We start from the raw sequence: 58369 nt of genomic DNA, 5'->3' as shown, positions 1-58369 counted from the left end.
TAATGTAAAATTACGTTGTCTTCGTTATCATGATCATTATTTTGCTCATTTCTATAAAACCATCAGATAAAAAGAAACTTTTGATGATTTGTTTTGTGTTTTATAAAGACTTGTTGGTTTTGTACGTTTGAGATGCTGACACAGTTGTACATTTTGTTTTGTTTTTTTACCTGTGCAGCTGTATAATTATGCAACCACTTCCATTTGGGTTGATGATGATGATGGATGACTGTTTAACGTTCAGTTGCATATTAAATGCATATTCAGGATGAAAACCTGTTTATCATGATGCGAAAACGCCGAAACGCTGAGTCGAATTTTGAACGTGCTAGTTCACAAGGTAACAGTCCACAGAGAGACATATGACCCTACACAGACACATTATTCTGACTTTAAGCCGACCAGTCTTTGATCTTACTCATACGTTCTTAGCGGAGAATCAGCAAATTCCTTTATGAAGTCATCGATTTGACTTAGGTGTGGACCTAACCCATGGACTGCTGCACATGAGGCGATCACACTTCCAGAAGACCATCGATGTGGTTCCATTTGTATGGAGAACCGAAGTTACATTTTGGAGTTCACGCGATTCCCTCAGTTTTTGTTTGCTGCCTTGCTTTGTCTGTTTTTAATCAATTTTCGAGATTTAAACACCGATAAAGTACTGACGTAACGTCCTGGCATTAAGGTTTTTCAGATGAAAATTAAAAAAGGGTACATATACTTATGTGGGAAGTTATGAAGTTTTAGAGAAACAGCTGTTTTAATAATAACTAAAATGTGATAAAATGAAACGAAGACAGCAGGTTGATGCACGTGTCAAGAGTAAAGAAGCTCGTCGTGTTGATATCTCGATAAAGTTTGCTAATTATTGCTTCGCTTCACGGTACGAAGCTATTATTTTCACACGATATTCACGACATCTTGAAATATTTAGGAGGCAGTTAGCATAAAATGGCTGTGTAGGAAAAAATACATGAGGATATCCATATGTTAATAAATATTGCGTCAAAAATGACTGGTAAAAGTCCTATAACTCTGGAACGACAAACCATAAAATTTTCAAAATGCAATGCGAGTCTAGATTCACCAATACCAACAACAGCGAAGAGTTTGTGGCAAATTGATGCAAGCATACTACATCTCGTGCATCATATGTAGAATATTACCTTTTATTAATCTGACCGTCAAAGTCCCATAACTGGGAAATAACAGATCATAAATTTTCAAAATCAAACGGTATCTCTGGATTGGACGCCATAAAAGAATTTTAACATCAAATAAGCTATCTGCTATCAATCCTAATGTTCCGTTTAATTTTTGTGGGATTTGTTGAAGCAAATTATATATTTTTAGGAAGTGTTCATGGATAAAGAATACCATAATACGTCCCATCTAAGACGGGCTTAAAATACCAAGCTTATGAGTATGTGCACACAGAAGATACATATCACCTTACTTAAACAACCGCATGAACCACGTCTTACTTATTGATGTTCGTGTTAGATCTTTGGCAATCTTTGTTATTATCTAGACTTTAATTTTGTGTTTGAGATATCGAATTGAAAATTGTCTTGCATTACATCCTGTGTGGTACTTGATGTCCTTTGTTTGCTTTTTGTTGTTGCTTTGGTTTTTTTCTTAATTGCTGTATGATTGATCATCACTTTTTATATCAGCACAGCACGCTTATATATTTTTGCTTATTCATTTTTCCTTTAATGTGGTGTTCAACCTTAATTCTGATTTCGTAATTGTGATTTCGTGCATTCATTCGGGTAATGGTCATTCATAATATGTAGAACCGGCCACATTGATTACTATTATCACCATGTTTATATTTGGAGACATCCTTATTTTGCTTGTCCTACTTTCCACAAACAGATGGTGATTCTACATGTGTCATACGATATACAATGATGCTATATCCATCGTTAACTGTGTTCATAATTACAAAGAGGTTATAAAAGGACCCTTAATTGTTCTGCTTTATACCAACGTCAGTAGATAGTATTTACTCCAGTAATTACCTCTGAAAGTGGAGTTTTTGTCTGGATCTGATTTAGTTTTCCGTTAGAATTCTTTTGGTATGCTTGATGTTTAATGAATTTTGAATGTGTTGCATAAAACAATACCAAAACATTATAAGTGACACTAAATGACAATATGTACCTTTTGAAAATATATGTATATTCTTAATTTCTGTGACCTTTTATCGTTTTTATAATTTTAACTGACCAATAACCTCTAGATTAAAAAACAACTACATTAATATTTATTTTTTGGATAAACCCGTATAACTAAGTTTATGCATGTACATCATATGAAGTAAAAAAATTAACAGTAGAACATGTACATGCATGTGTATAGGCAACATAAAGTAAAGACTACACATGTTAAGTGCATTATGGCATTAACTTGGAATAAATTGTCATATACCTGACTTGATACACAAAGTTTATAACCACTGTTGACAACGAAAGAAATGCACATCAAAATCCAGCAAAGTGCTGCAGTATCTGACATACATAGTATATTGAACTTTATATCTAGGTCCTGCCACGCCTCAAAACTTTCCCAGTTGCGCAGGTTTGTCTGTACTCTTGGTGTAAACAGCATTTTTTTGCCATGATGATCCTCAAAATTAATTTATTGGTACTTTAATGACAACGCGAAGACCATTCAAAGATTTCAAAATGTATGAGATATTTTGCTGTTGACAGTTTACAAAAGCAAAAGTGTATAATTCGAAAGAAGTAACTTTCATATATAAAAGCTTTCTGACATTGTTATTTATGCATGCACACTGGACATTTCATTTTATCAGAATTTATTTCTTTTAATTTTTTCTTTTAATTTTAGCATAGTTTGCTAACCGGTAATTTTGAATTAAATACAATTTTATTGAACACCGCCGCAATCTAAATGTTAATTTTTTTTTCAACAAAGATCTACTTTTTACAGATTGAATTGAAAAATGGGCGGATTATTTGTACAAGGCTGAATTTAAATTATCTATCGAGGAGATAAGATGTCACTACAATTTGAAAGAAAACTAATAAGAGATATTTGCTTATAAGAGCAGTAGTAAGCATGTTTATACTATATGTGTGTAATTTTATTTCGTATAGATCATATATATATATATGTGTGTGTGAGTGTGTGTGTATTTCCCATCATGTTCACTATAAAACTTTATTTGTTGTCTAAAAATTTACTGCCGGCCAAAAGACATACAGTTACAAAACTTAACAAGTAAACTCAAAAGAAACCCTTCTTTTTTAGATGGTAATAACTGATTCAGCAGATTTAAGAAAGAAGATTCGTCTGCAATTTTTCATTCGGCTCCGATGAAAAACTTATCCCTCTGGTGTCGGCGATATTGGTAGGCCGTACGTGCCAAAATAACACTTAACAAATTCCAATGAAATACTGTTCTGTTGCCAATGAAATACTGTTCTGTTGCCAATGAAATACTGTTCTGTTGCCAATGAAATACTGTTCTGTTGTGTTTGGTATACAGTGGTTCCTAAGCATATATTGTATCTTAGATGTTTCAGTCAATAAGAAATGCAACTATATTGGTTGAGTTTGTAATCCGATCGGTACGGAAGTAACCAAATGTCTTGCACAAGTCCAAGTCACAAGTCTGTCTAGTTAGTTTTTGAGAAGTTCCGATCGCTTACGGGTAATGGGTAGTGGACGGACAAAAGATGATAAATATTGACACATGATCGCACGACACGTATTCACTTCAGAGATAAATATAATGGTATTCATGTTTACAAAATTTTTATAAATGTTAACTTTAATGGAATATTGGATTTTTGTAATTGATAGAAAACTTATTGATAAAAATGTATAATTTTATAGAAACAAAGGATATGGGGTATCCATGACAAAAATTAGTACATGCACAGCAAAAAAAAAACACACAAAAAGCAAAGGAACAGCGCTTTTATTGCTGTTCTTCATCTCAAAATCACAGTGAGGCCTTCAACACGGAGCAAACAAACTCTCATCTCACTGCAAGTTTAAGACGGCCCCTAGCGCCAGCTTGAGCGGAATTATTTGCAAAAATAATTTGGATAGACTTCGGGCCCGGTCAAAAACGAATATACTGGAAAGTAGTACATATCTAAAACCAAATAGTTCCTAAGCATAGGTGTAAATTAAAAACTATGTAGAATATATTTTAGTAATTAAGGTATCAGATGAAAGGTGAAGGAATGGTGATCCTTATAGAATTAACACATGAAACTGCCTTTATACTGCAATTTGTAATATTTCTGCTGCAAATAAATGGCATACGTTCTTACATTTTTTCCCTGAAGTTTTACTGAAAGTCTATGGTTATATTCCCTTTCGAATATGCAAAGAAAAATATATCACATTATGACATACCTTTCGAGATATTTTCGTTTGGTTTTTGTCAAGCTTGGGGTAAAAACACAATATTTTGTTCTTCAATACTTTTTTTTTTAATCAATAACACAACTTTCAAACGAAAACTTTTGTTTTTGGTTGTTTTGGCTCAGATCTACATAATGTTACCACCGATTTACATATCATGTGTGGGACTATACCTTTGGTGAATTTCATACAGTTGGTCTATACTTTCTTTGAATTCTTCTAAATCATCATTCGTCCTGAACATGCATGAAATATTTGTAACTGGCCATTAAGCAACCAAAAATTAATGAAGCTAAATCATGACACCCTATAGTTGGCAAATTGACAGAGATTACAAAAAGTGGCATCTGATTTTTGTCTAGTAGTTCTACACATTGGATTCGTTCATTTTCGTCTAAGGTTGTGTAAATAAGATGGTTGATTTGTTTTTTCCATAGGATTGCCATCCCTCATATCCGAGAATGCCCAGATTTAATTCAAAGTGGAATAATAAATGTTTCTTAATAAGAATAAACTTTTTATTTTTTTCAAATGGCTTGTTAATAAAGGGTACAGCTGTTCTGTAAGCAGTTACTGCGGTGGTTTGGTTGGCAACTACTTAAGGTCGCTGGAACGTTTTTTCCGTCCAAAAAAAAAATGACCACTATTGCTGTTGTTCAGGGTTTGCTGATTGATTTCAGGGAATGTAAGGTGGATAACACTTTACGGTATCAACTTCAATATAAATGCTACAGGAAAAACAATGGGAAATGCCATAAAAGTACCGACAAAAAAGAAAACGGATATCCATTTGCTTTAGCTTTTAATTCTCAAAAAAAAAATAAGAATAACTTTATCAGTTAAACATATTTCAATAAAGCCTTGGTTTGAATGTCTCATCACAAAGAAGTTTATATCCAAAACTGTGAAGGTTTTTTTTATTACTAAATCGGGTATAGAATTAATGTTACTTGCTTACACTTCATTTATTTCTTACAGTTTAATTGGCCTACATGATGGTTAAGCTGTATAAGTATCATAAAACAACGAAACTTGGACTATTCTGATAGTGTTGCCACCTACAGCAAGTGAAAAACATTCCATTAGATTAGCTGAAATTTATTCTATAGGCCTTCTATACAATGTACATTTGTTTCGTTAGTTTGTTGCTGTTACTGAGAACATTTTCATGAATGAGACGAATTTGGCATTTAAAAGACGTATGTTGATCACATTTCTATAGCAACGGTTTCTATGGAAGAAATATCCAAGAAAATATTTTGATCTGTTTTGATGTTGCTATAAAATGAAATCTACATGACATATATAAATTAGATGGAAAAATGATTATAAATGTGTGAATTTGTTTTATAAAAGTGCTAGCTCATTTTCAGGGGTTTCCAAGGGGTAACTGGAAAATTTATCTTTTTCCCTTAGAATTTAGGATGAAAATAGAACTTTATTTTCATACCCAAATTATGTATGCACAAATGAAGCATATGATATTTAATCAATTTACAAACACGGACTTACCACTGTTGTGTCATACAGTATAGTTTGTGTCTGTCTGTACGCGCTTTTTTCCAAATATATTTTTGATCTTCATTTACAAATTTAAATTAATGAATAGATTTTGATCTAACTAAAACACTTTAATATGCAAAACGTAGTACATCCTTTATTCTGTTTATTTATTTAAGGTTGTAAGAAAGATGCAAAAGACACAAAAGGAACAGTCAAATAAATAAATAAATAATGTATTTCGGCCAAACTTTTATCTCCTCATCATTTCGCATTTAGTATTATTAAGATGAATTATGCATGTCTCAAATTGAGAACTAACTGTGCGATATTTTGGCGATTCCTATTGTGACTTATTATGTATTGTTAAAGGAAAGAATATGCATAAAATTAGAAGTATTAAAGAATAGAAAAATAGATAAACTGCTGCACTTCTGACACGATCTATAACGGTTTAAAAAAATCATATAATTGGTGTTTGTGCATCACAAAATTCTTCACTTCTAATCACTGCTGGTTGACGAAAAAGTCCACGAAAGTGTCAAAGACAAGTGTTACGAACTTTATTTAAAACTTTTAAAACTCGGATAAAAAAAATTTCTTTCACAGTTTACCTTAGTCCTTAATTTCTCTGCTGTTTTGTTTCTTCTAAATGGTTTATGCATTTGGTTCCCAAACTTTGGGTATGAAGTCTTAAGAGATGAAGACTATTGTATATGTAGGTACACGACACTCGGGTGCACTGTTATTGGCTGTGTTGGTATCTCCAACATCTAACCATTTGAAATAATCGCCATCAGTATGCATACGATGTTTTCGATGAAATTATTATTGTTTTCGATAAAATTATTATTCGCTGCATGAAGCTAGTTACCTACTTTAATCCTATTGTGTCAAATAATAAGATTTATCGAACATATGTACATGTACCTCATTACACTGTCAACATTTAGGACAAAGATAAGCAGAGAAAATGGCTGTAAGGAATTTAGCCGCCGTATTACATGGCCCATTAGATATACGTTTGGTATGTTGTACATAATTTTATTTGTTCATACTTTATGCCCGATTCAATTGAAGCGGTTGCATTTTCAGCTAAAAGTGTACATTATATGTAATAAACTAAGCACATGTTCAAGGAAAATCAATTCTTTATTTACATGTAAAAAAAAGAATCCCTGCCTTATACCCGAAGATGTTTATGAAAGATAATTGAACTTTACCAACTTTCACACAATGTATAGGCTGACATTTGGCATATTTGTTCAATGCTGAAGGTTTGTTTATATAATCATATCCCGATAGTTGTCAGAATATGTAAACAGCGAATCTTGACACATTTACCTTTGAATACAGTACATACGATCTTCTTGTGTAATATATAATTTCATTTATATAACGGTAGTGTTGACCTATTTAACGGGATTAAAAGATTTATATAACATAATTTATAACAGGTTTGGTGGTTTGATTATCCCTTTCTACTTCACAAAGGTCTCTATTATTATATTTATAGTCGAAATAGCACAAATGCAGTATAAACAATGTCATTTAATCTTAAAATTGGTTGAACCTCTGTAATATGTATGATGTATCAAGATTAATGTTTTGGAATTTTACGTTTTAAATTCTTGCAACACGCCTCAAACGTCAAGCAGAGTTATTTATCGATCAGATATTTTTACGAAAAAAAAGAGCCTGAAACTCACCCAACACCTATTAACGAATGACTGCGTATTTGTCTTTCTTGACATTCAAGCAGATGTCGTATCAGCAAGAGTTGTCGTAAGGGGTCTTTTACGCACGCAAAGCTTATAGTACTCCCTCCGATATGATTGGGGGTAGTTCCTATTCGGAAAAAAACCTGCTTCACACGGCCAATTATTGTTTTAAAGAAATAACTGATTAAATCACAAGCTTGTTAAGCAAAAAGACGGGCACAAAATCAATATATCGCCTTCTTTTTATGAAATTTCATTACTGGTGCCTTCCCCTGCTAAAATACACAAGTGAAAGTTTTCTGCTCAATACGCGAAACATGGATTTGTGTGAAAAAAGTATTAACGATGGTTTAGATAACTATCTGAAAATACTTGAAACTTAAAGACTTTGTATACTAATGTTGATACATTTATATGAATGTTATATTTAATGGGAACGTCCCAAAGACTTGAACTTCCCCCTATACATTGCTAATTTTGTCCCCTCTCCTTTTCCGTTGAATGAATCAATTATAAATGGCTCAAAAAGTGTTTGTTTACAGATCCCATCATTTGCGAATTTGATTGCAATGCTTGAAATGTAAAAAGGATTGAAACCATTTTTTTCTAAAACAGTCTATACCTCTGTTAGAAGGAAAACAATGCGCGAAGGTTATATCTACAACAGGAGTTTTTAGAATGCCACTGTCTTTATACCAGAAGTCGGATATTCCCTTGGTCTCTTGGTCTAACAACTTTGAAGATCCAACAAGTTTTGTTCATGTTCCAACTATACATAACACTAGGCCGCGATCAACTTATCGTCAATAAATATGTTTTTTATTTTAGGAAGACAGAGAGATTCCAAAACCTGGATATAATGGTTCGTATGTTTGTTGTGTCCAACTTATCTATATTCATAAGCTTATTCATATAAACAAGCTTTCAAAAAAGTTGTGGGTAAAATCACGAATCATTCCATTACAACTGCAATTCTCTTATGACTGACATTTAAACAAGTTCAAATCATCAAAAAGTGCATAATTTTGGTGTCTTTAGGTTATCTTGAACACAAGACTTGTCAATGATTATAAAAAAATCGGTCACTTGTTCCGTTGATTGATAGCATTTGATTTTGTCAGTTTTATGGACTTTCCCATGTTGAATTTGCACAGGCACTTGTCTCTGAAAAAAAATCCTATATACCTTAAGATAACACAAGGTACTTAACTCGCATTTTTGAAAATGTCATCCGGTCGCGAAATTCCGTTATATTTCGATTTCTCAGGTGGCAACCCCACTAAAACTTGTTATGCCGTAAATCTAAATTGATTTATCTACACAATGGTGTATAACACGCCTACCTTTGTTGTCGGAATCATTCGTAGCAGGCCGCCCCGAGTATGTCAACCGTAATTATTTCGTCTAACAACAGCCGATTTGAAATATAAGACTCGCAGTAAAAGGTATCTTCACCCTCTCTTTATATATCTCGGTTTCCGATTGGTCAAATTTTATGGGAAGGTCTATTGCTAAAAATAAATGTTTCTTAGAGTTATCTCATTTTATATGTAAAATCCAAAGAGAGTCTGAATGACATTGATGGAATGGGAAAATTATTGTCTAAAAATAGAAACTCGTAACTCATTATACATACCTCAAATAACACTTGTTAGATTTTTCTGTTAGGTTATTTGGAAATACTTTTTATAATTCATTTACTGCGAGTCTTCTATTTTCCATCGCCTGTTGGTAGACGAAATAATTACGGTTGACATACTTGGGGAGGCCTGCTACGAATGATTCCGACAACAAAGGTAGGCGTGTTATACACTAATCAATTTAGATTTACTGCGTAACAAGTTTAAGTGGGGTTTACAACCGAGAAATCGAAATATAACGGAATTTCGCGATCGGGTTATATTTTTAAAATATGCGAGTTAAGTACCTTGTGTTATATTAAGGTATATATGATTTTTTTTTCAGAGACAAGTGCCTGTGTGAATTTCCCTTGGAGTTCGGTATTTTTGTTATACTTTTTTACCGAAATGTTAATTTAGTAGGATTAATACTTACCATATTTAATATGAATTTTGTTTCCAATTTGTGCACGATTTATTTCGTTTACTTAAGCTATCATCTTACGTCTAAATAGGAGCGAGAAATGCTCATGGAAACACAACATATTTGACAGAATGTACTGTTCTTCACGAAACTGTCATCTTTAGAAATATAGTCTGTAATCCAATGAACATCTATTTCACCTATCAACCACAAATAATTAGAGGAATGTCCAAACCAATTTAAGCATTGTTTTCCAAAAATCGTACCAAACTTTTGAAGGACAATCAAGGTTAAACCCTAGAGTCAGATGATAATCGTAGAAAATTCATGGGTCTATTAAGTACTTTACAGTATGGGTTTTGCTCAATTTTGAAGGCTCTAAGTGTCTTGGAGTTGTTTGTATCTTCCCTACTAGGTCTCTGATTGTTATTTGTCTCATTTTCAATCATATCAAATCTCCTTATTTTTTATGTAAAGGTTAGGATCGACTTTAGCCTTGATAGGACAAAACGAAAGGTTATATTCAGAAAGAATTTTCTAAGGTTTTTTAATGTTAACTCTTCATTATCTTTTCTTGCAATAGGAAAATCAAGCATATGTTACTTTTGCATTAAGTCCTTTGATTTACCCACACGTTCTTAGATTTACCCACACGTTCTTTGATTTATCCACAAGCACATTAATTTACCCACAAGTCTTTTGAGTCCTTTTATTTACCCACAAGTCCTTTGATTTACTTACATGTCCTTTGATTTATTCACACGTCCCTAGATTTACCCACAAGTTCTTTGATTTACTTACATGTCCTTTGATTTTCCCAGAAGTCATTTGATTTACCTACAAGTACTTCGATTTACCCACAATAACTTTGAAATGTCCCGATCTTTAATATTTCTTTTCTTTTTCTGTCGCTTATTTACCTATCCTTGCCGACCTCTTCTTATTTTCATATGAGTCGGAGTTCCTTCAGACACCTGTCAAAAACAAGAAGATCAAAGAAGCCTGATCATTTAATGTCACATTCAGATATATTGATGATGTTCTTTCCATTAACAATCCAAACATTTCTGATTGGGTTCCATTAATATATCCTCCAGAACTAAAAATTGAAGAAACAACAGACACGGCTTTCTCCGCCTCATTTTTAGACTTATACCTCGAATTTGACATAAGCGGTCATCTCAGTACCAGAATCTATGACAAACGAGACGATTTTAATTTTGAAATTATCAATTTCCCCCACTTTAGTAGCAATATACCAACTTTACCTGCATATGGGATATACATTTCCCAACTCATTCGTTATTCAAGAGCTTGCAGCTGCTACTCAGACTTTATAAAACGTCACCAGTGTCTCAGCAGAAAGTTGATGAACCATGGTTATGTTAAAGAACGTTTCGTTCTTTTTTTAAAAAAGTTCATCGGAAGATACCAAGACCTTGTTGATAAATATTCCGTATTAACTTCACAAATAATACATGATGGTCTTGAAGTATAGATTCTTGGTACTGACGTTGTTTATCATCTTAATTACGTGTTATAGTGTTCTTTTATTTGTCTTTGTAAATTATTAACCTTTACTGTTTAGTTCATTTTCGGTAGTATCCTTTTGGCGTGAATCGGTACTTATACTTCCCGCCATTGTGTTATTGTACTATGGTCAATTTTTGTATTCATGTCTTTCATTTTTACTTATGTGCTTTGTCTATATGCCATTTTGTTTTTCTTTGTTGACATATTTGTTTGTTTTTATAGTGATTAAGATTATAACACAATGTTGACTGCTGTACCCCTTTTTGACATTTTTACCTATTATGTCTGTTTTGTTCACACATTGTTGTCAATATAATGGAATTTTATGTGACTGTCATACGAGTGAGAGGTTTAGCTAACTATTAACCCAAGTTTAATCCAACATTTTCTACATAAGAAAATGCCTGTACCAAGTCAGGAATATGACAGTTGTTTTCCGCTCGTTTGGTGTGTTTGAGCTTTTGATTTTGCCATTTTATAAGGGACTTCCCGTTTTGAATTCTCTTTGGAGTTCGGTATTTTTGTTATTTTACTTTTTAACAATAAACAATAATTTCAGAGGTGTTGCTACAGATTGGCTCTGTTGGAATATGTGGGTCTGACATTAAATATTGGAAATATGGAAAATGTGGTATATTCAATTTGGAAAAGCCGATGGTTATGGGACATGAAGCCAGTGGTACAGTAGTGCAGATTGGACCTGGTGTCAAACATTTAAAAGTGGGTAAGAATATATACACAAGCTTTTAAAAATTAATTTAATGAAGTAAGAAGGTATAACCGATTTTAATAGATTGGCATCTGGATAAAATTAATGTATGTAGAATGGTATCTGTAATCTCAGCAATAAAAACCAACTGGTTACAGTAACAGGTACTCAAATCATAACACTGTCAAGCGTTCAAATAAGATGGATAGTGGAAGACCTTATTTGTATGGAGGGGATTGTCATTTTACATTAAGTAGATATTAAAACAACAACAAAGTCATTAAAACCTTTTAGTAGAAGAGTTACCCAGTTATGCGATACGGATGATGTATACCACTGAATTAGCAACCAACCTTCCCTACATTTCAAGTAACAATTAAAACAGTATTTAATGATTTATGTCCATCCATCATCCATATGTTTGTTCGTTTTGTCATACATACCTGAACATGTACAAGTCCTTCGTAAATTTGGAAACATGTTTTTTTTTTTTTTGGTTGACATAACTCATCTTAGTTACAGACAATATGTATGTTTTTGAATATTTTTGACTACACTATAAGAGTTAACTATATAAAAATAAGGAGATAGAGTATGATTGCAAATCAGACAACTATGCACTAGAGTAGTCCAAATGATGTAAGCATCTGTCTGTATATCACTGTACGGCCTTCAAACATTAGCAAAACCTATGCCGTATAGTCAGTTATGAAAAGGTTCTCACATGACAAAATGTAAAACAATTTAAACGAGAAAACCAACAACCTGATTAACGGTAAAAATCAATTAACGAAAAACAGCAACCAATGACCACCACTAAATTGCAGGCTCCTGACTTTGGAAAGGCACATAAAGAATGTCGCGCCATGTTTGTGAGCTCTCAACACTCCCCTTACGTGGGATAGTGGTGAAACGGCGAAACATAAGAACAAATTCTTTACGTCAGTTGGAAATGGCTTAACTCAACATAGTGGTACGAAGCAAAAAATACAACTAACATAAAAACTTAACACACAAAGTACCGTTCTAAGAGCACTCGAGTCACTGAAAGCTAGATCAGAGCCTGTTGCAACTTAAAAATAAATCATGTTCTCCCAGACTAAGTATCAATCAGTACACATCCAACGGATTTAGTGTAAAGACGCAATAAATAGTAAAGAGAAAAGCATGACATTGTGCAATTTCTAACTATAAGCATATAAAGTATATGTTCTTCAACTGAGGACGAATTGGATAGTCCTGAGAGTTAAGATTTAAGGAACTGCCAGCAGTATCAGACACTTCTCAAAATAAAAAAATAACATTAGACAAGACGAAAATTAGGAAATAGTTTGTTCCATAGATCGCCAGTCCCGAGTGGTGATCCAGAAATATAGGCGGTCAGGACACAAAAAAAATTCCATATGTTGACCAGTGATCTTTGTTTTTATTCCATTTTTGTCTATTTTTACTGTCTTTTAGATTAAATTCGGCAAAATTTCTTTAATGTTTCACACTATTCCTGTGAGGCATTCTTAATCTTGTTATTTAAGGATGAATGCCTTAAAACGTTCTTATATTTGGAAACATGAACAAGTTTTCCGTCATTTACTCTACACAGACCTTTTCCTTACGTCATGTGTTTGTCGTGTATATGTAAGCCAAACAGTTTAGACCACGTTAGAATTTCATTAACAGCTACAGTTGTTGATATAAAGTGATAATTTATATGAAACAAAACATCACGATTAAAAGATATCGATTATACTTCCTTGAATATCTGCCCTTTCACATTTCCGTTCAAATCGGTAAATTAATACCCGTCTGACGAGATCCAATATCATATTAATTACAAAACGTGATTATCAAATTCCCAAAGGCTAATTCCTTTTTTACTGAACGATCTTGTAAGATTTGAAAGTAATGATAATCATTTATACCCTGTGATGACCTTAAACCAGCAAAGTACCATAAAAGCACAAAGCCAAAGGGAATTCATTAACTGTGTCTCTTATAAAGTAAATCTCCCGGATCAAGTTACGTCTAATTAATACCATTTTTATTAAGTATTACCGGTGTGAGTTGACTGTAAACAAAGACATTAAAGAAAGATCTGACAATAATCCTATAAATGTACTGCCAGATATAGACAATATAACAATACCGTCTCAATAATGTCTGTGTCGAAATATAAAAAAATAAACCTGTCGCTATAGTTCCACAAACCGTGATGAATAATTCATATCAAGCCTCCAAATTAATTCGTCAACTATATCATATTTATTAGAATTGATGAGATGTCTAACAATCGTCAACTTTCTCACTTCACCCTCACACAATCTATACATGTATGTAAATGAGTATTCACAGTTAGGATTTTTTTCCTGAACGGTAACTGCTTTTTTGGAATGTTAATGACTTTCAAATAAGACACACACACGCACACACACACACACACACACACACAATCAAACACATAGACAAAAAATCGAACAACGGACATTTAAAAAAAGTTACTAGTATCATTTTATCAATACTGTTGGACGAAAACCTTTATTTATGCAAAATCAACAAGAAACTGTTATTGTAACTATTAGAAGATCTTTGTTCATACATGGAAAGTTATATTTTCAGGGTAATGTAACATTTCTTTAGTGTACAAATATGCATACCCCTACAATGCAATTAGAAATAAATGCGTGTTATACAAGTAACATTTGATGTATGAATTACTTTATTTGTCTTTATATTAAAATACTCGAGTAAATACTCTTCCCCGACTACGCTCATACATGCACAAGGACTTACAAGTGCTTTAATTTAATTCATAACAATACTTATTTGTGCAAAAAAGTCACTTGCTAGTAATAAATGATGAATAATAAATTCATAGTTATTCCATTTCTAGTTTTTATTCATTTTCTGAAAATTCATAGGACGTGATGTTGACCGTTGATTGATTTGGCTACTTTTTAGGGCCTTTTTTGTTCATATAGCTCTTAAGCTGTTTCGGTTCTTATACATCATTGGCTTTCAAATATTCGGCTTTGAGCGATCCTGATGAAGGTAAATCCACAAAAGCGCTTCGGACGCATGAACTATATAACGTGTGTTTTTTTTTAAATTTTTCATGAAACTCGATATTGCATTTCTATTAATCGCGGGGCAGTATAGCACATTACATTTTATCTTGATAAATCAGCTGCAAGTTTATATAAGTTTTTTTTCTACAGGCGACAGAGCTGCTATTGAGCCTGGAGTACCTTGTCGTACCTGTAGGTTGTGTAAGTCTGGAAAGTATAACTTGTGTAAAGACATTTTCTTTTGTGCCACTCCCCCGGATGATGGAAATATATGCCGGTTCTATAAGCATGCAGCTGACTTTTGCTTTAAGTATGTATGTTTTAAATAAGAGAATAAAAATCGTCTTCATGATAATATTAATTAAGTATATACTATACAATTTGTTTATGAAAAAAAAAAAAAGTTAAATCACAAAAATACTGAACTTCAAGAAAAGTTCAAAATGGAAAGTCCCTAATTAAATGGCAAAATCAAAAGCACAAACACATCAAACGAATGGACAACAACTGTCATATTCCTAACTTGGTACAGGCATTTTCTTATGTAGAAAATGGTGGATTGAACCTGGTTTTATAGCGCTAAACCTCTCACCTGTACGACAGTCGCATCAAATTCCATTATATTGACAACGATGCGCTAACAAAATGTCACAAATAGGGGTACAACAACAACACGAACTCCACCAAAAATTTAAAGTAAAACGAAGACGGAATTGATGTATTTTGTTAAATGGGTACTGATAAAAATTCTAATAACAGGCTTCACCAATCACGTATGTATCGTAATCTCTTACGAGAAATAAAATTACCCCCAAGCAAAGAACATTTTTTGTTTGTGATGTCTCTATGATACCAAAAATGGCATTTGTGACACATATTTTGGACATATTCAAATGCGTCAAGGCCTTAAACAAAAAGATATTTCCATCCATTAACTTTTTTGTAAAATAAATCTTGTACATAGCAAAATATGTATTCTTAAAAATTCTAAAGATCTACTGCTAAATCTTAGATAACAATCTCTGCAATTTTGCAGCAACATTAAGACCATTAATGTTTTTACGCTTTACACTACTATTCCCCATGCTCAATTGAAAGATCGACTTCACCGTCTCATTAAACAGAGCTTTTTCTATAAATTTGGGAATCGTAGATATAAATTTCTTGTTTTGGGTTATAATAATTCTTATTTTGTGAAGAACCACGCTGATTCTTTCAGAAAATACACTGAAGATGATATTATCAAAATGCTTGACTTTTTTATCGACAATATATTTGTTGAGTTTGGAAGATTGATATTTCAACAGACAGTCGGTATTCCAATGGATACTAATTTTGCACCCTTACGGGCCGATTTGTTTTTGTACTCGTATGAAGCAAAATTCATTAAGAACCTTCTAAATGACAAAAGAAAAAGCACCTTGCGAAATTCTTTAATTTTACTTTCAGATATATTGATTATGTCCTATCACTGAATAACCCATATTGCAGTCAGTACTTACATCTCATATATCCCAGTGAACTTGAAATTAAGGATACTACTGATACTAGAAGGACTGCTTCATACCTTGATCTTTCCCTAAATATTGACACGGATGGACGACTTTTGGCTAAAACCTATGACAAACTGGATGATTTCAACTTCCCAATTATCAATTTCCATTTTCTCAGCAGTAACATACCATCTGCCCCGTCGTATGGTGTTTACATATCTCAATTGATACGTTATGCTCGTGCATGTTCATACTATACGGACTTCATATACAGGAGTGTGCTCCGTACGCAGAAACTGCTCCAACAGAGTTATGAGAGGAAAGATTAAAAATGACACTTCGTAAATTTTATGGACACTATCACGAATTGGTTGATCTATACGATGTGTCTGTGTCTAAATTAACTAACGACATTTTTACCACGTCTTAGATTGTGGTTTACCATCTACGTCGTCTGGTCTGCTTAGTACCGAACGTGACCTATCCCCGAATATGACTGTTTTGCCGAGTGTGAATTCGCATTGCTATACGACGTGTCTCGGTATTTACATATCCAACATTCATGTATTTAGTTATGATATTTCTTTTGTAAGTCCGGTTGGATATTTTGTTACTAGTATGTCTTATGTTCGCTGTCAGAGACAACGTGGTTCGGTATTTTGTATCCCATCCCGCTTTCGGGCATTTTGTTGTTACTTTCTTATACGTGTGGGTCCGGTTGGTTATTTTGTGCTGAGTTGTTGTCTGTTTATTTCGTTTGTGGTTTGAATTCTGTATTTTCGGTACATTTCGGTACATTTCACATATGTCTTATTTGTCAGTATAGTCGAGTTACTCGTGGTTCGTTGACATGGTTTTTTTATGTTGTGTGTTTTCATGTGTGTTTACTGTTTTGTTTTGCATGATTTTGCCTTATATTACAGTTATTTTTTTTTATTTTCTATATGTATGTAAAAAATCTGCTACTTCATTTATATGATTTTAAGTTTAAAGCAACGATATGCACAGGACGTTTTTGTTTATACACAGTTTTGATTTAGAAGAAAAACCGACATGGTTAGAAAATACAAATAATAACACCATTGCAATCACAATTCCATTGTAATATTTTTGTCATGGTTAGAAAATACATAAAATAACACCACTACAAACTCAATCCCAATTTATTATTCTTGTACATGTCTATGAATAAAACAAAAAAAAAAAAATTTATTTTTAGAAATTTACCTGTGATAATATAAATGTCACAAAAAATACGTCACTTTTTGTGACGTTGATCCATTCATGTGACGCGTAGTTTATATTTTGTTTGTGGTGTCCTGGTGTACTGTCGTAAATTCATGGGAGGTGTCCGTTGTTATTCTGGGGTTTACCTGTTGTAATGTACTATTATATTATTTATTTATGTATTTCTCTGTGCTGAGTGTTCTTGAGTTTGTTTGTACTGTATTCCTGTCACATAGTGTTATCATTTTAGCGGTATTTTTACCATTGCCATATAAGCGGGAGGTTTGGATAGCCATAAAACCAAGTTCAACCCACCATTGTTTCTTAAAATGTCCTGTACCAAGTCAGGAATATGGCAGTTGTTATCTAAAGTCCATTTCTATGTTTGTTGGCGTTTTCTTTTGTTGTAGTTCAGTCTTTCTATTGTTCCGTTGTTTTCCTCTTATAGTTGATGTGTTTCCCTTGGTTTTAGTCTGTTACCCAGATTTGTTTTTGCTCAATCGAATTATGACTATTGAACAGCGGTATATAACAGTTGCCTTTATTTGGATACAGCCTTAGCATATGTCTAAATATGAATAACAAGATTTCAAAATATGACGTATTTGGTTGGTTTTTTGCAGTTTTGTACTAAATCCAAGAAGCTTGAAGCCCTAATGCAAATATGTAAAACACAATTCAAAAATATAAATATTGATAATTTTGTTGTACCTGGTATGTCTTATTAACATCCGAAGGATGTTTGTTACATCTTTAACACTTTTTTATTCAAGGAGCTAAAAAAGTTGCTTTATCATACATTCTCCTTAACACGCATATTCTTTGTTTTTTCTACTTTTTGTTAGAAGAAACGGACATTAGTTATTGTTATATATGTATTACATTCTAATATGTCTGTGAAATTGACAATGCTGTATTAAAATAATACATGCACTATCATTATAATGTCTTCAACCTTGGCTACCTTTGTTCGCATATCCAATGTTAAATAACACATCATTATTCTATAATTATTATTAGCCTTATAATTATGACGTGAGTAGGTTCTTCATTACTATCAATCATCTAATAGTATATAATTCTCATGATTTGAATCCCTCACATGTTGATTGGCGCTAAAAATAAAAACTAATACCAGGTTAATAACGCTATCGAAAATAGTGCAATCGAACATGTTTTATATATGTGCCAAAACTGAGAACAAAAATTACACGCATTTATTCAAACTGTAACATTAACAATTTCAAAATAATAAAGTCACGGACCTGAATGTTTATACTTGAAAAACTTTCAATTAGCAAAGAAATGTAAATTAACTTCAATATTTAAATTATCCATCTGAGACGTATCTTGTTGTAAATTCTTTTGTGTATTCATTTAGTATAATTGCTCCACAAACCTCTTTTGTACTTTCATTTGACTTTGATGGTGACTTGAGCATTATTTAGTAGAAACAAATAGGTCAAATTTGCTACTGTTTTTTAATAAAACATGAAATCCATGAAATTCGTTTTATATAGTACCAAGGATTCATTTTCATATACAATTTTCAGTGTACTAAAATTATAATTGTAATAAAACTAAGGAATATACTCGCTCAGGTAAGGTGACGATTTTGGCTATCCTGTTCGTTCTAGCTTAGATGTTCTTCAATGTTGTAGAAGGGGGGCGAAAGATACCAAAGGGACATCCAAACTCATAAGTCGAAAATAAACTGACAACGCCATGGCTAAAAAAGAAAAAGACAAACAGACAAACAATAGTACAATTAAAACACAACATATAAAACTAATGACTGAGCAACTTTAATCCCACCAAAAACTGGGGGTGATCTCAGGTGCTCCGAAGGGTAAGCAGATAATGCTCCGAAGGGTAAGCAGATAATGCTCCACATGTGCCAACTATCGTGTTGCTCATGTTAACACAAACCCGGTAATAAGTCTAATTCGGTAGGTCACATTCGGGAAAAGGGGACGGGATTGTAGTTATGACATTAGGAACATATACGCTATCATCTGTGAAACGGATATTCCGTAACGGTCAACCAACTCGTGATGGCGTTCGAAAAATTTACGAAGGGATGATTTCAACTTCACCACTTGGAACTCTTGGTTTAATAGCTTCCTTGTGAGCAGCAACACTCTATCAAGGAAATCATGATAGGAAATACAAGCCCTGGAGTATCGTATCAACTGGGAGGTATATACTCCGTATGCAGGCGCTGCTGGAATGTTGCTACATAAAAATGGAAAGTTCACAATTGGGAAGCTGAAATCATCTCTTTTGTTATAAAGTTTTGTTTTCAACCGACCCTCATTGTCAATTTCTAGATGTAAGTCAAGATATGAGGCAGACTTAACTGTATCTGTTGTATCCTTTATCTCAAATTCGATGGGATAGATGCATTCAACATAGTCACCAATTTTTTATTTATTTAGTGAGAGAACATCATCTATGTAGCGGAAAGTAAAGTTAAAGGATACTGCTAACTTCTTTTCTTTCTTCCTAAGAAGTTCCTGTATGAAGTTAGCCTCATATGAATAAAGGAACAAGTTGGTATTTGTCTACCCTTATGATAGGTCTTTGATGATTATTAAATATTTTGTTTATTATTTATCTATTTTTGTTTGACTTCAAAGGCTTTTGTTTTCCAGCTTTTTTGATGAAAGTTATCATAGAGAAATATAAGTTGATATTATACATGTGTATTAAATAACCAAATGTTTATAGGATACGGTATATAATTCTTAGGCTGCCTGACAATGTATCTCTAGAAGAAGGAGCTTTACTTGAACCATTATCAGTAGCTGTGTATGCTTGCCAGAGAGGAAATGTTACACTTGGCTCAACTGTACTTATATGTGGTGCAGGTATTTGGTTTTATTTTATTTTATTTCAGAACATCATGCAAAAACTTTAAATTATTAAGATTACCTAAACAGTATTTGGCAAAGCCTTTTCGGAATTTTTGTTCCTCAATGATCTTCAAACTTTTACTTTATTTGACTTTTTTTAAAACTGTTTTGGTTCGAATGTCACTGATGAGGACTTTATAGACGAAACGCGTCTGGTTTTCAAACTTTTAATCCTGGTATCTATGATGAGTTTATATATATTAACACATAATGATTTTCATCCTATGTACTATTTGTTTCCTTTAATCTATTTATTGCCTTGATTATGCATGCTACACATTGGACATCAAATATAATACAATCCACTGAATCAACTTAAGCTATAATATTCCTCTCGTGTCCAAATGTGTCGTTAAAACTTCCGTTACATATCCTGAATAGTTTGAACATTAGTGTAAAATGATCCGACTCAACTAATCAGAAAAGTAATAAAAAAAATTCATTCCTACAATGCATCTGAAAGTGGTATAATAATAAATGTTCGCGGAAAAAGTAATTATTTTGAAATATTTATTCATAAATTGAGGGAAACACTTTATTCGGATCTATTTTGATTTTAAACATATTTTATCATTAGAATACGAAAAAGATTGAGCAACAGGCACAGCCAATAAAAGCTCTCTCTACATTATATGTACAAAATCTATTTTAGTAAATGTAATGGTATGTATGCTGTTACACTTCCAGGTCCTGTTGGCGTTCTAACACTATTGGCTGCAAAACATATGGGTGCTTCATGTGTTGTGATAACAGGTATGATCACACACTATGTTCTTCCTTTCTTTTGGAAACCTTGAACAAGAAGTATAAATCTAATCGATTCAAATGTGTACATACTTACCTGTAACAAATAACATACAGTTAAATCTCTACATAAACATGATAGAGTATGCAAGCATACATTTCTTTTTTATTCTCTCGATCAAGTATGAAGCAAAATGTTGCACATGATAAGTTTATATTGCTACTACTGGGGAGAGGGGATCCCAAAAACAAAATGATTTATTAAACTTTTCTGCTGCCTAATGTTTGCAATAACAATAAGCCTAACACAAAACCAGTTTCGACTTTGGACGATTGAGATGCAGATATCGACATAGTGTATAGACACCTGTCAATTGTAGTGTAATGTCTTTTTGTCATTTGTATCGTTGCTTGGTTCATTGACGTATACCTCCATACACATTTGTTCTAATACAGATATCGATGAAGAAAGACTTGATTTTGCACGATTAAAGGGAGCCGACCATGCGATAAAAGTAAACACGATTGATCCCAAGGAATTTGCTGAGTTTGTTATCGACAAGGTCGGCTTTCAGCTTGATGCTACGATAGAATGTAGTGGAACAGATTTCAGTTTTTCAATGGGTATTCATGTAAGTGTTTGTAAACAATTGAGGCAATATTGTAACAATAGATCTTTTAAAAGAAGACTTCCGGATTTAGACGAAATAATCTGAACTAAAATCGTTGCTTCGTAAATGTCAGCTTTGAATTTTACGGCTTAGCCTAAATGTGGGAATAAGATTAAAAAATTATTGTCCAAAACTCAAAATTTACGATATATAAATACCACCTGTATTAAGCAAATAGGATATACAATGGGCGAAGAGTTTAGATTTAAAAAATATGTCCTGTATGAAGTTACTCGTTAAAAGATGTTCACTGATATTAAAAAATTAACAAATAGAAGATATAAAGCAGAAATAATGAATTCCTGTTAAAAATTTAAAAATGGCGTCTCATAAATATATTCAATGTCACAGAAACAAGCAGAAGAACGTCTTCTATTGCAAAACGTCTGGGACAACAGCCTGATTCAGTGTATTTGGTTTCCTACCGTGTGGAAGGGATACTAAGAAGGCTACACTAACTAATTTTAATGCAAATATTTTGAATTAATGTTTCCATATGATTACAGGCAACATACCCAGGAGGGAGTGTGGTGATGGTTGGTCGTTGTCAGGGTAACACATCTATTCCTTATAATATAGCAGCAACAAAGCAAGTTGATATAAAAGGACTATTCAGATATGTTAACTGGTAAGTCTTGTTTTTATAAACTTGACTATTTTAACACATTAAAAGGATATGGATATGATGAAATGAAATTACAATTTTATTGAAATGGCTCCGACATGAAAAATTTTAAAAATTCAAACGGGAAATCAAACAGTGTAAATTATTGTTGGTTTATTAAACGGTATCAGTGGTCTAATGGTTAACGCGCTCGCCTCGAGTGCGGGAGGTCGTGGGTTCGATCCTCGGCCGGCTGAAACTCGAATATATGGTATATACTACTTTTAAATGAAATACGCGACAATAAGAAGTAAGATCAAAGACTGATTGACTCAGAGTCAAAATAATGTGTTCTGGTAGGATGGAAAGTCTCCCTGCGGACTGTTACGTTACTTTGTAAACAGGCACGCTAAAATTCCGCCTATGCGTGTTGGTCTAGCAAAAAGGAGGGTTCATAATCGTATATTATTAACATGGTCTCGTCCTAATATGCATGTAACATTTGCCATTGGATGTGCAACACCAATCCATCACATTGTCAACTTAATCAATGGCCATTAACTTCAACTGACAACCACAACACTACCTGAAAAAATATATATCGAACTACGGAAGGAAATAAAGTGTTTATGAATCTGTTGCTTAACTTACAGTGGCAAATATTTCATGCACATTCTGGACGAAAAAAAAAATAAATACAACAAATAGGTTCTTCAAAGTGGGTCGACAGAGATGAATGACATTCCACTGAAAATTGAGAGCATATTGGATAAGAGCAGAAATCTTACCTTGCAATATGCATCTACAAACTCTCTGAGATAATTCCAAGGGCTCTGACCGGACACAACTATGTTTTTTTACATCCTGCACAGCCAAACGGACAATCATGTTAAGCAAGGGTTTTTATAAAGGGCGGGAGAATTCCAGGCGACCATATTTCTACACCCCAATATCTCAAATTATAGTACTTCAATAGAATCTTAAAATGAAATCAAACAATGGTATAGGTATAATAACATATTAGTGTTCACGTTTATATGTTTTATACTTTTTCAATCTTTTGATATCTAGCATCATTGATGAAGTTTTTCACGACACATGTGACGTACTAATTTTACATTTTGTCTATAATCAAAAATGTCAATGTCGTAATGTATGTTTTGCATATCAAAATTGATACCAATTTCTTCAAAACATTTTGAAGTGCGTAGGTTTAATATCTTATCTAGCTGGGTATAAAATAAGGACTGTGATCTTCACAAGGGTAATTCAAATATGGACAGTTTGATCAGTCTGATATATGACGAAGTTGCAAGTGGTAATCTCAATTTGTGGCTTCATTTTTCAATTTACAGTGTGTAATATTTCCTTTTCTTTTCCCAATATTGAAATAATCAGATGTCTCTTTTCAGTTTGAATTGACTTTCTCTTCAATACTTCAACACACTGATCAAATTGTTTGAAAGAAGTAAAGCCATGTATAAGGCTATCGTGCAATTTACTTTGTAAAAACACACTTAAGATATTCCAAATGAAAGCCTAAAGTTGGCAATCGATGTTTCGTTGCCAAGGTTACAAGTATGTACATTTTACCGATTAGGTTGAAAAAGGATATAAGTAGTTAGGAGCATACATATTCATTATTATGTTTACCTGTTTTAAGCTTTTTTTCTGGTTCCCTGTATTAAAGTTCCTTTGTAAGATTTAAATGCAATGCATTCACTCCCTTTATAATTCTACTTATTTGGACACTGTCTAATAAATTAACTTTAACCGTTTTATAGGTTATAACAAAGTATTAGTATGATCACAGTATTTAAAAATATAATATTCATTAACTTTTGAATTTGTTGTGTCCGGATCTAAAGGGTTATAGCTAGTTTTAGTGTTTGTACAACAGATTTTGAGGAGTAATACCACCATTGTTTTCCCCCTAGTTAGTCTTTGTTAAATTGTCATTTTTCAAAACATTATGCAGAATTTATCTTTGTTTCAAATAGAAAATACTAGGCATGAGTAAAGTTTTATCCTGTCCAGTACTACAGTGAAAATTTCACATAACATTTCAATGCATATAAGATAATAACCACCACTGGAAGTAAACCAATCAAATGTTCGCCCTTTTTCTCCTGTTAACGAGCTTAAGTAACCATGTCATCTCAAGTTAACACCAAATTAAAAGAGAATGGTACTTGAAACGCCCAAGTAATATGTTTATGACTCAGAATTTTTGTTCTGCAATGAAATTCAGGGTCAATTTTCCACTTCTTTCAAATTCAAGGGAATATTTATAGTCGACCCTTTTTCGTATGAAACCGGATGTGACGTTATAGTGTTATTGAAATTTCCTGTTACAAAATGTTTGAAATTATTTAAAATTAAGGAATGTATCTCCCTCATGCAAAGCTCTGATTCCCTGCCCGGCTTTGGCTATACTTTTTTGTCCTTTTTGGCTTATAGCTCTTCATCTTTTTAATATGCTTTGGATTTTCAAATATTTTGACCTTGAGCATCACTGAAGAGACATTGATTGTCGAAATGTGCATCTGGTGCAGAAAAATTGGTACCGTTTATGTTAGTACTATGATTTAGTGGTATTACACCTTGAATGATGTTACCTGGTTGTTTGAATGTCCATCGTTCACCTATCACAAAATCATTTATATCAATGCTTTTTGCTCTTAAATCTGAAATAGAACTGAATTTACAGGGGAATTGATTGGAAATTGTTCTCCTTTTTTTAAACACACATAAACATTCCAAATCAGGGCTTGGTTTTCTTTTATCGTTTTCGGTGTTGAAATTTTCTATTTTGTTTTAGCTATCCTACAGCATTATACATGGTAGAGAGTGGTAAGATAGATCTTAAAGACTTTGTGACGCACCGTTTTGACATGACTGAAACTGTTAAGGCTTTTGAAACTGTCGATGATAAAGCCACGAAAGCCATTAAAGTCATTATCAATTGTAATTAAAATACTTAAAATTTCATTATGCTAATCTTCATTATATAGATCTATTTGATTGTTATACAAACGTTATTTCCTATCCAAAAGTTGCATTTTATTCCCTTTTTTGATTGAGTGACAATATGATAATTGTCTCTCATAACAATGTATTTACATGTTTGATGAGTGTCTATGCAGCCGATAGGGAGTACCTATGAACTAGAAATGCAACCGTTAAATGATAATCAGAAACAAAAATTAGAGAACAATATGTAATAACCCATATAAAAAGAAACCAGACAGGCACATGAACCAGCAAAAAAACATACAGAATGAAAAATAAAAAGCAACGAGACAGGCGCACAGACCAACAAAAAAGGCAAATAGATAAATTAAAAGCAATTAAAAGAAATGAGACTGGCGTATTGACAACCAAAACAGACGCATACTTTAAAAAACATCGAGACAGCCACAAGGACCGAGAAAAACAGACAGATAGATAAATAAAAAGTAACGAGACAGGAGCACGGATCAACAAAAACAGATTGAGGGATAAATGAATGCAACTAAACAGTCGGACGTACAAACAGAAACTGGAAGATAGATAAATAAAACGCAACGAGACAGGCACAACGAGACTTATACAAACAGATGAATAAATAAATAAATAGCATGCGCTCAAACCAATAAAAGTAGAAGCATAGATAAATAAAAAGCAACAAGACAGATTCACGGAAAACAAAAACAAAAGCATGCATGAATAATATACATCGAAACAAGCAGACGAACCAACAAAAACTGGCAGATAGATAAAAAAAAACAACGAGTCAGGTGCACGTACCAACAAAAATACTCAGATAGCTGAATAAAAATCTACAAGACAGGCGCACTGACCATAGTTAAATTAAAAAAAAACAGGAGCATGGATCAAACACATGCATAAGAACAGCTTACACGTGAAATAAAAACTACAATGAAATGCCATCAAAACCGAGAGTTATATCAGATGCTTTAGAAGAGTAAGCATATCCTGTCTCGGAGGCTATACCCGTCGCTGAGGTGAAAGCCGGTTATAGATAAAATTATTTCAAATTATGTAAAAGGAAAGTAAAGCACATGGCAAAAACAATCTATCAATTTCTACAACAACCATTAGAAATATTCCATTTTGTGATGGCGACTGTAAACTCTTAGAAGTGATGATGATATTAGTGTAGATTGAATATAACAATGGCCAACAAATTTACATGACATCAACTGTATTCCCCCTGTCACTGTATTGCAATAACGAATCGGATGTGACATATATGTATACATACACCATAGGCAGGTTGTGCAGGAACATTACCACGTAGAAAAGAAAAATCACTTTTTGGATTCTAAGATCATCAAGTTTGTCCGAAACTTGTGTTAAAGCGTTTTTGGTGTCTATTGATATTCGCAAGTCCAGTTTACCGTTTATATAATACCGATAGATTGAAAACCTATAAAATACTGTTTCTCTGATACTATCATAATGTTAGACATAACGGAGCTTTTTGTTCGTGCTTTTTATGTTTAACGTACGTTAACGATTTAAATATTTCCTTGGTTAATTGCAATCTAATTAAAATTAAATCTCCGCACTTGCTCCTCGTTGTTTATATGTCGCGCGTGGGAGATCTAACAACAGCCGCTTGAGGGTCATGTCTAGGGTCAAATTTGCTGTAGCCAATCAGCGAAGGTGCTACAAAGTGTTAGGGTATTGGACTGGCATAGGAGTCTTATTAGCGTCTAGAGGTCTTCCGAATGTATATAAACAAAAATGGCAGCCCCCATGCGAAAAACGTTTCGTAACATACAACTGTAATAATAGTTTGTATTATTGCCTTCCGAGGTTAAAATGGCATCAAGTGAAGTATGCACCCCAAGGAAAATATCAGTATGAACAAACATTTGTGTTTTATGCGGTTTTTCTTTCATCCAGATAGAAATCTCCTCAACGGGAGAACGTGTTGAAAAAAAACTGTTCAAACTGAAACTTCAGCAGAACTCGGGGAGAATCGCAATAATTTCTAGTGTTGTTACTGGTTTTGAAGTAAACGCCGTAGTAGACAATGACAATGGCGTCTGTATTAAATGTTTTAGAAAAGTCCAACAGTCAATCAAATTAAAGAAAGATGCATTAAAAATTCAAGAAGAACTAAGTGACTAACTTCGGGTGTCTTACCACATGACCAATCAGAAAGATTAATTGCTAATAGATTTGTTAATCTGCAAGGTGGAACAAACAATAATATAAGCTTAGATGAATACTTGAGAGATGTTGAACAAGGATACAAAAGTAACATGTTCAGGACATCAGACAAAGGAAAGTATCCTTCAACACTCTAAAGAGTATCCTCACCTAGTTAATTTTGCAAGCCATTTTGATAACATTACCAATTTAACAGGAAAGAAGGGGTTCCACCATATACGGTCATACCAAGCTGATGTTCAGAAAATTGCAAAAGACCTACTACAAGAAAATGTACTACATGTAACATATAAAACTTCAAGAATAATAACAATTAAGTGCAAGGAGCTAAAAAAAGACAAAAACCCATTTGACATTGCATTTATAGGACTTCGTACATTGATTCATCGCCGTGACATCAACCAACAGTCCCCTTCCATCGCCTTCAAATCCACATATTTGAAAAATATTGCTTGGAATTAAATTATTGTGAATAAAGTGTGCAGGTTTAATTTTCTCTTAAGTCATAACCTTAATTAGCTGGTACTTTTTTAGTAGTTTGTTGCTGATATTAAAGTGTCATAAGTCAATGAGACATCAACCCAACAAACAAAGTAATGAAATACTTTCAGTTTAGTTGCAGAATATCATGGTCATTTTGATTACCGGTAGGCAGCATAACTACCTACAAAAACATGTTTATATAAATGTGGCATGATTTCTAATGAGACAACTATTCAAAAGGGACCAACTTATTTTTCTGTATTAAAGTTCACAGTTCCACCTCTGACTTTGAGTAAAACCTATAGCAAGCTGTACAAAGACCCGAAATGACCTTATGAAAACATCAAGCACGTATGTACAAAACAACAATGAGATAAAAACCAAACTTTTACAGATTTGTTCACAAGGCGACCAGCATGCAGATATTTACCCTATATGTACATGTAAAGAGCTGTTGATAAAACTTATACAAGGTGGTGTTGGTTAAATGTGCTTTCCTGAGTGATGAAGTTATTAGTGCACATTATTTGGTTCAATTTCTATCTTAGTCAAATTAAACACAGTAACTTAATATAATAAAATGCTCTGCTGGGCCCAGCTTGATACGACTGCAGAGGCCGAACCCTGAACAGTTGGGGCAAGTATGGACACAACAGTCAAGCTTGATACAGCACTGAATTTGGATTGTGATTAAATATTTGACACAGCATAGGTTTCTGACACAGAATAAATGTGGTCTAAGAACTTATAAATTTTTAATTTACCTATTCAAACACAAGTTATTGACTGGAAACTAGAAAAATGCTTGTTTTTTGGCCCCTTTTTGGTTCAAAATTCCTAAACATTTAGGGAAATTATCCCCAAACTCAAACCTAGCTTTCCCTTTGTGATATGGAACCTTGTAGTACAATTTCAGAAAGATCCATACACTTACAAGTTATTGTCATGAAACTAGAAAAATGCTTGTTTTTTGGCCCTTAATTACTAAAATTTTGAGGCAATTACCCCCAAAATCAATCCCAGCCTTCCCCTTTGTGATATGGAACCTTGTGGTACAATGTCAGAGAGATCCATACACTAACACACAAGTAATGTCTGGAAGTTACAAAAATGCTTATTTTTGGCCCCTAATTCCTGAACTGTTGGTACCATAACCACCCCAAAATCAATCCCCACCTTACTTTTGTGGTATTGAACCTTATGGTAAAATTTCATGGAGATCCATTTACTTAAACTAAAGTAAGAGTGCGAAAACCAATGTGTCTTCGGACGACGACGCCAACTTCATACCAATATACGACCGCAAAATTATTTTGTGGTCGTATAAAAAAGAAGATGTGGTATTAAGTCTATATTTGACTGTTTTCTTGATGAACACATTGGTCTTGAACAAAGTTGTAAGTAAGATATAGTCCCACTTCATGTTATTGTCTTGAATATGCATGAGATATTTGCCACTGAAACCCAAGTGAAGAAATCAAAAATCAATCAACCTATCAATGTTCATTTTGAGCAAAAATAATCATCCTCTATGTATACTGTTGGTTACACCAAGTTAAATACAATGAGTTTGCTATATAGAACAAATATAACATCATCAAGAACAATGAACAAAAAGGTCAAAGTCATACATGTCATAGGAACCATGCCAAAACTTAGCACAAAAGGACATACATCAATAGCAATAATTCTATACACCAAAGATAGTTGACTTGTTGATCAATAAACCATGAAAAGTCAAGGTCAGAAACCAACCAGAGTGATTTTTATAGTTCGTTCCTGTGTTGTACTGTTACACCACTGTCCCAGGTTAGGATGTTGCTAACATGTTTAACCCCGCCACATTCTGTATGTATGTGCCTGTCCTAAATCAGGAGTCTTAGGTAATTCAGTGGTTGTCGTTTCTTTATGTGTTACATATTTGTTTTTCGTTCATTTTTTGTACATAAATTAGGCCGTTAGTTTTCGTTTGAATTGTTTTACATTTGTCATTTCAGGGCCTTTTATAGCTGACTATGCGGTATCGGCTTTGCTCATTGTTGAAGGCCGTACAGTGACCTATAGTTGTTACTTTCTGTGTCATTTGGTCTCTTGTGGAGAGTTGTCTAATCATGCTCATTGGCTATCATTCCACATCTTCTTTTTTATATAACATGTACATCTGACAATAATTCCACACCAAATATATTTTTCTGTTTGTTTATCATGTTTATAGTAATCGAGATGCAGACTTGACCCCGAATATATGCTTGTTTCATGAAATGAGGTCAAGATTAGGCGAATCTGCAACCATATCTGACAGACATGGCAGACATGGTTTTCTCTTTTGAATTTTTTATTATTTTTCTGGTCTGGGCCTTTTGTAGCCGACTAAAGGCATGGGTTTTTCTCGTTGTACTACAATTGCTTATATCAAGTTATTGGAAAGTCTGGAGGGTAGTTGTCTGATTGGCAATCATACCGCATCTCTTTATTTTTAAGATGAAAACTAGTAAATATCTTATGATGTGTGTCATTCAGTTACTGTCTCATTTGTTTTTATACGCTACATCTCCATTTAGTCACATTGACAGCTGCAGGCATGACATGAACCCAGATCTAGAGTGGCAATACAGCAATTGTAAGGGGGTTAAAAGTCAAAACAATTTGAAGAGTCTAAAGTTTAAAGAAACCAGATACTGAAAAATTAAATAAATAAATATCAACTGTTTTAATCATGTTGTATTTCTAATAAAGCCATATCAAGATCTTCGAAGTATTCATAGGCCGACAAATTGTAGTCTTCAGTATCGCTATCTGATACAGCAGAATCTTCTTGCTCCTCGAGCTCCTTAACAACTTGTTCTGACAGAAATAACTTCTCAAGAGGTAACATATCACAGGATTCACAATTACAAGACTTAGCACACAAGTCACAGCATGAATGTTTCCTGCTTTCTTTCTTCATCAAATCATCCAAGTCTGAATTTCTGAGGAAATTAAACATCAGATCCTTTCTCCTACAATCTTTAGCTTTAAGAATTGCCTTAACTTCCGGTTTCAACTTCTGCAAGTGGTATCCATTGTATAGGATAATGGCAACTGATGGATTTCCATCCCTCCCCACTCGCACTATTTCTTGCAGCAAATCTACCAGATTATTTGGAGGTCCAAATAATACCACTCCACTACACTTTTTTACATCTAAACCCATTCCCAGGGCACTGGTTGACAAAATAAGTCTCAAAACACTACTTTCCTCCTTCAATGCATTAATAATAATGTTTTTGTTAACATCTGGAGTTTCAGAATGGAACATCTCAATATACTGTTACAATGTATTTATAAAGTTTGGAAGTGTTATTTATCGATGAACAATACAAAAGTGTACGTGGGAAGTCCTGTCTTTTTTCCTCTAATGCATCTACTAACCATGTCATTCCCATTTCAATTTCATTTTTAATTTTGGAAGATACTAGTTTAATATTAGACTTGTTTGGTGATAAATTAATTTCTGTTGTGTCCTCCGCTAGCTGCAATATTTTCATGACTTTTTTCCTAAAGCTTACAGTGCAAGTTGCACTCAAAGCCAATACTGTAGCATCGGGAAAGAGGGATCTTAGTTCAACTACATTTGAAAACCATTTTCGGAAAGCCTCTTTTCTGTCTCCTTCATCTTGGCCCCTGAAAGAAAAATAGAAATAAGTACATCTATAAAAACTTTTATTAAAGGTAAATATCAGCACCTCTTGCCTAGTTTGTTAATTCTTATGGCAAAACAAAAATAAATACATGTATGTGCATGTCCATATTGTTATGTAACAGCCTATCATTCAGTGGTTGTTGTTGGTTGCTGTCTAGCACATTTGTTCAGGGTTTTATTTTTCATACATTCTTATAATTACATTGTAATGGTTCAACATTTTGCAAGTAGTGGTCTTAAAAGAGCTTACTTTTTAGTATTAGGTTATCTCGTTCTTGAAAGCTGTACAGTTCTGTACCAGTGGTCTTAATTTTTTACTTCTATATTTTTTGAAAATCTAAAATTCATAAAAATGGGAAGGGAGTACACATCAATATATAGAAACAATTCATCAAAGTTTCATGCAAATTCGTTGAATAGTTTTTTAATTTACTGTCCGACATGTTGACGATTGACAGACAGTCACAGGTTAGGGGAGGGTTGGGATCCCGCTAACATGTTTAACCCTGCCACATTCTGTATAGTGCCTGTCCCAAGTCAGGAGCCTGTAATTCAGTAGTTGTCATTTGTTTATGTGTTACATATTTGTTTTTTTCGTTCATTTTTTGTGCATAAATTAGGCCGTTTGTTTTCTGGTTTGAATTGTTTTACATTATGTGATATGGGCTTTGCTCAATGTTGAAGGCCGTACGGTGACCTATAGTATTTTATTTCTGTGTCATTTGGTCTCTTGTGGAGAGTTGTCTCATTGGCAATCCTACCACTATTCTTTTTTATATAGACAACGGTATACCATAATACGTCCTGTACGAATAGAAATGAACATGGGGAATAAACATTGTATCTACTTACCAAATTGCTATTGTGTGAAACTCATCAATTACAATCAACTTAATGTTCAACTTCTTTAGACAAGTTCTCCAATAGGGATCAACCAATGTTTCTGAAGATGCAAAAATGACATCAACCCCTCTTTGATTCGATCGTCACTCTAGGGGAGATGATCCTAAAATGCAAAAAAAAATGTAGGTGGGCAGTCTCCAAAAAGACACCTTTCTATGATAACTTCTATAATTTAAATGTACACTGTACAAATACCCTTTCTCCATTTCACTGCGTTTGATTAAAGATTGAAATCCAATGAAATTCTTATTGTTGTAAGGTCCAATACAGAAATGAATACAGCTGAGATTTCAATGAATGCATGGCATATTTTCTCGATTTTGAGATGTTTCTGCCAATTTACCTGTATGGCCATCCAAGGTCATTTAGACTGCACTTTTTCATATTTTTTTTTTTTTTTTTCATTGTTTAACACAAATAACAATCTAATTTAAAAATTAAGTTTCCCGCACGTTTCTGAGCCATGTAAAGCTGACTATGCTGTATGATTTCGCTCATTGTTGAAGGTCAGATGGTGACCTATAGTTGTAAACTTTGTCATTTGTTGTCTGCTGGAGAGTTGAGTTGGCAATTATACTTCAAGTCTTGTACATGTACGACATCTTCTTATTCTTATATGCATGTATATTTGTTTTGAGATAGATTATTAGTACATGTAATTAACAATTCCGATGGACTCTGGTGCTTCATGAATACAACATGTAGTATATATCTTTATACAAAGTATGAAAAACTAGCATTATGGCCAAAACGACTGTAAAATACTGGCAATATGACCGATACAATCTGTTCTCGGTGAAATGAGACAAATTTATGTGCTACCATGGCTACGATCTACGGCTTCTGCAGTTTTTTTTAACTTTGCTCATGTATATCTAAGTTTCATATTACAATGTACTGCTTTGTTACTGTTAGTCATGTGTATGTGTTGATATACATTGTACTGAAGTTTATATGTATGTTCCTGCAAATAAATTTTATTTTATTTGATAAGGCATACATGTACATCTTTGCCTGGTCAGATGCGGATCCAGGACTATGGAAAAGGGGCCCTGCATCTAGGCACCATAAGGTGTGGGAATAACGTCTTAAGATAGAGGCATTGCATTATTATATAAGTAGCTCCAACAGCATAGGCGGATCCAGGGGGGGCCAGGGCCCCCCTTTCGTGGGAAAAATTGAGTTGATTATATAGGGAATCACTGAAGCATGACTGGAGCGGCCCTCTCTTAGGTCAGTCAGTGGGCCCCCATTACAAAAAGTTCTGGATCCGCCACTGTACAGGGGGGATAACATGTCACCCCCTAACTGATTTCTCAGGTGTTATAAACATCTTTATTATACAACACTGCCAACATAATAATTATAATATAAATTAGGTGTTTAATGGCATTAAATACTACATGTATAGTATAGACTATTCCATTTATTGAAGCCTGACTACCACTGCATGCTTAAAGTTATACGAACCTTTGTATGCAGCAGTAATATTTCCAATGTGCGAGAGTTTTTCCACCTGGTCCTGCATCAGAGCTACTCAGGGACAACAGACTAAAACTTTCCAGTCAGAACTGTGTTCAATATTACAATAACCTCCCGGACAACTGGAAGGTACAGTTGAAACGGCAGTGACTTGCCAAAACAAGTCGGGAGTACAGCCACGCAGTTCTTCTTGTTAACTAAACACTCTTAAATTTCCTTTTGCTCCTTATTTATATCATTTATACCAAATTTTGGCAAAACTTTTTTCAAAACGTTGTCCGAAATGGGCGCATCCATGTTTTTTAACGATCCGATAATGGTATACAAGCCCGTCGCTGATTGGGTAATCGAAATTGATTTTCTGCACGCTGATTGGTCGGTCAAAGTTCACCCTAGACATGACCCTCAAGCGGCTGTTGTTAGATCTCCCACGCGCGACATATAAACAACGAGGAGCAAGTGCGGAGATTTAATTTTAATTAGATTGGGTTAATTGTGTCCTATTTTTTTAACAGTGTACCAGTGTATAGGAAGTACAAACATTGTACACATGTAAGAGGAAGGTGGATCTTGTTAGATCGATTTCCATTAGAACGACCGGTGTTTCTGGAATAGGTATGCACGAGACATACATTTTGAAAAGCTAAACAAACAAAAACTAAAGAACTAATCTCAATCCCAATTGGCTTACAGAATTTGATTTGTAATTTTTGCACTGATTCAGAATGGAACATGGTAACCGAACGAATAATAATTATTGTTTTAAAATTTGTTTAACTTAAGATCTTATCAAAAACTACAGTTACTATAGATTTCAAATGTTGGTATAAATGACATTCGATGATCCTTTGTGAACCATATCTATTTTCTTATTTCAAATTCGAGATGGCCATCACAACATTAGAAATTTGAAGATAGAAACTAACAAGATTACATAAAGGAGATTTTGCTGTGGTTGCCTGTAAAATTTGTAATTTTAGTCATCCGTTGAAGTTCAAAGTGTATGTGTCCCTTCTCTTTACATAAATTATTATCGATGCAAGTAAAAGCACGATTTGATGCTATGTATTCTTTGAAGTCTGCATAGAAAATTCTTGTCCTCGTTGTTTTCTCGACTGCAAAGAAAATCGTCAAACCGTCATTTTACGAGACATGGGCAGAAGATTTTTATGATCAATATACAGTATCCAGAGCATACAATTGAACACGTATTTACCATTTTTCCGTATTCTACTGATAAACGGACTTACATTTTTTGCAGTTATCTTTAATATACAGTTTGGTTTTAAACCTTTTTTTAGACATCCATTACTTTGTCAAAAGTTCATAAAATTTTAGGAACCTTGATAGAAGCTAATTAAAAATCAAGAGATAGTGCCCTGGCCAAACTTTTTGTCCTTTTTCTTTTGTTATATTATACTGATTACTGGACTTTTTTTTAGTCATTATTACACTTTTACCTGACAGCAGCAGTCCAAGACGAGACATGGCGTTCCGCGAAACCCTTTACGAATTTGTAAATCCGGTTAAATATAGCTGTTAGGTTTGCCGAATTCATTGTCAATGAATGGGAAAATACCCGAAATTTGACTGTGAAGAAAATCAATATCAATTTGTTTGGCGCTTCAAAATCTTTTATCACTGTTGGCAAGACTTCAAAAGAAAACAAAACTATATCCTATCGAAGTGATAGTGGTGACTCCGTCGTATGAATGGAAAGATAATTGAAAATAACCGGTTTTTAATTCATCTAAAGATGTAATATGACACCTGCAACATTTTACATCAAAATATATGATCCGTGGAAAATATTTTTTATAATTCCCTTAATTTTTTAAAGAATTTCACTACGTGAAAACTTGAAAAATAACTCACGCCTCCGTTAAAAAATTGTTATATGGAATCCTGTCAATTCCATTACTGTTCAGTAGCATTATTATTTGCAAATCATACTCCAAGGAATCTTATTTGAACGACAATCACATAATATTAGGTTGTATTCCAAACTGAAGAGTACAATAGTAGTAAGACATTCCCTCGAAATCTTTTTATTGCGAACATATTTTTGAAGATGACAACTGTTCATTTGTTTCCTATGGGACTTGTTGACAGTATCAAAAAAGGTTATGTCATAATATTACTGTTATGAAATATGGTTCGGAAACTGTGTACAAATATATATTTCATTTGAATGGTGATGAATTTGAAATTACGTGATTTCTAAATCTGTACGTAACATCTGCCTTAAGAGGCATTAGTTGTCAAATTCATGTTCACCTATTGACCCAAGATCTCATATTTGATTTATAACATATTAAACCGTATCTTTAAATTACAAAAAAATCCAAAAAAAAAAACAATTAACAATCCATGGACTCTTTATAATGTATCAGCATGTCGTACGTATTTTAGAATAGAAGCGATCTGACAATCCATCGAGATGACTTTCGAAGACTGCCGACGGTCATATAATCAAATATAAACATAAATATAATTTAACAGACAATCACCAGTCCTGCTAACGTATGATGACGATTTTTCTGGGTCTTTTTGATTTCATGTTATAGATTAAAATTTATATATATCCTCGTTTTACCTATATCCTCGTTTTACCTGTCTAAGAATGATTTGTGTGGGCCGAATAATTCAACGAAATGGTTATTCAAAGAGTCTCCTTTGTTTCACTTTTCAAAGTTGACCTTCATTTCTTTTTTATGAATGAACCACATGCTGAAAACACGCACATTCTTCACTGATTCAAATTAAAGATTGCATGAATATGGATTCGAATAACTTGAATTATTGACCTTCGATGTGTTTTAAGCTTATTTTGAACCAAATTGACTGCTAATAGCAAAATATATTTCTTTATTCTGTTTTAGTGTTTCTCGTTTCTCGTTTTTTATATAGATTAGACCGTTGGTTTTCTCGTTTGAATGGTATTACACTAGTAATTTTTTGGGGCCCTTTATAGCTTACTGTTCGGTGTGAGCCAAGGCTCCGTGTTGAAGACCGTACTGTGACCTATAATGGTTTACTTTTATAAATTTTGACTTGGATGGAGAGTTGTCTCATTGGCACTCATACCACATCTTCTTATATTTAATAAAATGATATTTTTTTTTTTTCTTTTTCGTAGCTAATGCCCCTTTAACCATAAGCAAATATAATTTTGTCACCTTAAATATTTTGCCAAAACACTACAAAGCACCTGAGATATGAGCTGTTGATGGAGGCGAAGCAGAGGGCAATAGTTGATGTTGAAGGGACAACAAACTTGCAATTATCCACATAATTAGTCATTAAGTATTATATGATTCCGAAAAACACAATGTTCAAAAGAATCCAAAATGCACCTTCTGAAGACAAATATAGACACAAAAACATGCACCTGATGCACAAAACAAGCATCTTTTTGTGTCCTTATTATCAAATGTTATTTGTAAGTACAGTACAACCTGTGACTTCCTCTTAGTTATGTTCACCCTCTTGTATGGTCACCATCAAATGGTGGCCATTTATTGGGGTATTCAATCTTGAGATGTTGGCCATTTATTGGGGTCATAAAACATAGGTTGATGTTTTATCTAATTATGTTACCTGTTGAAATCAATCAGGGTTGAAGTTTTCAGCTTGTATGTTTCATTAAAATTTACCTCTACAGGTAACTCAGGTTTCTTCTCAAATTGACATTTCACCTTTTCTTGAAAATGTAGAATAGAATGTTTGTTTTAGTCTTTGTTAATTCATATCATTTGTTGATTTTTCTGTCTTTAAATTTACATATTTTCCTTTTTTTCTTATGTTTGTATGTTTTTAATTTATTATTATTTTTTATTTGTTTTTTTGCTACTTATTCTTTTAATTTCTTCTTGGAAAGAATCTTGAGTAGAACTGACAAAAATTCAAGGATAAGTTATTGACTAGCATTTGAAAACAAAAAAGAGAATTCTTTAAATAATTATTCTTTCAGTAAAAAAAAAGTTATTATACATGATGTACATGGTATTCTATTGTTCGTTTGCATTATTAAATGAATTATTATTAATTATAACTTATAATCATGCAAATGATATGTTTAAAGGAACCATGAAGCAAGTAATTTAACAAGCCAGTTTTTTCACAAATTTAAATTATCAATATCATGAATATCAATCTTTTTACAATAAATTTTGTTAACCAAGTTGTACAATCTATTATCATGATTATTATTCAGGAAAACTACAAATATCATTACATGTATATGGTATAGAAATAAAATATTTTTGTTTATCTTTGATATTTTTCAAATCTCAAAACGAGTTTTGAATGAAGAATCACTAAAGAGACTTACAAAGAAATTATTTAAAGAAAAAATTGTCTTGCTTTTTGAAACAATTGTAAACTTATCAAATATGTTATCTTCAGTTTGACTAATTTTGTCAGTTAACAGGCAAAATTTGTCTCCAGAAAAAATAAAGTACACTTCTATATATAGATTGTGACATTTTTATGGTCTATTGATTAAATCACTTTTTATTCTGTGTATTATATTGTCGAAACTGCAGGACTGGCATATGCATGATACATATTCTTGATATACATTTGCAAAGAATATATCACTCAACTCAGACCTTTTAGATACAGTTAATAATTGCAGGGACTTGAATGAATTAGATTTCACAAAGCCCTTGATTAAAAATGAATTTTAAGAAAAAAAATAAGAATATTTTTGAAAATAAAATAAAAACTTATGATGAAAACAGTAAACTCAAATGCTTCACTAAGTAAAGAATAAGTGGTCATAATTTAGAAATAGAAAATGGTGAATAAAAATTCCTTTAAAGGATAGAATTGTTTGTAAAATTAACTTAACAACTTAGAGATAATCTATTTGAAAATTGTTTACCTTCTCATAATAATGTCTCAGACCAGTTTATGAATAAAATCTTAAATCTTATGAATAAAATCTTAACCAAGAACAAAAAGTAAAAGAAATGCTAAACCTATAACATGTATAACATGGAACATGTTTAAAATGTTGGGTCCTTTATAAAAGAAAGTCATTAGAACTGAGGGCAGAAACCTAATAACTTTTTTCCATGTGTTTTGATTTCTTATAGAATTGTTATTTCTTTGCATTTTAATGTTTGTTTTGGTTTTTTTTTGTCCGAAACTTGGTTAAATTGTAATATTTTTATATGACAATAAAAAAATTATCAAATTTTTCTGCAATGAATATTTTGAATATACAAGTATTTATTCAATAGAGAAATAATGAATTGCCTAAATTTTATTTAGAATAAGTCCTAAAGATAATCATAACATTTGTTAGACAATGTTAAATGCAGTAAGTATAAACAATTTTGATTTTAGAAAATTAATTTGAGAAACACCTTTTCAATAGAAAAAGGTAGGCGTTGTGAAAGTTTGCATTATATTAGAAGATGATATTCATTTATTATTCACTTGCCAAAAAAAACATGTAAAAAATAACTTATATTGATAGAATTATTTAAAAGTTATAACATCAAAACAAACATTTGCAAACAGTCATGAGAAAATTTTTACAAAAAAAAAGTTAGGAAGCTATATGTTCAACTAGTTTTATTATTTCATTTTATTTTAGAATTTTCTTGTCATAATCACAGTTATTAAATTTGACAAACACAAAAAGTCCTATATTTTCCCTGAGACACTTTACCTGTAAGTTATGTAATTTTAACACTTCAATGCAGTCATGATTTCTCTTTATCCTTGACTAGTTTTTGATTAATACCTTGTGTATTTATTAAGCAGCAGGGGGTATAATGATGGACATTTAGGGCCATCATGGTGACCATATTTTTTATGGCCACCATTAATAAGATAATGTCACAGGTAGTACTGTATCTAAAAATGTATAAACAAAAATACCGAACTCCAAGGTAAATTCAAAAAGGGGGACGTCCATGATGTTATTTATGGTTTTGATTTAATTTTTCTTTTTTTATTACTCATTATAGCGATATATAAGAGCAAAATGCTTTTCATTTTACCGTATTTATTTTCATTATTCAATTGATCAAGATAGAAAAGAGGATTTAGGTCCAAATAAACTAATGTACAGGCAAAATGTATCTTAATGTCTAACAGCAGTTGAAAATTACGATTTATTTACTTGCTTAAAAAGAAATCGTTCAGTGTGCATGTGTTGTACTATTTAAGTACATTGTTAAATAACTCACGCCTCCATGAAAATCGCAGTTAAGTTTTCTGTCAATTTTATTATTGTTAAGTAGCACTATTTCTTGCAAATAATACTTCAAAGCAAGATGTCTGACACTAAACAATCACTAGCTATTAAGTTGTATTCCCAATTGAACACTGAAATAGCATTAACGCATTCCCTCAAACCCCTCTTATTGTAATTATACCAACTGTTCGTTTGTTTCCAATGGGAATTCTGAACTTAACCTGACAAAAGATGTTATATTTTACAACGATACAAAAAGATAATTTTAAATTTATATAAGATATTTTTGAAATATTTAATTGAGTAACAGTTGTGATGCAATTGAATAGCCAAGCAAAGCTGAAAAATGTCAAATCCACTCTATACACTTGTAACCATTAAATAATGAACCTTTCAGTTTGTTTTTTTTTTTGTGTGTAAAAATTGGGAAGATCATCTGATTCACTTTCAAGGAGTAATTATATCGCAATAGCGCGGACAAACATGTTTAACATCGCCACAATATTTACGCGTTTATAGCAACAAGGAACTTGTAATAAAGTAGTGGTCGTTGAGTGTTGTCCGTCATATTGGATTTTTGTATACTGTTGTAGTATAAATCAGGCCGCTGGTTTTCATTTTTGACCTGTCTCACAATTTGTCATTCTGGGGCCCTTTATAGGTTACTATAAATAATGTATAGTTTTGATGACTGTTCGCTGTCTTTTTGTCGGGTTTTGTCATGGTATTTTCGGCTTCTCTTCTACTTATGACTTAATTGTCATTTCCACATCTTTCGCCTGTTTTGTTTGTTTGCACTGTAAGGGTTTTGCTAATTTCATGTGCATAATTGTAAATCAAAGTGTGAGCAAAAACTTATCTTTAAAAAAAAAAACACATCCCAAAATATCTTGTAATTTTTGCTTGTGCATGTACGTCAGTGAGAAGAAACTTAATGAAGTGTTTCGGTTTTGTTAGCATCATTACACTGGCACGTGGCCCAGTATGTCAATGGGAAGATACATAATGAAGTGTTTTGGTTTTGTTAGCATCATTACACTGGCGCGTGGCCCAGTTATGTCAATGGGAAGATACTTAATGAAAATGAAGGGTTTTGGTTTTGTTAGCATCATTACACTGGCGCGTGGCCCAGTATGTCAATGGGAAGATACTTAATGAAAATGAAGTGTTTTGGTTTTGTCAGCATCATTACATTGGCACGTGGCCCAGTATGTCAATGGGAAGATACTTAATGAAAATGAAGTGTATGGTTTTGTTAGCATCATTACACTGGCGCGTGGCCCAGTATGTCAATGGGAAGATACATAATGAAGTGTTTTGGTTTTGTTAGCATCATTACACTGGCGCGTGGCCCAGGATGTCAATGGGAAGATACTTAATGAAAATGAAGTGTTTTGGTTTTGTCAGCATCATTACATTGGCACGTGGCCCAGTATGTCAATGGGAAGATACTTAATGAAAATGAAGTGTATGGTTTTGTTAGCATCATTACACTGGCACGTGGCCCAGTATGTCAATGGGAAGATACATAATGAAGTGATTTGGTTTTGTTAGCATCATTACACTGACGCGTGACCAAGTATGTCAATGGGAAGATACTTAATGAAAATGAAGTGTTTTGGTTTTGTTAGTATCATTACACTGGCGCGTGATTCAGTATGTCAATTTATAAAAATATAAGCCTGATGAATGTCTACAGAATTATCACTTTGTGGTTTTCGAATTAATAAAGCAAAATGAATCCGTAGACATTCGTCTTATGGTATTGACTGACTTCAAGTCTTTATAATTGGCAATTTACATTTTTTGCTACTGGAAATCTCTATGATAAAAAGTTTATGCTTATAAATCATAACCGACATACAGATTAATAGCAACGACCGTTTCCAGAATTAATGAAACGTATAAAAACGTATATTTCTTACCACGGAAGATAAAATAACGTTATCAGGCTGATTTTTTTTACCCATGGTAATGATCCATAAAGTATGCGTAAAACGTACGTATGACAGATTAGACGTGTGACTAAATATACCAATGTACAATGATTAATTTTTTTTTAAAAGTTACTAGAACCAATTTAACATCAATTATATGTATGTTTTGTCATCAATTTTGTTGCCTGAAAAAACATATGTTTCAACGTCCTTAAGGGCATACGATACAGATTTGATCCCACGGTGATTTCTTACGAAAATTTGCATACAAGGAACTTTTCAATAAAAATTGTACCTTCATGTTCTAAATTTAGAGGTAAATGGGGTCGGAATTTTAGACATTTACTCAAAATGTCGGTTTTTTTGGACATATCGATCACTTGGATAAACATACCTAACTTTTTTGTTTTAAAAGATAAACACAAGCGGATTTTTGTAAAATCATTTGGAAAGTTTTCTTTACATAATTATGCTATAAGTTTGAGTTACAATATTTTGAAAATTGTTCACTTTTATCAAAGTTTCATAATTTCAGAAAAAAAATGGCATTCTTTGCTGTATATCTATCGAATTTAAAAAACAATTCATTGGTGAATTTTTCATAAAAATTGGAACAAATAATCTTCATGCTTAATCAAACCATATGTCATTTTTAAAATGAGTTTTCAAGCTAATGATTAAAATAAATCTTTTCCCGATATGTCACAGTTTGACGTCGCAAAAGTAACATTTTACGTTAGTAACGTCATTACTTCCGCTGTAACTGTATCGTATGCCCTTAAGCACATATTCTACGTCCGTAATAATGTAAACCTTACGTTTTTCATTCATAAAACGTCTGTTTTTAGAATGGCAACACACAGTCTTCGGCAATACTAGTACACGCAGTATATACAATATGTCAAACTCAAAGTTCTGTAACACAATATAATATTCTTCAAAACCTTTACAAACATATTCAGATATGACACGGGACAACCATTGACGCAGTTACTGACATGGGACAGGCACATGATTATTGTTCAACTAAATTAAACTGCACACATTAAAAGAAGAGATGAAGACAACGAGGAAGCAAATAATAATTAGTCCAAAAGTCGCAGAAATACAGACAACAACATTGCAAAAGACAAACAGACAAACAACAGTTCACAAAACACTACCGAATTAACTGATCAATGAGCAAGACGAACACCAACAAAAACCAAGGAGAAAATAATAAGCTCCAGAAGGGTCATCGGTTCCTGCCAAAGGTAGTATCCTACACCCCGTAAAATATATGTCAAATTTCTAAATTTCATTAAAAAAAATTTAAATAATGAAAAAAAAACGTATCTTTTGCGTTAACTTTTGTGTCCGAATTCCCAGAAAAATCGCTCGTTTCGGACTGCGGATTAATTCGTTATCTACGTTCAAATCCTCATATATGTGTTTTTAACACCATGAAGAACCCCTTTTTGGCTTGGCCTCAGGGTGTACTGGGGTTCTTCAAAGTGTTGAAATGCCCATATCTACGGATATGAACGTAGATAACTAATAATATAGTGGTGGATTGGTGAAATTGTTTTGTCTTAACCGTGAGACATTACCACATTTATCAACTATTGTTTTTAATTCTTTAATGTGAAATTTTAAAAATGAAAAATACGGTATTTAAAGACAAAGGATACACAGACGCGTTACCTATATAAACAGCAGCAACTTTGAAAAATAGAAATTAATGAAATAAAACACAGAAAATAAAGCAAAACAAGCACGAACATTTTCAAAGGAGGAGGACTCTGTACATTAAAACGTAGAAAACTTAAATTGTGTTTAAATATGACGAATGAAGTTTTACGAGGGAAGTGTGAATTTCTGCTTATCAATAAGCTTTTACATGAGTAAATACTATTGAATATTGTGAATTAATCAAGCAATTTATATATTTAGAGGTTTCAATATAGAAAAACTAACAAATGTTTGATGGTGATACAGACAAAAAAATCAATTAATATCGAATATTGTTTTAAAAGTCCTTATTTTTTGTTAAATCATCACGTTCTATGAACCAGCTACTAATGTCATCTTCAAATCCAAATGTAGAAAATATCTGCTGAAATGTTCACAATATCAAATGTTAATCATGTATTGCAATAGTTATTTTCAATTCACCAACAGTTATTATAAGAGAGGGGCGAAAGATACCGAAGGGATATTCAAACTCATAAGTCGAAACCAAATTGACAATGGTAGTATGCCATGACAAAAAACGAAAAAAAAAACGACGAAATGAATAGTTCACAAAACACAACATAGAAAACTAAAGACTGAGCAACACGAACCCCACCAAAATCCAGGGGAAAGGGGGGGGGGGGTCTCATGTGCTCCGGAATGGTAATCAGATCCTTCTGAACATGTTGCATCCGTGTCGTGTTGCTCATTTTATTACACAACCGGCGATAAGCCTTAATCGGTAGGTCGCATTAGAGCAAAAGAGGATGGGATTATGGTAACGACAATTGGAACACATCCGTTGTCGTCCTTGAAACAGATATTCCATAACGATCAACCAGCTCGTGATGGCGTCGGTTAAATTTTCGAATGGATGATTTCAACTTCACCACTTGGAACCTTTGGTTCCATAGGTTCCAAGTACTCAGCGTTTGTACTTTAATGAATGATATGTGGAAGCTTCTGATTTCTAAAGGTAAACCAGGTATTTCAAGAAAGAGGTTCCCACTGAAGTCAATAGATGTTTTACTGAATTTAACCCTACATATCCAATGATAAGTCGTATGATAGTTAGTGGCACAATATGAAAATAAACCTTTTGTTGTCGAATGGTAAGAAAATGTTTTTAAAAACAAATATTGCATAAGTAATTGTAAAAACAGGAAAGAAAAATATTTCTTACATTTTTTTGTTCATAGCGGTTAATATACATTTTTATGATATTTACCTAGAAATAGCAGGACTTAAAAATAGCTACCATTTATGAAAAAGGTATTGTAGATTTTCACCTTCATACCACATTTGATACACATGATTAACATTTGATAATGCAAACCTCTATCTTTAATTAAATGTATACATGGTTTTATCCCTAGTTTTGATCCATCTTATCAAAAATTATTTTTTACAAACATTGTCTTCCAATCAGTGAAGCACATGACTCTAGATGTAATACCACCTTTGTTTTTCCCCTATTAGTCTTTGTTAAATTTACACTTTTCAAAAAAATTTGCAGAATTTATCTTTGTTTCTGACTCAAAAATTGTTTACTGCAATGAAATGTAGGATTAATTTCCTACAACTGTCAAATGAAATTTTTGTTTTCGACCCTTTTTCGTATGCAACCGGATGTTACGTACCATGATTTGGTGGTATTACACCTCTAGTGTTAGGGATGTCCTTGATAACGTATATCTTTTTACTGAATTTACTCATGTAGTTGGAATGACCCTTTCTATAAAAATAAAGAGAACATTTGAAAATAAAATAAAACGTGCAATATCTAAGGAATTTATTTAAATACAAATAAACTGAAAATGCAACATGTAAGAAAAGGTAGATGACCAGCATAAATGTGGAGGGTCTTAGGTCTTATTATAGTGACCTTTCCCCGTTATCATTACCTATCATTACCTATATAGTAAAGAGATATCTGCTCTTATGTTTATTACTTCATTTCCTCTCTTTCGGCAATCTCTCTTAATTGTTATGCATATAGTGCGAATTACTTACCCTATTCATGCCAAGTAATGTAAAATCAATCTATATGTGCCTCGTAGTTGTCTTAATGTTTGTATTGTTCTTGTATTTTGTAGTGACATTTTCAGTATTTTTATGAATATTTTTGTAAAATTTTGTGTTGATATGGTTTTCTTAGAAGACAACGTTTTATTTCACATTTGTCTATGTGTGTTCTTGTTTGCCTTGAGAGTTACTGGACCTATACTTTCTTGAGTTTATACACTTTAAAATTACACCAATATTTCATATAACCCAGTTTTGCCCAGTATTACTTTACCCGGTAAAACCTGGGCAATACTAAAAACACCCAGGGTTTTTGCCAACCATGTTTTGAAATGCCTTACATTGTGTCATACACAGACAGGCCTTTTAAGCTGACTTTAATACAGTGATGGTATTGCTAATTGTTGAAGGATTTAAGGTTGACTTGTATTTGACAAAATCATTGTTTTTTGGCCTGTAGTAGATAGTTAAAATAATAAGTAGAAAAATAAGAAATTTTTCATCACTTCTTACATTATAGTGGACATGTTAGATATTTAGGCCAACTCATAATGATATATACATGCAAGTCGAATTGTCAGATTTTTCAGTCGACATGTGAAATTAAACATCAATCTATCAAAAGAGAAAGTTATTTTGTGTACCATACTGTTTGAGTTTTGCTCAATGAGTGATTTAAGGATCATAATTATATCATGCAGATCCATTGTGTAATGGCATTTAAGGTGGTACCCAACACCTTGACTAATATTAATTTGGCTCGTTTAATTTTCATAAAATTTTGACAAAATGTTTACTTTGACCCTTTGACAAAAATATAAAAATTTCAAAAAATTTGAACCAACCACTTTATCAGAAAAATTTCGTTGGTTATATAGCAGTTTGACAAACACTAATTTTGATCATTGAGAAGCTAGATATTTCCTTAACAATACAACGTAATTAAAACGTTTAGCTGATTTTTACAGAGTTATCTCCCTGTAGTGTTAGGTACCACCTTAAATTTAGAAATTAGGAAAGATCTGACACAAACTTTCACTTCCCATCATGTATGTTTATATGTATTTCCAATGTGTTTATGAAGTCTGTATGATCATGATAATTGCCTTTATTGACTGGTTTACCACATATTTTCTCTGTTGTTTTATGCTCAAATTGGTTATTTTTAAAGTTAAAAGTACATTCATGATATGATGAAGAAATAATTGTACCATTTAAAACGGATAACCTTTTTCATTATGAAATTTGGGTAAAATAAAACTTTTATAAGAGAACTATTTGTCAATCTGAACTGTTTTAGCTTCGCCTCAGCCTTGATTTTAATAAAATGTTCTTAAAATGTATTATTTAAAGAGTTCATGTTCTTGTCCATATGTTGAACATAATTTTATAATCTAAAATCTGGGTAAAATAACCTTCTAAGTGTAAAAAAGAATGTAGGACAAAAAGTCAAGGACAAAAAGTCATAGGGCAAAAAGTCACAATTTAGTTTTGAGATAATTTTTCTTTGAATAAGAAAACACTTATTTAAAAAAAAAATTCTGTAGTTTTCTTGAACTATTATATATACAGCAACTTTGAAAACAAAATTTATTCTAGAAAAATCAATAATGATCAACTAATTGTTAATATAAAAAAAATGTCTAAATGGCTTGGTCCTAAAATGGTTTCATGGTGCCTAGAAATATTTCCTTTCCATGATTAAAATTTGTTAATATGAACAATTTTCTAAATTGTTAAATGAATATATGTAATAAAAAGAAATTATTTCAAGATCTTCCTCTTATATATTCAATTAATTATAGAGAAATTATTTGTGACCTTTTGTCCTATCAAACATTTGTTTATGTGTGTTCTTGTCTGCCTTAAGAGTTACTGGGCCTATACTTTCTTGAGTTTATTCTCTTTAAAAATTTATACCAATATTTCATATAACCCAATTTTGCCCAGTATTACCCAGTAAAACCTGGGTAATACTAAAACATAAAACAGGTTTTTTTGCCACCCATGTTTTGAAATGCCTTACATTTTGTCATACACAGACAGGCCTTTTTATCTGACTTCAATACAGTAGTGGTATTGCTAATTGTTGAAGGATTTAAGGTTGACTTGTACTTGATAACATCATTGTTTTTGGTCTATAGTAGATAGTTAAAATAAAAAGTAGAAAAATAAGAAACTTTTCGTCACTTCTTACATTATAGTGGACATGTAAGATATTTAGGCCAACTCATAATGATATATACATGCAAGTCGAATTGTCAGATTTTTCAGTTGACATGTGAATTAAACATCAATCTATCAAAAGAGAAAGTTATTTTGTGTACCATACTGTTTGAGTTTGCTCAATTAGTGATTTAAGGATCATAATTATATCATGCAGATCCATTGTGTAATGGCATTTAAATTTAGAAATTGGGAGAGATCTGACACAAACTTTCACTTCCCATGTTTATGAAGTCTGTATGATCATGATAATTGCCTTTATTGACTGGTTTACCACATATTTTGTCTGTTGTTTCATGCTCAAATTGGTTAATTTTAAAGTTAAAAGTACATTCATAACGTGATGAAGAAATAGTAGCACAATTTAAAACGAATAACCTTTTTCATTATAAAATTTGGGTAAAATAAAACTTTTATAAGAGAACTATTTGTCAGTCTGAACTGTTTTAGCATAGCCTCAGCCTTGATTTGAATATGTTCTTGTCCATATGTTGAACATAGTTTTATATAATAAAATCTGTGCAAAATGACCTACTAAAGGTTAAAAGAATGTAGGACAAAAAGTCACAGACAATAAGCCATAGGGCAAAAAGTCACAAAAATATTTTTTCCTTGAATAAGAAAACACTTATTTAAAAAAAATAGTTTTGTAGTTTTCTTGAACTATTATATATACAGCAGCTTTGTAAACACAATTAATTCTAGAAAAATTAACAATGATCAACTAATTGTTAATATACAAAAAATTGTCAAAGTGGCTTGGTTCTTAAATGGATTCATGGTGCCTAGAAATATATCCTTTCCATAATTAAAATTAGTAAATGCTCTTTTTCAAGGCTTATGAACAATTTCCTAATTTGTAAAATGAATATATGTAATAAAAAGAAATTATTTCAAGATCTTTCTCTTATATATTCAAACAGTTATAAAGAAGTTATTTGTGACTTCTTGTCCTTTCAAATTTTTGACTTTCTGTCCGCTTACGCCCCAAAAGAACACAAAACAAATCCATTAGCGGAAAGCAGAGGTGGATTTAGTTGGGCCCTCATACAGCTTTATATATGATATATGCATAGACTTTTTAGAAGTATCACTCCAAACGTTGGCTTGTCAGCCCCCGCCCCCACCTCCTTACTCAAAATCTTCGATCCGCACCTGAAAAGACTCGGATCCTGCTTCTGCAAGATATTGGCCACAATCAACAAACTGAATTTACTGCCATGGATTTGGTGCGCATACAGAACCACCACCCTCCCCGCAAAATATTTGAATTTAATTCAGCTTTGTCACCCAGATGATTCTTGGGAAGAATGAGGCTTGCGGTAATCACAGGATGCTGATGGTAACTGTTAGCATTAGTCGTGCATATTTCTCTTTTGTAGAGCATGGCGAGTCTTGAGATTCATTAAAACTAGGCTTACTGAAAACAGTGCAAAATAAATATTCTGCTTGCATAAAAGCGTTTTTTCTTCTGAAATAAGAAATGATGCGCGTACATTTTTCACATATTTGCTGGTCCTTTTTGAGTGTAAAACAACTGTGAAACTGTTAGATAAGCTACCAAAATAAAGATCGTTTTCTATAATTTCCGATCTGCATTACAGTATTTATAAAAAGCAGTCCACGTCTTCGAATATCATTAATCAACTTGTCTTTGTCTCTTTATAAAGTTATAAAATTGCAGTTTTCAATAATACCACTCATCTACATTATATGTAAAAATTGGCTTAATAAGAGAATATAAGAGATTAGAGGATACAATAACAGGAAAATATACTAACAAAGGATATCAGTTTACACCAAGAAGCCATGCAAATATTAATTTTAATGCAATAGAACTTCTTTGGTCCCTCAAATCTGAAAAAAAAGGTACTATTAATCAATCAATAAACCTATAGATTGTAATATGTACACTGTATTATTTTATTATACGTCAATATTATTAGTTTTGAATTTTGTCCTAAATATTTTCTTTAAGCCTTCAAATCTCTTGCATTATAGGAAAAACTGCAAACGCTGCCAAATATCCTTATTTTAGATCTTCTGGATCATTTTTAGAAATGACCGGAAAATATTGATGCACTGATTGGTTGGTGTTTAACGCCACTTTCATCAATATGGCGGATATTTTTATTGGTGGATGAAGCCGGAGTGCCCGCAGAGAACCACTGACTTTCGGTAGGAAAACTAATATTCCTAGTCAATGCAGATCGAAGTCGAGCGCACCTGCCACGTGCAGGATTCGAACTCACAACCTCAGTGCTGACAGGCTAGTGATACAGTAGTTCAACTACTTAGACCAATCGACCACCGAGCCCACCTCTTCCCCCCTAAAAAAATGTATCATGCTGCAAGATGTCTTATACAAACATTTGAATGTGTGTGGATAAATATCGAACCATCACACTCGGCACATCACCTCATATTCAACCAGAAATTATGTGTATAAGTGGCATTATATATCTAATATGCAAATTTTGATGGAATTCACAATTGACTTTTCGGCACTAAAATGAAAATGACCAGAGTCTATCATCTTATTCGTATACAAATGAAATAAAAAAAAATTTGAGAGAATTGAGATTTCTTACGTTTTGTTCAATTTCAGAGACGAAATTATCCTTCTTCTATTAGGAAGTAATTAAAAGGTACCGTTTCAGAATTTGAATTTCGGAATTCACCTTCACCACAGAACAAATAGTCCGGGATGTTATAATAAAATGATAGCTATGGAAAAATAAATTCTTATTTTCATGTCCTTCTGTTTATTACTAAATATCATTAAAATGTATAACCGTTATGTACAAATCTATGTCAGAAATGGTTTACTTTCCTATTTTTCTACTACTAGTGCGGTATTTATATATATGGTAAAAACCACACATAATTTCTTAATATTCGATAACGAAACAACGATTTTCACCTAGTTGCAATTAATTTTCTGAAAAAAATATCATACCGAGAAAATTTTTAAGACTTAAATTGTGTTTAGATATAATGTATGAAGTGTTACGTGGTAAGTGGGAATTTCAACTTGTACTAGGACATGGTTACATGCTATTGAATATTATTTAAACTAACTACTTTCAATATAGAAATATTTACAAAACTAACAAATATTTGCACTAGTTTCAATTTTTTATTGACCAACAGTTATTATAGAAAGAGGCCGGATAACCTTGGAAAGGTATGCATGAAGTACTTTTAGTAGTAAGATCGTTAGGAATTATCAGTATCGCAGATGAAAAAAAGTGTGTTCGTGTTGAATCAATTAGCAAATCATATTGATCTGAGGTCAATTTTAACATAATTTAATGACTTGAATCAACCGGATTTTAAAATTCATTTTTGGATGAAGGTGAAAATCTTCAAGACGATTTTCCAAAATGATAGCTATGGAAAAATACACCCCTATTTATAAGTCCTTCTGTGTCTTACTAAATATCATAAAAATGTATAACCGCTCTGTACGAAAATGCAAGAAATGTTTTTCTTCCTTATGTTTACAACTACTTATGCCACTAACTTCCTGAAAAAATATCATACAGAAAAGACTTAAATTGTGTTTAAATATAATGTATGGAGTTTTTCGTGAGAAGTGTGAATTTCCAGTTATCAATAGCGTGTACATAAATAAATGCTATGAAACTTGATTATTGTGAACAAAATTAACAAAGTATGAATTTAGACGTTTCAATATAGAAACTGTTAAAAAAACAACCTAACAAATGTTTGATGGTGAGACGGACAAAAATATCAATAAATATTGAATATTGCTTTAAACGTTCATATATTTTTTAAAATATCGCGTTCCCTTTTCGGCCACTGATGACGAAATATAGAAAATATGTTTTTAAATATTCACAGCTATCAAATGTTGGTCATGTGTTGAAGTAGTTATTTTTTTTTATATTCATCAACAGTTATAATAATACATAGAGGCCAGACAACCTTGGAAGGGTATATAGTAAGTAGTATGACCGTTAAGAATTATCGCAGATGACAACGGATGTGTTCCGTTTGTCGAAGCAACATTAATTTTATCCAAGATTCCTCAGTAAATAACGTCACTGAGTATGACTTATCATCGGATTTGTAGTTGCCTTGACCCTTTCTGTGCCTATTTTCTGCTAATAAAGAGATGCTAAGCAACTGAGTGATACTGCCATTGAAAAATAAGATGAATATTTAAAACAAAAATAAAACGTGTAAAATATAGGGAGTTATCTTGAAATACAAATAATCTGAAAATGCACCATGTTAAACAAAGTCGATAATGAGCATAAATGTGGATGCTTTAAGTTTTCTTTTCTTTTAATCATATACTAAGGAGTAAAGAGATAACTGCCTTCATGTCTGTAGTCTCTTTTTTCCATTTTTTCTCTCCAAATTGTTATGCAAAAAATGCAAATTACTTACCCCATTCATTCCAAGTAATGTAACACCAATCTATATAGTCAACTGTCGAAATTGGGAAGTTTAGCTAGCTCTAAAACCAGGATGAGACTACTTTCCTCAGAAAATACCTGTACCAAGTTAGGATATTGACGGTCGATATAGTCGAGCATTTGGTTTGTCAGTTTTTATGGACTTTCGCCTTGTGGAAATTGCCTTTGAGTTCGGTTTTTATGTTAAATAATTTATTCTGGATGTGCCTCATAGTTGTCTAAATGTGTTTATTTTTCCTGTATTTTGTAGTGACATCATTTTATAACCTTTGTTTTGTTAAATTTTGTGTGTACATGGTTTTCTTAAAAGAAAATGCTATTATTCGATGGATTATGGATCCTTGAAAAGATCAAAATTTAAAGAGGTGAAAAGATCCTAAAGGGATATTCAAAATGCCAAGTCGAAAACAGAATGGCAATGCCATGGCAACAAAAACAGAATGGCAATGCCATGGCAACAAAAACAACGTAAAGATGAACATATTACATACACCATATACAGATTATTCCAAAGTTGTAACAGAGATAATCATAATTATTATGAATATTTGAGACGTCTATATGTTCTACTGTTATTAAATTTCCGCGTTCAAAAGTGCATACCAAATGTATTTGCAAATAAACAAATTTGGATGGTCAAAATGTGAAAGGAGCCTGTACAATATAAATTATATCTGTGTCAGTCTTTAATTGCGTGTACCTAAACGAATTTCGAAAAATTCGTTTATTCAGTATTATAGTGTATTATTAGGTGAAAGTAATATATCTTTTTAACAAAGGATTTCAGTTGCACCAAGAACCCATGCGAATATTGAAATTGATACAGTAGAATTTCTTTGGTCCCTTACAACTGAAAAATTACCATTCTATAGATGGTTATATGTATTAAGGATTAACCTATTCGATATAAGTGTTTATAGATTGTATTGTGTCTAAAATATTTGCTTAAGGAATCAAACATCAGATATCAGTATTTATAGTTTCGAATTGTGTCTTTAATATTTACTTTATGAATCAAGCCTCAGATATCAATATCTTTATTGATTGATTGATTGATTGGTGTTAAGTGCCAACTTCACCAATAGTGTGCTATTTAGTGGCGGTCAGTTTTTGTTTAAAGGGGCATTAGCTGTCAAATTCATGTTCACCGAATTGACTCAAATTATCATATTTGATTTATAACCTACTAAAACGTATATCAAACTTACAAAAAGTCTAAAATGAACAACTAACAATGCATGGACTCGATAATATGTATCCGCATTTCGTGTGTATTTTAGTCTAGACGCCATCTAATTGATCATCGAGGTGACCTCCGAAGATTGCCGACGGTCATATAACCCGATATAAACATAAATATAGATATAGATAAATAGCGAAACGTGCATTGGATTTTCTAGGTCTGTTTGATTCCATATTATAGGTTACACAAATATGTTAATCATCGTTTTTACCTGTATAAGAATGAGTTTTTGTGGATCGAATCAGTCAACCAAATGGTTTATTCTTGTTTCACTTTCAATGTTGACATTCTTTTCCTTTTAATGGCTGACACGCCTAGTTCATGCGTAACCCATCTCTAGCTAAGTGGTTAAATAGAAGGTCACATGAAAACGGTTTCAATGAGGACTAATTATTCACTTGTAAATGAATAATTCATCAGCGATGTTTCATAGCTCATTTTGACAAAATTGAACCAAACTGGCTGCTAAAAGCGAATTATTATTTCACTATTTCACTTTCAATAATGATTGAACAAAAAAAAAGTCACATCTGTTTTTTTATATCTCGTAGCTAATGCCTCTTTAAGAGAATCAACTACCTTCGGTAGGAAAACTGACAATTCTAGTCAATTAAGATTAGAGTCGAGCGCACCTGCCACGTGCGGGATTCGAACTCTAGACCTCAGTGTTGACAGGCCACCAAGGCCCCCTAGGATAAAATGAATACTGTGTCCAAATGATTACATATGGTATGATTTATAAATATATAAAAAAAATGATCAGCTATAATGAGAGATTATTTTCTCTCGTTTGCATTTCCCGGCAAATGAGATTTCGCAGGGACCCAAGTTGCTTCCCCAGACAATTTAAGGTTTGTGTAACAGGTGATAATTAATAAAATATGTTTATAATCTCAAAGCATTTTTAAAAATACAATTACAACCGCTCAGATATATTCTTAGTAAGGATGATGATGATAATTAATAGCCATAAGATCCAAAACTGCAAAAAACGTACATACCTTTTCGATGCTTAGAACGTAGATTTTACAAGTAAATCAATCAAATGTAAAAATAAGAAGATGTGATATTAATTCCAATGAAACAACTCTCCAACAGAGACCAATTGATGCAAAGTTAGCAACAATAGGTCACTGTACAGCCTTCAACAATGAGAAAATTTATTTGTCTGTTCACTTTAGTTCAGAAAAGTTAATTTGATATCACAAACATGTGAACATTGACACATTTGGTATACAAGATTTTACAGATATTTCAGGTTAGTTGATTATGAGGTAATTTATCGATTTTTGAAGTTCGATGTTTAGTTACATACATCAACATGTTTATATAAGACATCTTGTAGCAAAATACCTTGTTTAGTAAAACTTTCACTGTTACTCATTACTTAATATGAATAACAAGATCTCAGAATGGGGCTATTTTGGCTGTTTTTGGTAGTTTTCCTTTAATGTCATTGGTTTGAAGTCCCTAAGCAAATAAGACACAATACAAAACTATAAATACTGAAATCTAATGTTTGAAGTCCTAAAGTAAATATTTTAGACACAATACAAAACTAAAAATACTGCTTTCTGAGGTTTTATTCCTAAAGCATATATTCGAGAAACAATACAAAACTATAAAAAAAAAAACAGCATCAGTGAAATTTGTCAATGTCGAATTACCCACCATTTGTCATCAGAAGCACTATATTAAAATTTGAAAAAAGGATTGATTAAACCATTCTTAAGTTATTGCACGGAAATCGAATAAGGTGTCAACTCTTAAACAATAGAAAATCAGAACTTATGAAAAGCAAAAGTGAAAATCATCATTTTCGAGCTTGAACTCCATTTGGTGGTCAATAAACAACATTCAAGATTTAAATATGATTGGTTGGTCGGTTATCAAATCAATACACGGAAAATATTTTGATCCACCCGCACACCCACCCAACGTTTAATACCCCAAATTAATGACTGAATTTCTCGTCGGAAAACCCGATAAAAATTATCATCATATCTACTATTTTCATGTACTTAAATGAGAAATCAAATTGATTCTTATCAAACTATGACGAAAATAGACTTAATTATCATTTATAATTATGTTAAAGTGGTAGTTTCCTCCATTTGTCCAACTATAAAAGTGCTAAGGAGAATGTTATGATAGACAGAATTTTATCAAATAACAGTGTTTAGCAATATTAAAACAGTATTTTGTTAAACGAATATGATATTTCTTCAGTAACTAGGTGGAATAACCAAACAAAAACTTGGATTGGTCTTGCAAAATTATCACAGTTATTTGTAGTTAATATCCGTATTATTTGACAACGATAAGTTTTACGCGATTTTTTACGGAGGAAATATGCACATGTAGTCTGGTCAACCAAGACCTTGTGCCGAAGAAAATCAACCACAGTGTCGTAATTACAAAATGCAAAAAAAAAAAAAGACTGAAATCCCTACTTAATGATATTGATATTGCCGATGACAAAATGTTACTGCAACGAGCGAGAAGTATTTATTGACAATGAAGACATTCTTTCTTACATAGTCATATCAGCTGCAATATCTCTGAATGAATTTCATACAGTCATACCATCAATGATGAAAGTTAAACACCAATTTGTGTAGTGATTGTTGTAATTTTGAGCTAAAATCAAAAAGCAGAATGAAAAATAATGAAATATTATTTAAATTGTACACCTACGGATTGCTTCAAAGGAAGAGATAATTAAGCAATTAAAACATGATAATACCACGAATATTTCCTTTTTATGAAATAAATGGCAACATATACATAGTCTTACGTTTTTTTTTATATACATTGTAGAATAATCACACTATCTAACAAAAACCTTGAAAACATCAATATAAAATAAAATATATAAAGTTTTACAAGCATCATATTATTTTGGTAGTTTTTACTTGCATGCCCTGCAAATCCCAGATTTGTTTCTGCTTTTTCTCCGATTTTCGGCTATAATCCTGAAAACTAAAAAAGAAAGAGCGATACATTGAACAGCAAAAATAATCATCTAAAAAGTGTGAAATCTTCTTATAAGTCAATATAGCTGAAATTTTCATTCGACTCTTTTTAGGCGTTATTGGTCTTTAGATATGACTTTTCCCCTTTTTGTGTTTCTAGCTATTTGTAATCTAAAACTATAATGGATAGAAACATACATTTAACAACTTTATTAATCAGCTAGACAAGATTTACACATAGGTCAACATGGGCAAAATTATCGGTCTATTCTTTATAGGAGCTATTGCCCTTGATTGACAAGTTTTACCCGTTTTTGAGTTTTAGACAGAAAGTATTATTGAAGATAGAGAGAACTGAAAATAACAAAGAGGGTCTACAAATAAGTAAACATAGCCGAAATCAAAAGCATACTCCTTGTAGGAATCCTTTACCTTTGATTACGTTTTTTACGATTTTTTTGTATTTTTGGATATAAAACTGAAATAGATAAAGATAAACTTTGAATAGGATTATTGATTATCTAAAGAAGATCCACATATAAGGAAATGTTCAAAATAATCATCGACTCCTTATAAGAGTAATTGTCTTTAAATGATGATTATACTGTCATGAAAAATATAAAAAGGATACTTTGAACGGCAAATATGATCAGATAGAAATTTGTTTTGGAAAAAATGATCTGCCAATTAAGATCTACAAAAAGTAGACTCAGCTGAGATCGTCAGTCTACACCTTATAGGAGTTTTCGACCTTTTATGACGTTTATGACCCATTATTTGTGTTTTCAGCTATTATCTTAAAATCTATAATTGATAGATATATAAAGACGCAAGTTCTGTGTGTCCATTGTACCGTTGTGCATTATTTAAAAAAATGATGTTCATAAAAAAGTTTGCTGAGGGGAAAAATATTTACGTCCTACGTATAATATTGTATGAAAAATAAGCGCTATTTCTTCCCTCGTATAGAATTAGATTCTGAAGAAAGCATACAATCATTATATTGATATACATAAAATAGGCACATTATTTACAAGCAATTGGGAGTTGAGAGGTTTCGTTGATGTGTTTAACATATATATTACGGACTTCGAGAAGAGAATTCGATTCCCAGTGACAGCAAATGAAAATAGCAAAAGCCAAGGGTTAATTGTAATTTTAGTTGTGAACAGAAAGAAGTAATAAGACTTGAATTCAAACTTAATAAAACTTATCGAAC

At 32.5% G+C, this 58369-nt stretch overlaps 2 protein-coding genes across 3 annotated transcripts; one reads left to right on the top strand and one right to left on the bottom strand.

Annotated features, from left to right (window-relative positions):
• The first annotated feature begins 7951 nt into the window (after positions 1-7951).
• LOC127702852 (sorbitol dehydrogenase-like) lies at positions 7952-25622 on the top strand. Its single transcript, XM_052207155.1, has 8 exons — positions 7952-7970; positions 11770-11934; positions 15132-15291; positions 20453-20571; positions 21304-21369; positions 21817-21992; positions 22538-22659; positions 25457-25622. Exons 1-8 carry the CDS (start codon positions 7952-7954, stop codon positions 25608-25610), a joined length of 981 nt encoding a protein of 326 aa, XP_052063115.1. The 3' UTR covers positions 25611-25622.
• Positions 25623-30993: 5371 nt separating this feature from the next.
• On the bottom strand, positions 30994-34665 carry LOC127700451 (ATP-dependent helicase wrn-1-like). 2 transcript variants are annotated; one of them, XR_007981579.1, is made up of 3 exons: positions 34358-34665; positions 32837-32990; positions 30994-31965 (listed from the first exon to the last, which is right to left on the bottom strand). XR_007981579.1 is itself a non-coding variant. In XM_052203924.1 (2 exons), the coding sequence occupies exon 2, from the start codon at positions 31598-31600 to the stop codon at positions 31013-31015; it is 588 nt and encodes a 195-aa protein (XP_052059884.1). In that variant the 5' UTR covers positions 31601-31965; positions 32235-32593; the 3' UTR covers positions 30994-31012. The 2 variants fall into 2 exon arrangements, 1 of the variants encoding a protein (XP_052059884.1); XM_052203924.1 differs by lacking the exons at positions 32837-32990; positions 34358-34665 and adding an exon at positions 32235-32593.
• Between the last annotated feature and the right edge of the window lie 23704 nt (positions 34666-58369).

This window comes from Mytilus californianus, unplaced genomic scaffold (assembly GCF_021869535.1).
Source record: "Mytilus californianus isolate M0D057914Y unplaced genomic scaffold, xbMytCali1.0.p SCAF_5, whole genome shotgun sequence".
Classification (NCBI taxonomy): domain Eukaryota; kingdom Metazoa; phylum Mollusca; class Bivalvia; order Mytilida; family Mytilidae; genus Mytilus; species Mytilus californianus.
Note: the sequence above shows the minus strand (reverse complement) of the source record. Positions and strands in the feature narration are given on the sequence as shown.

Coding starts and splice junctions, on each gene's coding strand:
- LOC127702852 (XM_052207155.1), top strand. Junction 20,572..21,303: donor TGTACTTATATGTGGTGCAG/GTATTTGGTTTT, acceptor TTACACTTCCAG/GTCCTGTTGGCGTTCTAACA. Junction 22,660..25,456: donor CTATTCAGATATGTTAACTG/GTAAGTCTTGTT, acceptor ATTTTGTTTTAG/CTATCCTACAGCATTATACA.
- LOC127700451 (XM_052203924.1), bottom strand. CDS start 31,600: ATGTTCCATTCTGAAACTCCAGATGTTAACAAAAACATTATTATTAAT.